The sequence below is a fragment of the Diadema antillarum genome, unplaced genomic scaffold (assembly GCF_040938485.1).
Source record: "Diadema antillarum isolate AM-2024a unplaced genomic scaffold, OU_Dant_1.0 seq00001547_RagTag, whole genome shotgun sequence".
NCBI lineage: Eukaryota > Metazoa > Echinodermata > Echinoidea > Diadematoida > Diadematidae > Diadema > Diadema antillarum.
In genome coordinates this window covers 274,488-334,477 of record NW_027272276.1, presented here as the reverse complement: position 1 = coordinate 334,477, position 59,990 = coordinate 274,488, and the positions used below count along the sequence as shown (strand labels likewise).

Sequence of the window (59,990 nt, the reverse complement as noted above, 5' to 3'; positions counted from 1 at the left end):
TTGTATTTTCTTGGCTGCCACAGTGTCGTACCAAGAAAATTGGGCAGTAAAAATTGATAGGGCGACTGATACCAGCCACAGAAAATCGTCTGCTTCATATCGTTCTTGTACCTTTTGTATCTCTCTTTTACCTTTCGTATCTAACTTTTACTTTTCGTATCTCTCTTCGAGTGTTCCTATACCAACTACGTTTATCCTTCACACAAACAAGTACTTCAAACTGTTTTATATATCCCCATCTTTCGCTCCACTTCCCCATTCCCTTTTGTGTGTTTGTCTCTGCGTGTTATCGTTTCTGTTCCTTCGTTCTTCTTTGTTCTGGGCCTTTGTTCTCTCTCACACAAAGGATGAAAGCAAGCAAGCGATAATATCCTAATGATGCACCTTGTGCTATGTAGACAATGTTATCTCAATTCTATCTTGTCTGGTTTAGGTGTCATCCATTTTTTAACCTCGAGAGATCTGACGATCAGAAAGAACAAAAGTGATACCAAAATCGCAAAGACGTTCCGCCATGTATTGAGACCTGATAGACATGGGTGATTCATCTACGTCACCCACAAACACGAGGGTGTGTGTAGTTAGGGAGATTTTTGAAAACAGAAGCGTTGAAGATTAGAGAGTTTGGTGTGATTGGGAGGAGACGATTTAAAGACACACTGTATCTATTGCAAGCTAAGATAACTGTAGTGAAATGGTTTCAGTAATAACATGTATCATGACACAGGATCACTTCACGTCCTCATTAATATTATTCATTTATGAATTTAGTCAAAGTTGTAAAGACTTGCAAATATACTTTCTGTCTCTACTTTAACCCCAACTTTTCGATCAAAGCGTAATGTAATTAATAAGAAACAGGTAATAATTCTGCACTTACTCCACTTTTATCAACCCATGACAATAAATGCTTTTACATTGAAAAGGTATACAATAAAACCACATGCGACAAGTTTATAGTCACTACATTGCTATAGGAGCGAGACAGGGAGTGGAGAGGGATAATGGGGAAGGGGTATAGAGGGCTGGTGGGGATGGGTGGGGCGGGTTTTGGTTGAAGGGTGAAAAGGATGTCGTGGAGTAATAATGATAGATGAATAAGATGTTGAGAAATGTTGGAGAAGGGTTGAGAAGGGGTGTTGGGGGGCATTGTTAGAATTGGAGAGCGGTGTTGGGGAAACGTTGAGAGGGGTATTAGGGAGGGGCGGAGATGGATGTTGTTGGAATGGGAGCTGTTGGGGAAGGGTGGAGAGGGGTTTAGGGGAAGGGTGGAGAGAGTTGTCAGGGAGGGGTGGAGAGATCCTTTGTTTGGGAGGAGTGGGAAGAGATGTTGGGATGTTGAGACGGCGGTTAAGAGGGCGTTTTATACGGCTTACTCTTCCGCGATTTAGTACAACATAATGTTTACCTCGCTCAGACACCGCCGCAAAAGTTTGACAAGGAACAACATACCATCACATGTTAATAGCAGGACGGTGATATTTTTACATGTATTACGCATTTTTTTTTTAGCAGAAATGGAAGTTTCATCCTTTCGGCATGTTACGAATTGTTGGACATTTTTGCCATTCAGAAAACGATCTGTGAAACTTTTTTTTTCTTTTCTTTTTTTTTGCATTGTCCGAATGTAGTGTGTGAAAAAAACTGTCCGGGAAGCATTAAAGTTAATACATACGAAACTGAAGCTCGCCAGTTGCCCGAAACTTATTTGCGGATTATTATTTCTTACCATCAACTACCTCAGCTACCTATTTACTGGCTTTTAGCTTCTGTGCATAAGTCTGAGGTCAGATAATCCAACTGCAATTCGAACGTGATACGGAATCTGTAATAATTTCAACAGTGTGATCACATGGTTATATGAGTCATATCAAGTCGAATGTTATCATTAGATAAATATGTCCCAGATATTAATAGCACCGATAATTTTACGTCACTTGTCACGAAACTCTTTCCCCCAAGAGTGTACCTGAAGCCTTCACAATGTTCATCCCTTCTCCAGCTGTGAGGCGTGGTTCTCTATCAATCGTATTTTCGTTCCATTCTCTAAGAATCAAATTTAAACATCTTATCTATTTGATTGCCGGTGTTTTTTGGCGTCAGTCACCTTCCTTTCGACATATCTCATCCTTCTGTACTCACAAGATCATTATACCTTCGGCTGCTGCATAAAGGTTCAGAGTTAGTTAGCCCCCCGTGACGAGTCTTGTGATTATTGCTGAGGAGGGATTTTCCCTCCACACATTGTAATGAGACATAGCCTCAGTCATCCCTACTCCATCCAGACATACTTTAACAAGCCAATTAGATGATCCTAGAATCTGTAAGTTCTAGTCCCCTTATCAGTAACGAACTAACTTATAGAGGTTGATTTTTTTTATTATGTTTAAGTGATGTTAAATATATCACTGAACATCTGTTAAACTTTGAGTGAGTCGACAGTATTTCGAGATGCGCCGTATACGCGTGTACCTAGCAAGGTTCACTCTGAAAAGAGATCTAATTTAATTTACATGCTTCCTTGGTTGTCGAATGCCAGTCGCCTGCTTTCGGGAGCGTGCCACAATTAGCAGAAATTTGTATATTTAATCCTACAGGCTGACTATTAGAGATTTCATTCTCATATTTTAGAGACTTAACAATTTGCGGCTGTCATAATCACACATAGACACCTTTCTAACGACAGGATTTCAGCTCAGTGTTTGCTGTGGTACATCCTGCCTTACTCTCCAACAAATTATCACCTTCTCCTTGCAACTTACCACGAATAACGCTCGCCTTCCTTATCTCTTTTTAGCAGTTGCCATGGCCCCTTGATAGTCTCCCAGCGAGCCGTTCTCTAGTTTCATGCTCAGACGATTGTTTTAGCAGTTGCCGAAATAGCCGGACAGACGTCGATTCCATTTTTCTTTTTTAACTTTCCCTCCCTGTCTATAGCTTACTTTGAGCAATTTTCTTTTGTTTGGTGAATCATAAAGCCCTTTTATAATGTTAACTTTTGTCAAATTTGTTTCCTTTTAAACTGTGAAAGTAATTTTTTTGTTCATTTTGAGTATTTACCTGTTTTTCTTTCTACAACGAAATACAACAAAATACACTTTCTCAGAGATCAGCCTAACTTTGTCCTATGACACGTATATCATTTATCCATTAATACCATTCATTCATTCATTCATTCATTCATTCACTCATTCATTCATTCTTATATTCATTCTGACCAGTTGTTTAGGTCACATAGATTTGAATGATAAGATTTCTTCATCTATACTTTGTGCGATGACTAACCATCGTATCTCCTTGTTCTGTTGTTCTCCCAAACACAGCTACCTTGAATCTGTCTTCTACACCATCCAGGGAATATCAGCTATTGTCATCACCTTGGTCTATCATGACAGTGTCCTCTCCTTTGAAGAAGAGCTCATCCCGCAGGTTCAGCTTCTTCTGGCTGCTTCTCTTGGCTTTCATCTCGTTGCCTTCTGTCGTGTAGCCTTCCTCGGGAAGAGCTGCATCGTCAAGTACACCATCCTCCTCATGCAGTTTATGGTCATCCTCACCACCATCGCCGTTATAGTAACACGTGAGGACGCCCCCATCGGCATGATCATGCTAGTGAGTGAAACGGACATGTTGTTTGCGAATATTGGTAAATTTCACAAAGTCATACGTCTGAAGGGCACCAGAAGATATCGAGTCATCGTCTACATTGGAACATGTGCAACAATCCTTTCCCGTGCTATCATTCCACTCGGCTACCTGGCTATGGCTCTTCTTGAAGGCAGTCCCCTGAAGATGTCTGTATCAGCAACCACGGTGTTCTTTGTCGGCCTGGTCGCTTGTGGTGCCATCAACACCTGGAGGATTAATTCGGCCCTTGCTCGTATCTGCAGGAAAGACGAAAGGATCGTGGAGGTGATACCTTATGCAAATCTGTCGGAGGAGGGCGCTAGTACAGGTGGGCCCAAACCAGAGGAAGTTGCGGCTACCAACATTGAACTGCCACCGTCTTACAACGAGGTCTTTGCGACCCAGGATGCTGCCGACAATACACCTTCCGTTGATGCTGCTGTTAGCCAAGAAGGTGGCCCACGACTTGCTTTCACTAACCCTATGTCCCAAGATATCTCGGATCAGACAAGTGACAGCTCTAGTGTTCTTTCAGAAGTGTCAGCAGCAGCGAATTCGAACGCTTTCATTTCAATTAACCTCGGTCAAACTTCCGGCGAGACTGAGCCAGACCTGACCCACCCAAGCCCCGATTTACAGTGTTCTTCTGCATAGACGTTACTCAGACACTATGCTGGTCTGTAGGACAGATTTGCACTTGACAATCACCTCAGGAAAAATGTTCGAATCAACTGAGCATTGAATGTTCGGTCTATCGATGCAACGATATCCGAGTAATCTTTCAACTATTTATACATTGCTGCACAAATGGCCAAGTTTGTTTCCTTCTCACTTTGGCTTTGAGTTGTCCTCTGGAGGAAGGAGCTCACGGGATGTGATGGACGAGCCTAGTCCACCGGACTTGCCTCACTCAGCTGATGACCAACGACGATTTCACTCTAAAAGAGAGTTGAATGAAATGAAAACTGCCAAAACCCAAGTGAAAGTTTGAGAGACATCAGACAAGTATGAAAACAGTTACAACAACTACAAGTCAATCTAACGTTTCATGAGTTTATTGTGAAAAAATGACGACATGACTGTTTGATGATAACAGGTATGCTTGATGTACATATCATCGCAGTCTTCTAAACGTTGTAAAATATATTCCTGTGTGCTGTTGTAAGTAGGGGTATCGTATACCAGAGTAGGGCAATGTTATTCGAATAATCATGAATAGTGCCTGAAAATTCCTGTTTTTGTTTCATTCTGTAAATTTGCAGATTTGCTGGCAAATCGAAATCAAAATGTTAATGGCAGCAGAAGAAATGAAATGTGTAACTCTGTAAAGTTCTGTATATTATGCCAATCTGTGCCATATCTGATGCCAAAAGAAGGAAAAACTTGTCTACTCGTCGTTGAGTATCTCTGGTAAGAACTTTTAGTGCTAGAGATTGTGTAGCTAGTCATAATGTGATTCTCTGTTCAGAATATCTGGTGGCATGGATTACACATTCTTAAATGAAAGGTGTTCTTATCAGTCTTCAGTTCTGTTAACTTTCATTTCTGTCTGTTGGTCTGTTTCGAAGACGATCCTTTCTGCTTCTCTGTTACATTCATCTCTGATTTTCCTCGTTTGTTTTCATTTTTTTTTTGTTTTTTGCTTGTTTGTTTGTTTTAACTCTGTGTTCTTATTATAGACGATGCGTTCAAATTTCCAAGACCCTCTCAAGCTATACGACCAGTACTCTCTTATCCCTTCTTCGGTAAGAGATAATGAGAATGAGATTATTTTATAATCAGGTGAACTGCTTGTTAACCTCATTCAAGTATGGATAGCTGCATCTTCGCCTCGGAGCTTTGATCGACACCGTCGAATAAATCTGTTCCAAACACAGCTTCATTTCTTTTCTCTTCCCCCCAAATGCAAGCTGAAATCAAAGCGGTGAAATGCAATAGATTGTGTCATCTGTTCGTGTAGATAGATTTCTTTCCTTTTTTTTTCTCTAAACGTTTTACAATGACAACAAAGGAAAATTTGGTTAGCGTATGTAGTTGTTTTGATTTTACGATGTAGTCGGCAAGCCATTATTTATTTGAACACAGTAATAAACGGTGTTGGTTTTGTAAAAATTCACCTCATTTATAAACGAGTGATATTTGAATTTCTGTCTAAATTAAAATATGAGTAAAAACGCAAACATGCGTGTGTGGGAGAGAGAGAGAGAGGGAGAGATATATGGGGAGAGGGAGAGAGACCCATTCAAATCTGCCTTCATAAATCTCAACGAAGTAATGGCGTTAGAGTGCATCTTTTCTCGTACAACTAATTGATATGAGAAGACATATCATATCAGATTATGATGTATTATTGAGATAAATCGTTCTTGCCCTTTCAAATAAGAAGGCTAGGAACAATGCTGATAGATATTGAGAGATGGTTGAAAGGAACTCACGGAGCGGGAAGTTGTCTTTTATTGCCGTACGATTTAATCTACGGCATAAATAAGTTGTGGAAAATCTTCTACAGAGGAAAAAATGATTACAAATTAGAAAGCCAAATTAAGTATGACATAAAAATCAAGGTAAATACATATACAGTTGCACATACATACAGTACATACACACATACATACATACATACATACATACATACATTGCAGCATACTTTTAAATACAGCTCTATTTTACCCCCCCCCCAAAAAAAAAGAAAAAAAGAAAAAGAAAAAAAAAGAAATTGCCATCAACCCGTCTTTTCAACAGATAAACCTCGTCAGTACTCACCTTGCTCACATCCTACAATGTCTATCTTATTCGAACATCCCTTTCCTGTAATATGCACATTTTTGTGTGAATCCGTAACCACGTGACCTGTGTTGGTCTGAGTGAGAAAAACTTGGGACTAACAAAGAGGGCTGGAGAGAGAGCGTTGAACTTCACTATGATGGTCCCTAGAGACCCGTACGAGGAAACCCAGATGGGAAAGACGGGTGAGTTATCTCAACCAAAGAAATCAACAGAAGTCAAGACAAAGAGATGAAAGAAGGAGGGGGGGGGGGTTGGAGAGCGAGAGAGATGGAAAGAGATGGGGAGAAGGGGGTGGGGGGGGGGGGGTGACGAGCCTTCAAATCAGTCATATGCCAAATCTTGATTTCTGTACAAGGGTCAGATTGGTCTGGGTTTAGGAGGAAAGAAATCCAGATCGGCTGCCTGCTGTCATGAAGATTATCATATCACGTTTTGACAATTTCTCGTCATGTTTTACGAATGGGTCTGTGGACATCGGGGGATATTGGAGTAAAAAGTTTTAATTCAAGTTGTCTGTCCTTTCTACAAGCCCTCGACAATGAAGTACATGGACTGACCGCAAATTAACGCCACACATATAAATCTCCCCAGACCTCAATCTCGTTAAATCCACGACGTGATTCTCGCTTCCTCTTAACAAATACTAAAACAAAGAACTTTCGATGTTTTGACAAAAATAGGCGGAACAATAACTTCCTGCAACATATCCATAAGCCCTAATATGTTTTGTTTTGTTTTCTGGACTATGCTTCCTATGATACATGTTATTTGATGTGAGTTCATCGAACTCTCACAGACATGGGCGGACATGGTAATATCAGGCATTAGAACGAGACACACTAGAGAAAGAGAAGAAAAGACAGGGGGAGAAATGGAGAGCGTGCATGGGTGCGTGTGTGTGTGTGCGTGTATGTGCATGTAGGTGGGTGTGGGTGTGTGTGTTGATGTGAAAAAAAAAAACATAAGGAATGAGAGAGGGGAGAGAGTGACTCAAAGGAACGGCATGTAATGACAATAGTAGACCTTTGGTCCTAATATCAATAACAGCACTATGCGTGCAAAGACTATACCATTATAACTTTACACACCTACAGACACACACACGCACACACACACATACATACACACACACACACACACACACACACACACACACACACCTGTCGGCAGTGAAAACAAGCAGGTCATGAACCATTCACTCTCCTGAAAACGATGGCAATGGCAAACACGACACTGTTGAAGGAAATACGTGTAATTGAATTTGATGTGAAAACTCTCATCTGGGAGAGTTGGAGAGGTGGAAGCAGCGCAGGCCAGCGGGGTCAGAAAGGGGACAGCTGGGGTCTCTAGACGCCGAAACTCTGGCCGGTCTAACGGGTAAAGAGGATGTACGCTACAGTTCATTGCCGCTTGGGGGATTGAGAGGGGGAGACCTCAGGCTAGCCAGCTATCAAGGCATGGGTACTATGAGGAGGGGAGATGAGACTTGACAATGAATAGTTCTATAGAAATAGACAGACCCGTCATTGATTGGGTTATTATATCGCAGCGTCTATAAAGGGAGGACATTTAAAAAAATAAAATGTTCAAGTCAGACAAGTTTTCCCACTGTTCCATTACATTGCCAGCTTCATCTCATGCAATACCAGTTTTCACTTGAACACCAGTTGCCATAGCAACGGCTGCGAAACAATTCTTCTATCCCACCCTCCTTTTCCTATATAGACAGACATATAGGCCCTACATATTTTGTTTACACTATAGCACTGGATACAATACTACTGTTTTCGATTTTTTGTTGTTGAAACGTAATCGTATCACTTCACCTCCATGACAGTGTATAAAAGACACCCCTTGAGGTTAGAATGATATTCAAAGCATGTTTTAATTTGCACTTTGCTTTGGGGTTCGGCTTGGAAACTTCACAACAATGGACATAATTAAAAAAAAAGAAAATCATATCCACTTCAATCATCATAATTATGATAAACAAAAAAAAAACACAACAACAACAACATCTGAGGAATTCGAATGAAAGTACAGCACTTTTATGGAGACGATATTCACTAAATGACATAAGATTATTAAAAAAATGAAGGAAAAGTGAGTATACGATGATTCTCGTCATGTGTTATTTCATTGAGCATCAACGGGTTTAGGCGAGACGGAAGCACTTTGCACTTTTAGCACGGGACGCCAAATCATGGCATCATCATAATGATGGCGCACGAGGCTTCGATATCTCTTACGCCCCATCTTTTGTATCATATTTATGTATATATATATATGCATATACATATATATCTATATCTATATCTATATAGAAATAATGAAACAAGTTCACGCGGTTGACTGCAGGTTCATCCGTATTTATTGCAATGAGGTGCAATCATCAGGCAGTCATCGGGATAGAATCACCAAGTGTATATATATATATATATATATATATATATATATACATATATATATATATATATATATGTTTTACAGCATCGAGCCCTTTTCTTCAATCCTCAACAAACTGTACCCATTGGGTGTACACTGTACCCAACGGATCATTAATATATATATATATATATATATATATATATATATATATATATATATATGTGTGTGTGTGTGTGTGTGTGTGTGTGTGTGTGTGTGTGTGTATTTGTGTGTGTGTGTATTTATATTTTTATATTTAGATCTTTAAAATGTTGAGATGTCAGGGTTAGATTCGATATTCTTTAATAAACGTTCCCCTGCTTACAAGGTCCCAACATGATTGTATCGAAGAACCCATCCAAAAATATCGACAAGATATAGTAATCTTAGTGTCTATTAGCTCAACTCCCAGCTATCAGGACCATTTGAAATGGCAGCAGGAGGGCTATGGCCCCCTGATGATACCAAAAGGCCCTAATCGTTTACCTCAATATAAACTCTGCGTATAGATGTATAGCATGTACATACTTCACATGGCCTCTAGAGTCAGTAAGGATACATTGGTTCTGTTCTCTTACTGTTATGTTTGTCTCATTTAGTCTCGTCTCATAGTCAAATCTCCCTTGTACTGTTACTCCTATTTCAGTCCCGTTTCATGTTTATTCGTGTGTATATGTGTCTGTTTTTGTTGATCTGTCTTTCTAATGGCTTCCAGACTCTTTCCTTGCTTTTTATTTATATTTTTCTTTTGAGTGGTCCACATCCTACAAGCTTTGTCCTTTTTAGTGGGTCCCTCCATTTTTTTGAATTTTGCATATTGTTTACTTACTTCTAATCACTTGAGTTATATGACTATGTATGATTATCGGAAGGTGCCACAATAACTGTACATTCTTTTCATCCGACATACATGTAGTTTTACTCGCCTTATTTTCTGGTAACAAATAGTGATGTTTGATATGTTCTTGTCTAAAAATCAAATAAAATTTAAATTGAATTGAATTGAAACATAAAGTTTACCGGGTTTTTTTTTCATCATTTCTTAATAAGACACATCCTTCAAAGTGAAGGATCCTATGACATCTCCAGTCCTGTGCCTTACTGTAAGGAAAGTCATTACTCCCACTCACAGTATGACATTAAGACAATAGGCACCATGTGGTTTACGGTATTATGTAATACATTCTGTAAGATCAAATGTAAGCAAGGAAAGAAGGACTTCCACAATACATTACAGCGTACTAAGATGACTGTAACGTGAAAAGTAACATTACCAGTAAGGTGAATGACATTAGAGGGTGAGGGTCGTAGCCAGCATTCTTCAAAGGAGCAACCTCAAATAGGTCTATAAAGTTGTCTTTTAACACTCTATTTTATGTTGTAACACGCTATTTAGCAGTCTGTGATCATCGCCATTACAGAGGAGACATGCCATTTCCTTCCACTTCAATTAAGGGGAAGTGTGATGTCATCTACAAAACTGATGACGTCAGTAATCTCAGTTTCACTTTGCATACTGACAGCCAGCGCTTTGCCGAGTGAACTTTTCGTCCTTTGATGCCCTGTGTTCTCACATTAGGCAGCAGGAGTGTGCGTGTGGACAGAGTTCATGCAGTGTGCAGACACTGCCACCAACGATGTACATGAGTTAATACTGTATAATATTATGTTGTATGAACATTCGGAAAACTGTTCACAATACTTTACATGCATGTTACATTTTTATGGTTGGAAAAGGCTGCGATGATACTCTCATGGTATTTCATTTCATTTCATTTCAATTTATTTTCATATTTCTCACATATATCACAATAAAGTATATAAATACGAAAATTATACAAAACATAATTTAGATGAGACTTCATCGGAATGTACAGAAGTTTGATTTGGTATAAACACAAGGTCTGTATGCATGCATTAGCTTGTACAGCCGCAGGTCCCGTGAGTAATCAGATTAGGGGATGTTTAAAATGCGGATTTTTTTTTTTTTTAACCAACTATAACTGGAATGAGGAAACTGATTAAAACAAACAAAACAAAAAATCCAAATAAATATATGTCACTAAATAAAAATACAGAAAGGTCACATGTTTTCTACTGGAATCCAGGGGAAAAACCTACAATTTCACTTTTCTGAAGTATTATTGTTAACATTGGTTTATATCCAAACAGTTAGAAATGATTTGAAGAAAGTTGGAGGTTATGGTGTCATAACCAGCAAATATAAGATGATGAGGATTGGGATGATATCGATTACATATGTATGGTATATCGCATTTACATTTATATTTAGATGTATTTTTTATTTTGGAGGAGGAACATAGCATTGTTGCCACTGTATAGCCGTGGGTTGTATTATCATTCGTAGATATTATAGATTATAATTATAAAACGATGTAAATCTTGTATTTTGTGTATCTTGTAACCCATGTAAGTGCCTTTACTTGCCATACATTTGGTAAAACACGTTGGACTTGGTTTTTGTTTGTATGTTTAACACTCACTGTCTTGAACTTGAATAAAGTTATAATCAAACAACAATCTTAATTTGATTCCATAGGGCCTACTGGTTATGTCATGTCATATGTTTTACATTCTTTCTTACTTTACCATGCATTAAGTGTATGTGTGTAATTGAAGACTCTAACAAGACAATAGTCTCAAAATAATCACTCGTTTTAATATTCCCTGAGCAATGCTGAGTGAACCATCGACCTAACGAACCAACGTCCAAGCATGTAAGGGTGTTTTCAGGGTTCAGTCTTTCATTGTAACTCTAGTTCAATTGGTTTAGTGTCTGATGTTGACTACATAACTCTAATATACTAATTTATCAGATCGTTGTCAAGATCTCTCCAATTAGTCCACATACCTCCTCGATTAATAATTGCTCTGTTATCGATAATTATAGTCGTTATAACAAAAATCTCACACGAGTCCCTGAGTCTGGAATACGTCTCACTATCAAACAGATGGCTCCTTCCCATCACGGCATGCTATCAACCACGACCAAACGACGTTATAAAGAATTGGTTTTCAACCACGTTTATGAGTGGACTCACAACAAACCAAGAAGAAAACTATAGCTAAATCTAGGCATGGTAGAATGAATATTTCATCAGAAGGTAGCTTTTAGTGGCTAGCCATATACCCTTTAGCTGTCAAGTATACACAGCATTTTATACCGCGGGTTTAAAACTTATGCGTGTTTTTTTTTCACAGATTCAGAGATTCAGATTCATTTATTGTCCATTTAGGAAATTCTTCTTGTTGGCATGTGGGCGCACACATAGGAATATCTGCGTACATACATGTATACATACGTAGATTCATGTAAATGTACACATATAGATAAATACAATTTTCAATATATACACAATCATACCAGCATTGTACGATACTCACAATACAGTAAACACATACATCATTACAAATTTATAATTCATCACTGTCACGAGTGGAGTGACAGACGCTCTTCTCCACTGAGGTCAATTTGCATGGAATTTGTAAATAAGCACTTAAGCATGTAAATTGATGCAAACTTTTTAACATGTCAATGGAAGACATTCCAGACCGCTCTCGGTAGAGCCACGGTAGTGCTATGTGTGGCAAGGAGCGGCAGTATGACATCAGGCCTTGAAGGGGACATCACGCTGTGGTGCTGTCTCCGTGACACATTGCATGAGAATGGCCACTCGGTAACGGTGACAGGGGCCGCCACCCCAGTCAGTATTAAATAGAGATACCCACAGATAGTGGTAAGTGCACTAATTCTGAAATGTTTATGTATTCAATTGGTATAATTCGTTTGTGTAATGGATATCCGAATTGGGAGTGAATTGTGATAAAGGTTTCAGTTAATATGTGATGTAGATACAATGGTTATTGTTAAACGCTCAAGTTAATATGTGATATAGAATATAGAATGGTTGTTATTTATGGTTGCATGAGCTGAGATACATTTGTATATTTATAATGAGGTAATTTGAACGTTGATTAGGATAATATGAATGTGCTCAAGTGCTCTGGCTGTAAGTGATCTGAATATTTTAATATTTGAAGGGTTTCCGGGTTTCCCGAAGGGTCAAGGGCCCACTGACACTGCAAGAGGCAGGTGCATAAAGGCGTCGTAGACTGTCGACCAGCTCCGAGGCAGTAAGGGAGCATAGACTGTCGACTGAACTTCATTCCTGGATGCTGAGGAGACATCGCGAAGACGTCCGTCGGGAGAGCGACCACGCGAACGGCAATCGCGAAGAGTTGCTACGACAGACCACGCGACAGTCCATACCAGCACCAGCGTAACGGGGCCCCGTCGTCGACCGACATCGTCATCGACCTGCATTGTCATCGTCGTACATCGTCGTCATAAGCCATCGTCACGCAACGTACACCCGTGACAGCCATTCGAGGTGAAATACGTCCAATTTAAGTTAAACATAATAAAGTCCTAAGAGCCAGAAAGCCACTGAGCAGGAATAATTTATGTTCGTTTTTTCTCTTTTTATAATTTGCTGTAAAACCAAGATTCACAGTTATAGACAATTAAAATATTTGAGTTAACTGAATGCACATTGGTTCCTCCGTTTCGTCTTGTATGAGTTACAGCCTGCCAACAGTTCTCAGTGACAGAGGTTATGAAAATTTCTTTGTTCCGTTTATTTCCATATATAAGGATGGAAATCGGGCAAATTCTGTGACAATTGGGGGCTCGTCCGCTGGAGAGAACTTGGCAGGGTTTATTCATACAAGAATTTGAGACGTGATTTGTGTAACCTCATGTTGTGTGTATAAGATATCACAATGGAATTAGAGAAGTACGTACAGTTAGGTAAAGATTGTGGACTGCAAGGTGCAGAACTAGTGGAGTTTGCCCGCACTGAAAGAGACAAGTATCTCGAAGAAAAGAGACGAGATGAAAAGTTAGAAAGAGATGAAAGACAGGTACAGAGGGAAGAAATAACCAAGCAAAAGAGGATTGAGTTAGAGATAGCTCAGTATAGGAGTGCCAATGTGAAGGGAACAAATAGTGTAAGGAGTAGCCTACCAAGCTTGCCGGCGTTTCGCGCTGACTCTGACGATTTGGACGCTTATCTGTTGCGCTTTGAGAGATATGCAAAACAAAGTCAGTGGCCAGAGGAATGCTGGGCTCCTGCATTGGGGAACCTTTTGACCGGGCGCGCTTTAGAAGTTTATTCTCTCTTACCGGCAAATGAAGCCGACGACTATGAAAGTCTGAAAGATACACTCTTGCGGCAGTTTGCGCTAACTGAAGAAGGCTTTCGCAAACGTTTTCGAGAGGCGCGGCAGAAAATGGGCGAATCATTTGGGCAATTTGCAACGCGCATAACCGGATATGCTACTAGATGGGTAGAGATGTCGGGTACAAGTAAGTCCTATGAAGGGCTACTAGAGCTAACGGTGCGTGAACAGCTGCTCGAATGTTGTGATCGTGGATTATCTGTTTTCATTCGTGAGAGAAACCCACGATCGGTGAAGGAGATGGCAGATATCGCAGATCGGTATCGGGACGCACACGGGCATGGCGGCTCCGGTAAACGCGCACGCGACGATAATAAGTCTCGTAACCAGGGCAACGAAGCAAGCCAAGCAAAGAAAGGGGGCACTACGTCACGTGACAACCAGGGTTGCTTTGTCTGTGGTAAGCAAGGACATTTTGCTTCCAAGTGTCCAGACCGTAAAACTGACCAGTCGAAAGTAACTAGCAAGCAGTATGTGCCAAAGTCAAAACAGACGGGGGCAACATGTGTGGTAGGAGTATGCCCTACTCATGAGGCTCATGAGAGAGGGAATGTTAGTGGCACACCTTCTGTTAAACTGATGTGTGGTCACGAGTTACCCCTTCTTAGCGGTGGGTGTAACGTAGGCACAGACATGCCGACATGTGATGGTATGTTGAATGGCAAAAGAGTGAAGGTGCTGAGAGACACTGGTTGTAACACCGTAGTGGTGAAACGTCAACTGATAGAGGAATCACAGCTGACTGGTGAGATTCAAACTTGTGTGCTTATAGATGGTACTGTGAGAAAAGTGCCTCTAGCAAAAGTTGAAATCAATTCACCATACTTTGTTAGAACAACACATGCTTTATGTATGACGAATCCTATCTACGATCTAATCATAGGTAATGTTAGTGGTGCTAGGCAGCCTGGTGACGAGGATATCGGATGGAGCGGAGAGGATGCTAGGGAGAAGCCGTCAGCTGACGAGATGACGACCTCCAGTTCAGAGGCAGAGTCCGCGGAAGCAGAGTCTTCGAATGGGACAACGCAGAACGGCACCACAATGACCTCCGATAGTCGTGATCGTCCCCACACTGACGAAAGAGTGAAGCAGTCACCGACACCCCTACCTACAACCAACGAAAGTGCAGCAGTAGAGACAAGAGGCATGAGGAAATCGAAGGAACGGCCGTGGAAGAGACTAGGATCAGCAAACCAGCCGACGATCACTGCAACCAGGGAGGAGATGATCAGAGAGCAGGCACGAGATGCTACGCTGGAGAAACTTCGAAAGTTGGCGGAGAAAGGTGAGGCTAAGGCTGTAGGGAAAGGAAGTGAGGTCAGATATTTTTGTCGTGACAATCTTCTCTTCCGTGAATACAGGTCTCCCTACGTCGAGAGAGGAAAGACATTCACGCAGCTAGTGGTGCCCCAGCCGTATCGCAGTGAAGTGCTCCGACTAGCTCACGACTCCCCTCTAGCAGGTCATTTGCAGACAAAGAAGACAGCTGACCGGATTCTTGCCCACTTCTATTGGCCAGGGATTCAAGCCGATGTCAAGCGTTACTGTGCATCATGCGATTCATGTCAACGCACCACGTCAAAGGGTAAGATAGGGAAAGTACCCCTGACCATCCCCCCTTTGATTGATACATGTTTCCGTAGAGTGGCGGTCGATTTGATCGGACCACTTGAACCGATCACAGAAAGAGGGAATCGATATATCCTGACGATAATCGATCTTGCAACTAGATACCCAGAGGCGGTAGCGCTACCACGAATCGAAGCAGAACGGGTAGCAGAGGCGTTAGTTGAAGTATTCTCGAGGTTAGGCATTCCTAATGAGATACTCTCTGATAACGGCACTCAATTCGTTTCAGGTGTGATGAAAGAAGCAGCTCAACTCCTGGGAGTGAAGCAATTTCACACCACACCATACCACCCGATGGCGAACGGCGCCTGCGAGAGATTCAACGGCACGTTGAAACAGATGCTGAGGAGGATGTGCCAGGAGCGACCTAGCGATTGGGACCGCTTCCTGCCAGCTCTTCTCTTCGCATATCGAGAGGTGCCTCACGAAAGCCTTGGCTTTTCTCCTTTCGAACTCATGTACGGCCGAGTGGTGAGAGGACCCATGACAGTACTGAAAGAGCTGTGGACTAAGGAAATCCCTGAGGAGGAAACAAAGACTACGTACCAGTACGTCATCGATCTCCAAAACCGACTCGAACAGACGTGTGAACTCGCCAAAGAGGAGCTGTCCAAAGCATCAAGGAAGTACAAGAAACACTTCGACGTGAAGACGAAGGAGAGACGCTTCGAGTGCGGCGACAAAGTGCTACTCCTGTTACCGACGACGAGGAATAAACTGCAAATGCAATGGCGAGGTCCATTCGAAGTCGTGCAGCGAATCGCCAGAGACGATTACCGACTGCTTGTGAATGGTAAGGAAAGGACCTACCACGCCAATCTCATGAAGCGGTACATTGGGAGAGAAGATGAGGGAGGTAAAGACTCTCCTGCTGGAGTTCTCGGACGTCATGAACGATGTCCCGGGACGGACCGACATCATCGAGCACGCCATCGAAAACTTCTTCTCGAAACGCTTCTCGAAAACTGCTAAACCGCGAGCGCGTGTACCCAATCGCTGAGCGCGAGTGTCTAGCTCTTGCGTGGGCGGTCAGAAAGTTCTCGTACTTTTTGTATGGCCGAGCATTCCAGCTGCAAACTGACCACTACCCGCTTGCTCATCTAACACACGCGCGAATGCAAAATCCAAGAGTCATGCGCTGGGCGCTTGCACTGCAGGCATATCAGTATCGTGTACAGGTAATCAAAGGCTCAGAGAATGTTGGGGCTGATTACCTCAGCAGATGCCCTACTGAGTAGAAATAGAGGTGTAAACAGCCCATGTTATCTCTACTATATGTGAGTTTAATCACAACGTAATTTTGCAAAGAATTTATTGTTACTGTTATATACATTGTATGCTAGGAGGTATATTGTAAAGCTACAGCATTACACAAGTTATATATGCTGAGTATGAGGTAAGATATGCAGTTGATTCATACATCTCTGAACTTATTTGATTGCTCTGAATCAGACACCCCGGTATAATACCGTGCATAAGAATGTTTTGCACATTACATTTTATTTTGTAGCAACAGCTAATGCACATAATATGCGATTAGCACAGGTATCATAATATTCTCCAATGTTTTACTGGCCAACAAGAAGAGTCTGTTGAAATTGTGCCGAAAGTGTCAATTTTGTATTGTGCGGTGCAAAAAAGAGGTAATTTTATTATTGAACTGTGGCTGATATAATAACGCAATAGTGTTAAAAGAGATAATTATGATGAAGTTTATATGTTATCCAATTGATTGAGTAAATCAGATTGTATAGTATACTGTGGAGTTTGTTGGTTCGATAGAATACCCATATAAACTGTCTCCATGGACAGCAGCAGATATTTGGAACAGTAGTCTGTCATGTATCACGACAAGTGAAGTTATGAAGCAGTGAATTGTTATAAGGAGTATAATGCTTTTGATTTAGAAGAGTAATGGTGAGAAAGTACTTACCTGCTACAGACATTTGATTTTTATTAGAGAAATGGCTATTGTTTCAGAGCGACTGTCATCTTAAATGGGGGGTTATTTGTCACGAGTGGAGTGACAGACGCTCTTCTCCACTGAGGTCAATTTGCATGGAATTTGTAAATAAGCACTTAAGCATGTAAATTGATGCAAACTTTTTAACATGTCAATGGAAGACATTCCAGACCGCTCTCGGTAGAGCCACGGTAGTGCTATGTGTGGCAAGGAGCGGCAGTATGACATCAGGCCTTGAAGGGGACATCACGCTGTGGTGCTGTCTCCGTGACACATTGCATGAGAATGGCCACTCGGTAACGGTGACAGGGGCCGCCACCCCAGTCAGTATTAAATAGAGATACCCACAGATAGTGGTAAGTGCACTAATTCTGAAATGTTTATGTATTCAATTGGTATAATTCGTTTGTGTAATGGATATCCGAATTGGGAGTGAATTGTGATAAAGGTTTCAGTTAATATGTGATGTAGATACAATGGTTATTGTTAAACGCTCAAGTTAATATGTGATATAGAATATAGAATGGTTGTTATTTATGGTTGCATGAGCTGAGATACATTTGTATATTTATAATGAGGTAATTTGAACGTTGATTAGGATAATATGAATGTGCTCAAGTGCTCTGGCTGTAAGTGATCTGAATATTTTAATATTTGAAGGGTTTCCGGGTTTCCCGAAGGGTCAAGGGCCCACTGACACTGCAAGAGGCAGGTGCATAAAGGCGTCGTAGACTGTCGACCAGCTCCGAGGCAGTAAGGGAGCATAGACTGTCGACTGAACTTCATTCCTGGATGCTGAGGAGACATCGCGAAGACGTCCGTCGGGAGAGCGACCACGCGAACGGCAATCGCGAAGAGTTGCTACGACAGACCACGCGACAGTCCATACCAGCACCAGCGTAACGGGGCCCCGTCGTCGACCGACATCGTCATCGACCTGCATTGTCATCGTCGTACATCGTCGTCATAAGCCATCGTCACGCAACGTACACCCGTGACAGCCATTCGAGGTGAAATACGTCCAATTTAAGTTAAACATAATAAAGTCCTAAGAGCCAGAAAGCCACTGAGCAGGAATAATTTATGTTCGTTTTTTCTCTTTTTATAATTTGCTGTAAAACCAAGATTCACAGTTATAGACAATTAAAATATTTGAGTTAACTGAATGCACATTGGTTCCTCCGTTTCGTCTTGTATGAGTTACAGCCTGCCAACAGTTCTCAGAGGTTATGAAAATTTCTTTGTTCCGTTTATTTCCATATATAAGGATGGAAATCGGGCAAATTCTGTGACAATCACAATTGATTATATTTACCGATCAACAACAAAACAAGAGTTTAGAAAACGTGAAGCCCGTCTTTTTTTTCTTTTTTTTTTTTTGGGGGGGGGGGGGTATGCCTTTCTTCTGTGTGTGTGTGTGTGTGCGTGTGTGTGTGTGTGTGTGTGTGTGAGGGTGTGCATGAGGGTGCGTGTGTGTGTTTGCGTGTGTGCGTGCATGTGTGTGTGCGTGTGTGTGTGTGTGTGTTTTCTTGTTCTTGATAAACTCACCTTCTTATCTACCCACTGGCAGCTGCTGGATAATCGAGATTATGATTAATTATAAAAATTATCAATAACAGTGGTAGCAAACGACTTCTAGCTTCATTCTCTGCTTGTCCTTCAATGAGATCATACTTGGTGGTGAGTCTCTCCCTGGTGTGTAATAGTCCGTAGTGTCTAATATCAATCAAGTTATCATCGTCAAGGTTTCATTTAGTTTTATCCAATATTTGCCCTGAAATGCTGATTTTTACCCCTCATTACAGAGAAGACTTAATATTTTGGATGTATACATATATATATTGCTTGTGTTTAGTACTTTGTTTCCTGATCGAGTTATAAGTCTCTATAATTATAGACCTACAGCTGGTCAGTAGAAATGATCATCGAATGTGGATTCCAATAGAGTGTAGGCCCTATTGCAATATTAATTGACAAGATTAATTGTATCAATATTTTCTTCGAAGCTTATTTTATGATATACAGTAGAATGGATCATATTTATGTGCTAGCACATATTCCTACAAGTCTTTATTAAATCAGCTGGCAATCTATACCATCGTTTGATAATGGTGCAAAAGGCGCGGCGGAACTTATGCTTCCAAAAATCACATCTATCAACAAGACTACATTCTAACATTAATGTCTCTGCCGCTCCATTTCCTTTCGAGAATTTCTTCATTGAAGTGAATTTCTTTCCTATTGTTTATATCAGATTGAAAAGGTATATAATCGAAGCAAACCTCTTTTCTACATCTCTGCATCATTAGATAATGCTGAGGTTTATTTTCACGTTGCATTCTTGTACCTGATTCCAAGAGCAGCATTTTGGTATGAGGGATTTTCTTCTATCAGATGCCGTCGTGGAATATAGGTTTATATTCCACGTGTTTCAGGGTGCCTTCGATAATTCGCATGTTCTGGTCTATTTGCCCATGCAGTCATGCCATAAAACCGTCTTCTTTCTTTGAAACAGAAAATTCGTCACGTGATTATGAATTCCCTTCTCCTGCTGGTTCTCCTGGCGGTGGGCGTGACCGCCGACATCCCGGCTGACAAGCTTGCCGACATACCGGCTGAGAAGCTTGCCGCCATCAAAGATCGCTTCATCGTCATCTTCGAGGTCGTGATAAAAACATAACGATAAAAACACACTCGTGACATTACCACCACTTCATTGATTTATGTTAAGTTATTACGTAGTGCTGAAATATGGTACATGAAGATTTTACTCTAAATGACTTCATCAAAACAATTGTCATGTTCGAGAAGTTAAACTCAGTGCTTGTTCAGGTTTGCATTCGTTGTTTCATAAACTCACAAAGGACGATCATTGGGCTGCATGATGTCAGTGGCCTTGCTGAAATAACGTCAACTTTAAAGTTATATATTTGTACTATTGGAATATACCTTTTACGTTCTTTTAGGCTTCGAGTCATGCTAAACTTAAGATAATGGATCAGGGAAAAAAATCAAGTCCCGAGAAGAAACATGTTTCCACAGATGATGAAAAAGAAAAATGTACCAGCTCATGATTTTTTAAACGATGTTGGCAGGATGACGTGGACGTCGACGAGCTCGTGAGTAGTCTAGAGTTTCAGGCGACGTCAATCGGGGGAAAATTCGACGTGGCTTGGAAATACCGTACGACAGTGAAAGGCGTGGCAGTTACACTGAATGAAAGATCACTTAAACTCGTAAGATGATCATTTTAGACATTTTTTTTTTTAATTTTCTTATCCTCTTCTTTCACGCATCTTTTTTTTTGTTTCTCTTTCGTTTCCTTTTTTTATCATAACCTTAACATGCTTACAGATGCAGCTATTACCTCGAAGGTTTCAAATTGATTTGAACAGCACCGTTTACTCCGACTTACTATTGTGTCTATGTTTTCGGAGAATATTTTCTTTCGTGACAGAAGGGGGCGGAGAAAGGGAACAAGAGTGAGACATGTAGAAATGATACAATAAATTTCTATTCACCTATTTATCTAATTATCAATCCACTGATTTCCTCAACATCCTTTGACCATTCATCCTATACTGAGTTTAAAACTTCTTTGAATACCCTTTTTCAGTTCAGCTCATTTTTTTATTTTTCTTATGATCAATAACATGTATGCACAGTGCACGTGAAAGCCAATAATTTTAACATGAGTAGTCAATAAAAGGGAATACACAATACTTTAGAAGGGGATCATAAGCATTATAATGATAATAAGTCAATTAATCAGAGGATGGAAATGAGGGACCTACTAAAAATACCCTAAAAATGATAAGAAAATACTCTAATTATAACAAATAGTACCAAGTAGTAACCCCACAAGCATCTACTTCTATGTAGGTCCCCCACACATTATTCTAATTATCCAATGTGATTGTGACATACTCCAGACTGATTTAAAACCATTCTGTATGACGAAATATTATATAAAGCCTGTTTACACCGTCCTAATTTTCAAATATTGGTTGATGTTCATTGATCTCCAGATGTATATTTCAAAAATACTTTGTGTGGAAACTAAAAAATAAAATGAAAATGAAAATGACAGGTCGTGGTGTGCTAGGATTACTCATGTGCAAGAAAAATGATTGGTGTTAAAAAGCAATGCATGTGTCGCCCCGCCCAGATACGACGCATGCCGGGAGTGAGATACATCGAGACTGACACCATCGCCACAATTTTCTCAGTGCCGTGGGGACTGGACCGCATTGACCAGCGTGACCTTCCCTTAAACGACAACTTTGAGATCACAGGTAACATTTTACCTTATAGGGTATCGTTTCACATAAATCAGTGTAATTCAGTTTGATTCATTTTTTACAATTAAGTATCTTTCACATAATTCATAGAGCACGGACAGATAACATAAAAAACCAAAGAACTACTCTCTAAAAAAAAAATCGAGTGAAAATATTCACTCTTGAAGGAGTGAATACAAAAAGGAGTGAATTTAGAGTGAAATTGGAGTGAATTTTGAGTGAAAATGAACTCTTATTGGGGTGACCTCAGGGATCACTCCAAAATCTTCGAGTGATCCCTGAGGTCACTCCAAAACGAGTGAAAATGAACACTTTCACTCAAAATTCACTCCAATTTCACTCTAAATTCACTTTTTTGTATTCACTCCTTCTAGAGTGAATATTTTCACTCGATCTTTTTTAGAGAGTATGGAGGAAAATACGAAATGATGGCATTATCAAGCTCAACACTATTTTGTCTGAACAATGAAGAAAACCTGTTTCCAATAGGCCCTATCCTGTTGCATACTACATAAAAACAATAAAAAAATTTTTCGCAAACCTCCATGACAGAAGAAGAAGAATGATATCCCTAATGATCCCATTCTATCACGTCTCCCGATTTCATTGTTTCTTAGAATCAAAACCTTTGAATAAATCGTGGTTTGCCAACAGGAATAATTCATAAATAAAGTTCAGTCCTCTTAACTTTTTAACTTAACTTGCCTTCCTTAGTAAAAGAAACGTGACCGTGTAAGTGACATGTTGTTTGGAATTTGCTTCTGAAAACGGAATGACAGTGTTAATCTTTCTCGTTTGTAGCCTAGGCCTAAAATCTTGACTCCCATTTGAATTGTAAGATCTACAAAGCATCTGGGAATTTCATTTCACGAAGTTACGTAAAAAGTAATTAGTTCATTTAGATACGATTTCCTTTTTTATTGATTTGTGATTTCATTGTTTCATTTATATTCGTGTTTTCGAGAAAAAAATGCAGAAATGAAAACAACAAACAAATCGACTCCAAAGAGGATTGGTTTATTTGTCATAAGGTTCATGTAATGAAGCCTTTACTACTATGTATAATCTCAACTTGTAGTTTTAGTACCTTCCTCACTCTTCCTGTACATCTTTGAAAATTACGACGAAATGCTTCGATCATAATGCAATCAAGCTGAAATTTGAAGTGAAAAACAAATATTAAGAAGTTTATCACTCTACAGAAAAGAAAATTACTGGCTGTCCAGGTTTGAAATCCAGTAAGTAAAGTAAAAAAAAAATTGTATTGACTAAGAGTTCGTCAGCTCGTATTTCACACTGATATGTTGGTATTCGTATTTATGATTTGATACTTACTAACAGGCAGTGGAGCAGGCGTTACGGTCTATGTCCTGGATACGGGTATTAGTGAGACCCATGAAGACTTCACTGGTAGGGCACGCAGAGATCCAGTCGACTTTGTGGGCGACGGTTGGAATGTAGGAGACTTTTGACTTTTATCAGTAATCACTTCCTAATCTTTCTCCACATTTCTTTTCTGTAATGAACTCTTAATTCTGATCTATTAAAGGTCATTGTAAAGACAAACAGAATTCAAATTCGTTTATACAAGTCTTATTTCATGATTACAAGGCACATGATTTTGCTGTCATAATACTACACTGTTGAACCATGGAGTTATAGAACACACGGCTAAATGTTTCTCTCTTATTACATTCACCATTTTGAGCGATAACACTTCATATAAATCTTGACTTCATTACCTTAATCTGAAAATTAGGAAGTTTGTGTGACGGTCAAATGTTCCATTTTCAGTGTTACAACATTGTGTGTGTGTGTGTGTGTGTGTGTGTGTGTGTGTGTGTGTGTGTGTGTGTGTGTGTTTTAGATATTGTCCAGATGCCATGGGCTATAACTCTTGATAATATTTTGTGCTATAGGCGATATCGACCCTGTGTTATTATTGTTATTTACAAATATTAGATTTCCATAAATAATCCCATCATGTCTCACCTTTCATATTTTTTTTTTTTTTTTTTTTTTTGAGCGAGAGTCTACTGTATTTTATTGAGGCGTATCTCACCAACCATCTAATGATTGCTTGATTCAGGGACACGACTGCCATGGGCATGGTACTCATTGTGCTGGAACAGCAGCGGGCGCTATTCATGGTATAGCTCGTGACGCACAGATTGTGTCCGTTCGTCTCTTTGACTGTGATGGCTATGGGTCGGCTTCTAAGATTATCGCTGGTAAATATTTGTTTGTAATAATCAGGAACATTGTCTGTTCTAAATGATCTGGTCATACCCAAGCAAGATATTAACGGCTTTTCAGTCCGTAGCACTTCGGGATATATAAGTATATGCAAGGGCGTACCGAGGGGGGGGGGGGGGGGGGTGTTTTGGGTGTTCAAACACCCCCCTTTGCCAAAATGGGGGTGTTTGAGGTGTTCAAACACCTCCCTTGGGCAAAAGGGAGGTGTTTGAGCTATTCAACACCCCTCTTCAGCAATGTTTAGATGTTGACAAATAAAACAAAAGCTGTCTTTGCCGCTTTTATTTCCGTTTTGAATTCCGCCTTTCCTTTCTTTTGCGTTCATTTTTCTCTCTCTCTCTCTCTCTCTTCCTTGTTTTATCTTAATGTTTGTGTGGGTGATGATACATTATGGAGTTACATAATATTATACGCACTAAAGAACTCGTGTACAGTACGTGTTAATACTACGTTACTGCACGGCGCGCGAAGCTGACGCGCAAACAGTAGACATTCCCGATCCCGCGACTGCTTTGCTTTCTGGCCGAATCGCGAAGATACATTTCGCATAATGTTCACCGTTTACCGGTATTATACCGTACGCGGTATACCGTAAATTGCGATGCTATACAAATGATGCACAGGATAGAGTGTGTTAGTGTAGACGTGGTGCACTCGAGGGTATTTACAATTGTGAAACATGCACTACATTGTAAATACCCGAGAGTGAGCTACGCCTCCACTAACGCCACGAAATAATCCTGTGCATCATTTGTTTTATAAAATGGGTCGAAAATTCGAAAACTAACATCATTTTTCAGCATTTTTCACGTACCTTTGTGGGTCAAGACGTCCGAAGATGTTCGTCCCAAACATTTACGCACGTCGCACTCGCGGAAGTCCCGCACATACTCAGTACAGTATAAGTATAATGGGGGGTTGGGTTTCCGGACACTTAAGTTCCCGCATGAAAACTTACTTATTTTACATAGAATATGCACCCTTTACCTTAAAGACTTGATATAGACTCCTCATATAGGCCTACTAGACAACATATTCTGAAAACGGCGTGAGAATTAACCTGCTAAATCGTTGGATTTGCTCTTCAAAGTGACTCCATGTACGCGTCCGGTCCCATAACGCTTGGTCTACTGTACTGTACAAAGTGTACGTATAGTATAGTATACGTACGTATACGCCACACATGTTATGCACAAGGGAAGACAGGCCGGCCGGCCGGCAGCCCGAACTAGAAGTTGTTTACAGGATTGACAGCGCGTATGCAAGCAATTCATCAAAGGAGCCGCCGCGCGCACAGACGATCGGCAATCTACCATAGGATTACAGGCAGTGCAATTGTACTGAAGTAAAGGAAGGAGGTGTGTCTCATTTCAGCGCTTCCTATTGGCTACATTCTTGAACCCATTTTATAAATAATAGTGTGTACAATGCATGCTGCGCTGCAGCCTATTATAGGCACATTGCATGCTAAGTTAGAAGTATCAACTACCAACAGTGGCGTATCGGGGGGGGGGGGGGGCAAGAGGGGCACGTGAAAAAAAAAACGAGAAAAAAAAAGAAGAAGAAAAAAAAACCGACGAAGAAAAAGAAGAAAAAGAAGAAGAAGAAGAAGAAGAAGAAAAAAAAAGAACCCTCGCCCGGACGGGGGGAAGGAGAATGGGGGGGGGGGGGGGGGGGGGCAGAAAACCTAATCAAACAAGATAAAAACAAATAACGCTGATATATAAAAATTTTCGGCTCGCTCGCTGCGCCCGCTCGCCAAGATTTATCAAAAAAAAAAAAATGAGAAGAACAAAACGTAATGATGACGTGGAAATATAAAAATTTTGGCTCACTCACTCGTAGTAATTTTGAGTATTTTTCCAAGTCCTTAGTTTGTTGGCATAAATCGTTATCTATGAAGCCGTCACTATATCTTGATTAGAATTGTAAGATTTAATAACCAAAAAATGACAAGAATTCCATGTTTTGTAAGGTGAAATACAAAAATTGTCGGCTCGCTCGCTGCGCTCGCTCGCCAAAATTTATCAGATTTTATATCACCCTCAAAAAAAACCCTTTTAAGTGCTCGAAAAAGCATATCAAGTGGACTTTTTTTTAAGTCCCTACCGGGATGGGATTGGGGTTGAACACTGTTGGTATAAATCGTTATAAGACCGTCACTATATCTTGATTAGAATTGTCATTCGAAGATTTAATAACCAAAAATGACAAGAATTCCATGTTTTGTAAGCTGAAATACAAAAATTTTCGGCTCGCTCGCTGCACTCGCTCGCCAAAATTCTTCAATATCTATTACATTTAAATCACCCTCAAAAGACACCTTCTAAGTGCTTGAAAAAGCATATAATGTGGACTTTTTTTAAGTCCCTACCGGGATGGGGTTGGACACTGTTGGTATAAATCGTTATCTATAAGGCCGTCACTATATATTGATTAGAATTGTAATTCGAAGATTTAATAACCAAAAATGACAAGAATTCCATGTTATGTATAAAGCTGAAATATAAAAATTTTCGGCTCGCTCGCTGCGCTCGCTCGCCAAAATATATCAAAATTTAGGGTTGCCTATTACATTTAAATCACCCTCAAAAGACCCCTATTAAGTGCTTCAAAAAGCATATCATGAGGACTTCTTTAAAGTCCCTACGGGGGGCATGGGAGGCACGTGCCCCCCCCCCCATCCGCTGGTTAAAAAAAAAAGGAAAAAAAGGGAAAAAAGAAAAAAAAAGAAAAAAACCTACGAAAATGGTAATTCAATTAGGGTTAGTAAACTGCTTTTGAAATCGACATGAAAGGATGATCAAGAAAAAAAGATATTTTTCTAAGATTTCTTTTAACCATATACTGAGTACTTAAAGAGGTATAACATTGTTCAAAAAGCCCGGAGACGACAAAAGATTGTGATTCAGCGTGATTCCTGGTTGGCATTTTGAATACAAGCAGGATGTGCGCAGTGTACTCAGAATATCGGAATGGCAAAAAGAGTCGCTGCAATGTTGCGCAATGTGATGTTTGATAGGTTGTACACATTTGCTATCAAAGCTTGATCATTGATTTTGCAGTGTTGCTTTACATACTAGTCTATATTAAAATGCCTTGCATTGCCAATAATAAGACTTGACCTTGGCTATTTCCTAACTTTTCCATCTATTTGAAACACACACACTCACAAACACAAACAAATTAGGAGATGCTCTATATAAAGTGCAGATTTTGGACATCCTTCTCCCGCTTGGTCACTTCGACGCCCCCTCGCTGGTCATACCTCCCCCAATCATGAACATAAACCGACACCCTTGACTACCAGTGGCGGATCCAGGGGGCGCACCGGGCGCCCCCTCCCTCCAATGCGAAAAAAATATATATACATGTAGCTACAAACGACAGTTTTTGGACGGTAAAATGTCAAAATTTTCAAGCTCGCTCGCTTCGCTCGCTCGCATTTAACCGTTATATGCCATTCTCCTGATGTTGCTGTCAGTAATTGCCAGCAGCAGTTGCGCCCGATGCGCCCCCCCCCCCGAATTTCCAAAGCGAAAAAATATAGCTACAAACGGCAGTTTTGGGACTGTAAAATGTCAAAATTTTCAAGCTCGCTCGCTTCACTCGCTGGCATTTAATCGTTATGCAATTCTCCTGATTTTGCTGTCAGTAATTGCCAGCAGTTGCACCCGGTGCGCCCCCTCCCCTTGATTTCCAAAGCGAAAAAATATAGCTACAAACGGCAGTTTTGGGACTGTAAAATGTCAACATTTTCAAGCTCGCTCGCTTCGCTCGCTCGCATTTAATCGTTATGCAATTCTCCTGATGTTGCTGTCAGTAATTGCCAGCAGTTGCGCCCGGTGCACCCCCTCCCCTTAATTTCTAAAGCGAAAAAATATAGCTACAAACGGCAGTTTGGGGACTGTAAAATGTCAACATTTTCAAGCTCGCTCGCTTCGCTCGCTCGCATTTAACCGTTATATGCCATTCTCCTGATGTTACTGCCAGTAATTGCCAGCAGCAGTTGCGCCCGATGCGCCCCCCCCCCCCGAATTTCCAAAGCGAAAAAATATAGCTACAAACGGCAGTTTTGGGACTGTAAAATGTCAACATTTTCAAGCTCGCTCGCTTCACTCGCTCGCATTTAATCGTTATGCAATTCTCCTGATTTTGCTGTCAGTAATTGCCAGCAGTTGCACCCGGTACGCCCCCTCCCCTTGATTTCCAAAGTGAAAAAATATAGCTACAAACGGCAGTTTTGGGACTGTAAAATGTCAACATTTTCAAGCTCGCTCGCTTCGCTCGCTCGCATTTAATCGTTATGCAATTCTCCTGATGTTGCTGTCAGTAATTGCCAGCAGTTGCGCCCGGTGCACCCCCTCCCCTTAATTTCTAAAGCGAAAAAATATAGCTACAAACGGCAGTCTGGGGACTGTAAAATGTCAACATTTTCAAGCTCGCTCGCTTCGCTCGCTCGCATTTAATCGTTATGCAATTCTCCTGATGTTGCTGTCAGTAATTGCCAGCAGTTGCGCCCGGTGCGCCCCCACCTCTTAAGAGTTAATTTCTAAAGCGAAAAAATATAGGTACAAACGGCAGTTTGGGGACTGTAAAATGTCAACATTTTCAAGCTCGCTCGCTTCGCTCGCTCGCATTTAATTGTTATGCAATTCTCCTGATGTTGCTGTCAGTAACTGCCAGCAGTTGCGCCCGGTGCGCCCCCTCCCCTTATTCTAAAGCGAAAAAATATAGCTACAAACGGCAGTTTGGGGACTGTAAAATGTCAAAATTTTCAAGCTCGCTCGCTTCGCTTGCTCGCATTTAAACGTTATGCCATTCTTCTGATGTTACTTCCAGCAACTACCAGCAGTTGCACCCGGTGCAACCCCCTTAATTTCCAAAGCATATATATATATATATATATATATATATATATAATTATCATATATAGCTACAAACGGCAGTTTGGGGACTGTAAAATGTCAAAATTTTCAAGCTCGCTCGCTCCGCTCGCTCGCATTTAATTGTATAGTATGCAATTCTGATGTTGCTTCCATGAGGTGCCCCCCCCCATGTCTTGACCCACGGTACGCCACTGAACACCCCCCTCTAAAAAATCCTGGGTACGCCTATGAGTATATGTCACGTATGTACTGGGTATCAGGTGTAAACTTAAAACGATAATTATAAAAAGAGCATGCATGCTGTTATCCGTTTATTGACACCCGCCTTGCTCTTATCCTCGTACTATACCAACGAACCAAGCCACTTCAACATGAGTATTAAAATCAAAGTTCAGTATGTGTTCATCTACTCTCAAATCTATGTTATGAATGAAATCAAACCATATCACGTATTTTGGGCGTTGCAGAGAGGCAAGCGGACAGGGCTCTTAAAGCTTTACATACAAGTTCTTTAGCAGTATATAATTCACGTACACTTTATTTATGAAAATAATCTCTTAAAAATGAATGTTATCGATCTCCAGCCATTGACCACACTACGGCCAATGCTGACCTGCCTGCTGTCATGTCGATGTCCTTCGGTGTGATCGGACGGAAGTCGGTGGACGAGACTGTGAACAGAGCGGTGGACCTTGGTATCGTGGCCGTAGCAGCGGCCGGAAACACTGACGGAGATGCTTGTGTCTTCTCTCCATCTCGCACTGAAAAGGTCAGTTGCAAGGATTGGACCAGGGAGCTTGGAGGTGGAAGTTCGTTCTTCCACCTCCCTGGTTGGACGGTAGCTGACTAAATGAGTGTTTAGCATTCACACTGCTTCTCGAGCACAGAAACGAAACAAAATCATCGTATCATACCCCTAAATAAACATATTCTCGTTCAACAAAGGAAACGCTTGAAATATTGTACTTGTTCAGATAGCAATTTGAGCTCTTACTAAAATATAAGGAATAATTTCCTTGCCGAAATATGCTGTAAATTGAGCAGAATAACTTTATATTTTACAGACTAATGATGGTACCCACATACCTGATGCCATCAGTTACTACGTACTACTACTGCGACTCACTGTTATTTATGCTACTCTGTGTAAAGCTAATGCTTTACCAATATCATGCCTACATTTTCTCCAACAAGCAGTTGTATGCAAGTAGACTTTCCAATCCACAATGATCTCTAAGATAATATCTAACGCATTATACTATAGGCTATATCTGTGGCAGCCTCAGACAGCTCTGACGCACGAGCCTACTTCTCTAGCTATGGTGAGTGCGTTGAGATCTTCGCTCCAGGTGTTGCTATAGAGAGCGCCTCGCCGGACTCTGATTCAGCCACTACCCTCAAGAGCGGGACAAGCATGGCGTGCCCACATGTTGCCGGTAAATTATTCAGTATTATATTTTGGATCAAACAGTTATCCTCTAGTGATTGGTTGAAAGACCTTCACGTGATTATAGGTGTTTCCAGCTATGTCAGAATGCTTGACACTCCATTTTGAGTCAAACGCAATAACAAATAAACTTTTCGAATTTCTTGTTCAAATTTCGAGCTTCTTGTTCAAACTATAACTCTCAGTGACTCACAAAGAAGTATTCACCGATTGGCGCAGCCCCGAAGTGAATAGTTCTTTTGAAGTTACCGGCCTCTGCCCATAGTTTGAACCAGAAAAAAAAGTATATTTGTATATCAGTGAGGGCCAAACTCCATACCAGGGTTTCTTTTCATAATTTTCCAAACTGTCTTCTTCTGCATCATTTAACAATATTAATGACGATCAAATTTATTTAACCTCTTGCCAGCTGCTTGCTATCGCATTATCATTTACATATCTTTTGAAAGTAAGATCCATATTCTTTTGTGACTTGGAGCTGTGCCGACATTGAGGATTTTTCTATTATTATCATTATCTTCTTAGTTGTTGACGTAAGAATGCAAAGTTTTGGAGATATTTAAAAGCATCCAACTTCATAGTTTGGCCATGAAAACTGAATGTGCTTTTAATTTCATTCAATTCAATCTCCAACCATTATAATACATAGAATGCATTTGACAAATTATATTGTTTAGCAATTTGTAAGAAGTTCAAGTCATAAGGTATGATACAAAATGAATGTGGGAACTAACATCACGGGATTGTATTCTGAAGTGAATTGCACGGGCTTGTCGAATCCCAACTATAAGCTTTCTTATAGTGACTCGGGCTTTTTTACTCTTGGACGGTAAATATTATTGTTTTTGTCATTAAAAGTTCTTTTGCTCAATCTAGGGTATTTCAAAATGAATGTGGATATAATTCTAATTTTACTATTATTGTTTAAAAATTAGGGCGTATAATAAAATTCATTTTACCGCAATATGCATGACATTATTCCAATGATTTTGCATCGATTGGTGAGAAAATTTAACATGAATCTTAGCGTTACCTCAAGGTACGTTTGTGTTTATTGCACCCTTTACTCAATCATATCTCTTTGACACGTGATTACTGATTTGATCATTAAATGTAATTACCTAGAATTCAACAGCTCAACGAACTCATGTTCTAGTATATTATCTCTCCACCCCCCCCCCCGCCTCTTCCCTCCCTCGCTCACTTTTCTCTCACCAGGGGTTGCTGCCATTCACCTTGGCAACGGTATCCCGGCAACCGATGTCCGGAATCTGATCATAGACAGCGCCACCACCAACAGACTCTCTGATACCAAGACGGGAACTCCAAACAAACTCCTGTACCTAGACTAGATTTCCCCTTTTCAACTTACCTCAATTCTTTAGACTAGAAGTACGGTTTAAGGAATAATTATTCAAACTTACTTTTAAACAAATTACGCGGGTGAGTTTATGACGTATCAAGAGTAGGCATTTGATTTTTAATGCAAAAGAGTAAGACTTAGCCATGATTAAAATAAGGATTGAAGTGATAGAAGTGATTTTTTTAGCGAATTCTCGTCATATATAGGAGTCTATATTGAAATAACGAAATATGATTATCTTCTCTTTATATCTCACCAGCTGATACCATTTTTTTATCAGTTTTTTCCTCTCTGTCTTTTTCCTTTTTCGAAAAGCATTCACTTTCCTTGGTAACAGAGAACAAGGATACATAAGCAAAACAAAGTAAACTGAGAAGAGTACAAAATAATTGGGGAACCTTCTGGTAATACGTTGTCATGAGAACTGAAGTGATAAAGATGAAATAACAATACGCAAATTAATACTGAATAGCAAAGGAAAATACGCTTTGATGATTTTCATAATCTACAACTGTTTACACAGATACACACACACACACACACACACACACACACACACACATATATATATATATATATATATACAGTATATATAAAATTATATATATATATATATATATATATATATACAAATGAATATATATATATATACTGTATATATGTACATACAATACAATATATACAGACATACACTTGCATACACATTACATGGATAAATCATGATCTACTGGAATATATATGTTTAAGTAACTCGTATGTGAAAAGTCGTCTAATAACTAATAATTAGTCTACCGACATGACCAAAAGGAAGTTTTGGTATATGTCCCCATTCAGTCTGTATATGCCATAAGTGTGATAGCGTCGTGGTGTGCATCTCGTTCTATCCATGGGTATAGCGGAATTCGAGTCCTATTATTACCGACAGGATGATAAAAACGTTAGCATTTCATTTAGTCTGATGAACAACGAGGGCAGATATGAAACAATGGGGTTATATACATATATATCAGTATATGTGTATGTGTAACATTTGTTATGTATACAATATAGACGTATCAGTCAAACAAAAGCCACCACTCTGTGTGTGTATATATACGTGCATACATATGTATTACATTATGCGTAGAATACAGACGAGTCAATTAAAAAAAAAAGACATCACTCTTGCTAATCTTTTGAGTTCTTTGATTTTATATCTTATTAACAGAATGAATGTACACAATATCATATACCTATGACAAACTCAGATTTAAAAAGAGCATAAATTTAGCTAGGTTGACTTCTCTTTGGGTCGCTTTCGTGTTGGGCAGTAGCTCCATTATCAGTTGGTTACCCGGTTAGGCGGACGAAGGTGTATAAGGTGCTACCAGTTCAAATATATATATATATATATATATATATATATATATATATATATATATATATTATCGGGACTGGTTTGCACAGGTTCGTAAAGCAATCACTGAGATGCATTAGCCCATTGAGCTATAATTGCAATGGATGTAGTGACTTTCCATGATCTGTGTTCACGTTTAAAGCTTGCTTGATTTCTTACCATGACATAATTCCTATCATTTCTTCTCTTGTGTTGATTTTGGACTCGTATTCAAGATGGATCAAAGAGCCGTTGATTGTTTCTTCATGAGACAGAAGGGGGGGGGGGTGGGAGTTGTCTTGGTATACTATAGATTTACTTCCACTGCATACTTCCTACACTCCTGTGATTTTAATCAACATACAAGAGTTTATTTGGGGTGTCGAACTGACTGTCGTGCAGGTGATTGGGTGTCGAGTCTGCCACCAGACGATCAGGTACATCAAACGGGCCGACTCCCCTCCCCAACAAGATGGCAGCAGCCCCTGTATAGGTATAATAAACCGTATACATGAATTATGGGAAAAGACTTCAGTTGGAGTAATCTTACTCTTTTCATGATTGTGATGGGCAAAGATATACTTCTGACTCAATCAAGGACAAGGAAGGCCGACAAAGTAGGCCGTAAATCAAACTGAAATCATTCAATTATACACATCCTCACAATCGCACATACACACACAAATATCATGATTGCAGATAGATGTGGTGTACTTTTCTATGACAACATCAACATTTTACTGTAGCCACAAATCTTTGTAGTAGAATCAGACAAAGGACAAAGTTATGGAGTTGTAAAATTTGACATGTTTACACAAAACAATGGTCCCAATTACAATCACTCCACAAATTGAAAATCAAGACGACTTTATTACCTTACAAATCTCCCAGTTGTTCCTTGAGATTTTTTTTTTTTTGTGTTTATCAATTCAACTTTAGTCTTCCTCTTACAAGCTAAATGTTGGCAGTGATCATGCGTATTGTTGCAGCAGATGTTATATTGCTACATAGAGCGTTTCCACTACATGATGGTACTGAAAGTTCTTAACATACATCAACGCGGTCATCGGAGTTAATGTTTAAAACTCTATTACATGCCATACGTTCTGCTTTCTTGAGTATTCATTTACGCACCAGGGTATAAAGAGGAGTTTTTGAGGATAAAATCTTCTGTTCACAAAGATAGGCGCCATTGCAAAGCTCAATCTCTGGTCATCTTTCTAAAAGCATAGTGCATTATATACTATAAGTAAGAGAAAAAAAATCTTTCTTTGCAGAACTTAATTTCTCTGAAAACTTATGTTGTATAAGAACTTTCATAATAAAGGAAGTAGAACGGATTCAATGAGTTAGACTGAACTGAACTTACTTCTTTACATTCATCTTACCTAAAAGTGTCTAATGTCTAACAGGAAAAAGAAAAGAAAAAGTGCTTTCATTTCCTTACCCGCGACATGAGGAGTAGCCATGCTAGTGCCGGACCAAATGGCCGTCGAGGTGTCCGATGCCGGCGATGCGCTCGTGATGGCGACACCGGGCGCGTAGATGTCGACACACGTTCCGTAGTTGGAGAAGTAAGCTCTGACGTCATTCCTGTCCGTAGCTCCGACCGTTATGGCCTGGAATCATGATGGAGACAAAAAAAAAAAGAAATATTATTTTCCTCACGACAATCATCAAGTTTTTAGGAACATCGGAATATCAAAACATTGGAGCATTATTTAGTTAAACTTTCCCCTCGTTCAATTTCATGGGACCTTCACTTCCAATTTCTCTTCCTTTTATACTAAACAATAGCAGTATGGATCGTATGTTCTTTTACAACCCTTTTAATTAGATTTATTTCATATGCTTGTACAGTATATTTTAGAGTTAGGAAATTCAGACCTTTGCTCCGAATAATAATACTGGAACCTTCTTTTCCACACATGATGAAGGGGGAATGAATATTGCAGATTTCAAGTGATTTGACTCGGAGATCGATAAACTTCCCGACATTATTTTCAGTACAAAAGAGTAGCGTAATCTCGAGTTACAAACTTTTCATTAGATTTTGAAGACTCTGAGGTGTATTACAGTTAAGAGTTCATACGATGTTGGGAGATAAAATTCTTAAACCATGCAAAATGTGTTTGCAAAATGGACGTACGACCTTTCCAGCATAACATTCATTCATTTATCTATAAAAAGCTTAAACCACCCATCAAGAGGAAGAAGGATAAACTCAGATTTCTCCTTTCCTCAATTGTCAATTTCATTATGATTCTCGGTCTTTCATCGTGACCAGAATATTTTTTTTTTCTTTCTTAGTAATTCTGCCTTCCTTTCGTTCGGATGGATACCATATAGATAACTATTAATTAAGTAAAACTGGTATATCGAATGTAACAACAACAACAAAAAGTGTGGTAGCCAAATACATGATGATGACATTTTTTTTTAGTTGAGTTTATTAACAACATATTTACATATACATGTGAACATGATAACATAAAATTACATGAGATACGATAACATGAAATTTGTATAAGAATGCACTGATATTATGCAAGGTACTTACAGCTATGCATGCATACATTTTACATACTTTACATAGGAATACATGTGGTGTAATTTGATTTAATTTCATTATTATGTGTTGATAACAGAAAAGAAGATGATAATGATATTTGTATGATAATATACAACATATGATAATAGCAACATTGTTATCATGACAATAAATGACTTTTGTCTGTCAGTGGTTCAACCCACCTTTGGTTCTCTGGCTGGAGAGAAGAAACAAGCATCAATGTCGGAGTTGCCCGCTGCAGCAGCAGCAACCACACCGCTGTCCACCGCGGCTGCCACGGCAGCATCCAAAGTAGCACTGCGGAAAAATCCAAACGACATCGACATCACTGCTGGACGACTGGTGTTTGAAGTGACGTAATCGATAGCTGGTGAAAGATAAGAATAAGGATAAAAGATGATAAACTGCACACTCATACACAAGCACAGACACACAAGAAAAAAAAGCAGTTTATATTCGACTAATATGAGAGTGCGTCACACCCCGCGAATGAATGCTCTGCCTTCTTTCTCGTTATCTGCATTGCCAAATGCATACCCATTTCAGACAAACAGACGGAAAGACAAAATTCGTATGAATAATTTCTATTTCATTTCACTTACTTTTTCTACTTTTTACATGACCTCTCTCTCTTTATGTATTTATGAATACATATATATAGATAATAAATGATATATACATATATATATATATATATATATATATACGTATACGCATACATACATACACACACGCATATACGTATATATACATATATGTATAATTCTATATAAGTGCGTGTGTGTGTGTGTGTTTGTGTAAGTGTGTGTGTAAGTAGATATATAATATCATACATGTATATTCATAATGTTGATATGTTTACAACACATCTCTTAAGAACGCATTTTTCTTTTTTAGTAAACATAGCAAACTATATCATAGCTCGGAGATTTTGTCTGAGATACGGCAAATTTTCAGACGCCAGCACAATACAGGAAATGACCAATGAAAAAATCTAATACCCTGATTATTTCAAAGATGCTGTGGTCACAAACCTATACGAACAGTCGTCATATCGATTAATGCGTATCATGAATACAATAATCAGAGCATGATCACCTGCGATGGAGTCTGCCATCGCCCCGCCCCCTTGGCAGTTGAAAACACGGAGGGAGACGATTCTGGCTTTACGAGCGATACCGTAGATTCCTCCCGCTGCTGTCCCGGCGCAGTGAGTGCCATGTCCGTGGCAATCATAACCCTGTCATTAAGAAGCCATCATAACATGTCAATATGATACGAACAGACCTTTTTGAATCATCGAAGTACTACATTAAAACAGACAAATAGACACACACACACACACACACACACACACGAGGATGTATGATTTTGAAATAAAGCCAGTAGGTCTTAGTTATCAACTTCAAGCATGTCAAGAGGGTTGAATGAAAAAAAAAAGTCCAAGAACACTTTTGATCAAAACTACAAAATTGTTGCAATAGGAATTCACAATGCTCACAGTTGTGTTCCCATCTGCGTAAGGTGATGATAGTTGACATGAGACAAGATTTGTATGTCCTAGACCCAATCTCAACTCACATTCTCGAGACCCAATATCAACTTACATTCCCGAGACCAAATCTCGACTGATATTCCCAAGACCTAATCTCAACTTACATTCCTGAGACCCAATATAAACTCACATTCCCAAGACCTAATCTCAACTCACATCCCCGAGACCCAGTCTCAACTCACATTCCCGAGACCTAATCTCAACTCACACTCCCGAGACCTAATCTCAACTCACATTCCCGAGACTCAATCTCAACTCACATTCCCGAGACCCAATCTTAGCTCACATTCCCATGATCATTCTCAACTCACATGCCCGACACTCAATTTCAACTCACAATTCCGAGACCCAACTCACATTCCCGAGACCTAATCTGAACTCACATTCCCGAGACCTAATCTGAACTCACATTCCAGCCGTCTCCTATGAAATCAAGGACGTCGTCGACCCTGTCGTCGAAGTCTTCGTGAGTCGAACGGATACCTGTATCGATCACGTAGACCGTCGTCCCTTCACCATCACCTGCACATGGTAACATTATAATGAAGAAGAAGATGACGATAATGATGATCATAACGATGATAATGATAGTGATTTTAACAACAACAACAACAACAACAACAACAACAACAACAACAACAGTGGTTTAGAGACTAAGAGAGATAAAATAGAAAAGAAAGACGAATCAAGGCACCTTGGATGTCGAAATCGTCATTGAGCGGTAAATCTCTCTGATCGACGCGGTCGAGTCCCCATGACGAAGACTCTACATCCACAGATCCCATGGAGTCAGGTTCTACAAACTTCACTTCGGGTAGGCGTCTAACCTGCAGACAGTAAGCAGAGATCAGATTTTGAGGGAGGAAAAAGTGAATCAAAATTTGACCTTCCTCTTGTTGCATGTTTTCCCTTAAAATAAGCTTGATACAATGTTCTATTTACCAACTTCAAGGATTAAATGCAAGTCCGAGTTGACTTAAATAAATAGAATAACTTTAAGCAAACAGAACATAAATAGTTTTATACCTATACCCTGAAATAAAGAAGTCATAGTAACAGAATGTCTATAATCTCACACGATCTATGAAACAGTGATTTCGGCAATATTTACGTTAATGGGCCTTTTTGAGGTGATGACGTCATTACAACGTGTGATTGATGTCATTGTTTCATAAACTATGTCTTCCTTTGAAATTCACAAGTCGATCACAGAGTAGAATTCTCCGTTTCGAAATGATACGTGACAATGGTTTTCTTTTAAAAGTCGGAGTTATTATCTATAAGTACACCGTACGCAAAGTATGAAATTGCTTATCAATGTGTGTGTATTTTCTAGAAAGTTCTAGCATATTCTATAGGAACTACAAATTTTCACTCCTTTTTTAAAAAGTGTGTTACATACTTGGTATTTCGACGATACAGTTCATGTAATTTTGGACTCACTATTTCAGCGACGGCTTCAGGCATGGTTACTGCAAAACCCCGTATAGCCGAATAATACCTCCTGAACACAGCAAACTTCAGTTTGGCTGTCTCCATGTCGACTTCGAGGCGGTCGATCAGGCGATCAACATCGACATCGTTCTGGCCATGTAAAAAAACAAGCAATTTCATATCAGCAGTAGATTTGTTATTACGTATGATATCCTGAATTACAAGTATAAACTGCACCTGAATATTGTTCCAAAAACAAGCCACTTGGGCGAAGAAATTAGTAGTTGGTGTAAAAGACGTTCAGAGGAAAAAGAATGGTATCTTCTAAAAGAAAAAGAAAGAAGAAATTGTGCAACATTCATCGTCTGTCACAGGACTTGACAATTACATCTTCTTTCCACAAACACAGCGAAGAAAAGAGGTAAGGACCACCTAATGTGTCCACACTAATCATGCTAATGTTTGAACTGAACGGCAACATATAACCAGTCGTGTTATAATTAGTCGTAACTTCTTTATTCCTGTAAAATCTAATGGGTTTAATCACTAATCTTGAAATATCCATAAAGTCCGTGTATCACTAACTCATAAAGTCTGTGTAAAGTTATGCGTGCATGTCAAGTTAACATTGTTTTTGATCTTTGACAACGACTAGAATGAGTACTCAGGAGATTACTAAATCTCGCCTCACAAGCCAATGACAATACCACCATCTGACATTAAAAGGGTAATTCACTAAAGAGAAATTGGAAAGGAAGGTAAAAATGAAAGAGAAAGAAGAGGAGGAGGAGAAGAAGATCGAGAGTATTAATGGCATGTCAAGCTGTAATTGATAATGGCAGTCCCTTCACTCTTTATCGTCACAAGCAGAGCAAAGCAGTATCACAAGTCTTATCTCGAAGACACACCTAAATGGCATAGTTGACTATGTTCAATGAGCATATTGAGATATACTTACTTCTAGTTGTACAATGTACCGGTCCTTGATGGTAAAAAACTTGTTGTTTTCCACAATATCACAACTGACCGTCGCCAGCAAGGCGAGAAATGCCGCCACAGCACAGACAGCCTTCATTGCTTAGCAAGATTCAGTCACAGTTTCTATACAATACGAAACAATTACAACGTCATTGATTAAATTTTTGATTTGATGTGATTTGAGTTTATTTGAATTCATTGATGTCAGGTGTACAGAGAGAGACATATTCAGACATATTTCGACAGAGGGAGAGAAAGAGAGAGAGGAGATGGTTGAAGTAATCGCAAATTATTCAACTCGTATAATGAAGTACTTGACAGTGTTTCAACAGCTGATGTACACTTTGACTACCACGAGAAATTTACAAACTATCATGAAATAGTAGACAAAGTCAAGTATATGGGAGTGCAATGTTCAAACTTACCTTACGCAAGGCGATATCTCCGACTTAGTGACTGTAGTAGAAGACGATCTGATTCTTTGCGTCACCACTGCTAATCAGTGGGTCAGGTAAGTTGATCGCTGAACCCTTATCGAAACGAAAACTTTGGGTAATGTCCGGTCAATTATTCCTCATCATGGACTTTGAATTCTAGAAGAGATAATTACTGATGGTATAAGAGTCGGAACATAAACAAAGCGTGTTTGTATATTGTTTAATATTTAGCTCCTGACACCAGGATTGTATACAATAGCTTCATTTCTACTGATATTTCCGAAGATAGACGATGACATAACGTTCTCTAAAAATGTTTGTTTCATCTATAAAAGTGATAAATTGGCTGTAACGTGTGCTTTAATAGAGATAAACTTCCCTTATTTAAATGCACGGTTTCTTTGTTAGATCATTAAAAGATATAGCACTCTGAATCTTCAGTATCAGAGAACTTCCCTGTTCAGGTAAGTGATATTCGCAAACTAAAAAAGTAACATAAGCAGTGACTTTTTTTTTCTTCTGATCGATGGTGACGTCATAAAAAGAGTTTGCGGGTGCAATACGATTAGGGTTGGTGTTTGAGTGTTAATCATCAAGAAATAATCCATCTAGATTGTTGCGTGGCCTAAGGAGGGGGATATGGCACAATAATATTTATCGTATGGCGTCTGATTGATATATGTACAGCGGAAAAATAAAATGGAAACGCTTACATGTAGGGACTTGCTTGTTATTCTGTATTTGATCACAAATCAATCATGTCGAGAACAAATATCATACCGGACTCGCTTTGTTGATGTCAATATATAGTCGTTTTCCTGTGGGGGTTTAGAGCTTGCAAGAAGGATAAGTTGCTACAAGACAGCGTTTTGTTTCCAGGCAAACATATTCTGATTTTTGATTGGCAAACCTTGTCACACTTGTTATGTCTAGCTGTTTAAACAGATGTTGATTTTAGATATTCTCATATTTATATTTGGAATGGAACACGATAATATCGGCACGACTAAGCAGCATATAGCAATTAGATGGAGAGGATCAGATTCTGTAGCTTTAATTTTAGGATTTGATTTTCAGTTTCTTTACAGAGTCCATAATGAAATCCTAAAACCTCGCACTTCTTGGAAGAACAGTACGGAACACTACTTAGATTTGTATAATTAAATTCAGACTAATTGCATGTGTGGACTATACACCTCTGCAAACATAGCGCATACTTCTCTTATAATCAAGCTCACACCTTTCCTTCAACATGTCAGAGAACGACAAAGATTTCAATTTCATTTTTCAATTTTAGTGTATTTTCAAATTTCTCGAGGAAAAAAATCATGCAAAAATACAATTATACAAATACAAAAATTAAAAAATACAAATTAGGTGGAACCTTCTTCTGAATGTACAACTGTCTCGATATGAATATAAACATTATACATAGATGATGACTGGCGGGGGAGGGAACATACCGAATGTTCCACCCGAAGGGTTTGAAATGCTATTGAGGGAGGTTATACGTCCCGAGACGAAGTCGAGGGACTTATAGCCTCCCGAAATAGCATTTCAATCCTAAGGTTGGAACGTTTGGTACATGTTCCCGACAACGAAAGTCATCTGTTATATTATATGGGTTAGTCAAATACGTCAACGTTAACCACCGCACCAGCACAACGCACTCGATCGCTCGCGTCGCTCCAGCCAAATTCACTGTGCGCGCGCGGTCCTAGGCCTTCTGTCATTTTGTTACGTGAAAATGTTTTCCCATGGGGGAACATTCACAAGAATGTTCGCCCATGAGCGAACATAACAAATGTACCTCCATCACGCGACTGTGTTCAGCCAATCACTAACCGGTATTTGACTAACTCATCTAATATAATAGTATGTTTACACAAGTATTGGTGAACATAGATTTACATTTTCTCCTTGCTTTTCTTGTCTTTTCTCAGTATCAATGGCTTATGACTTATGAAAAGTTGGACATGATGGGACATGGTGATGACAGAAAATAACATTTTACGTCATCGTTACAGAAAATAAGTGCGACATTCCCTTGATTCATGAGACATATCATAAATCTGGTATAATACGATTATTCATATCATTAAAGAGGCATTGATTGATAAATTGTTCTATTAACAGTCATCATGATCACACGATGTCCATGCCACCACTCCATGATTGACACATTCCAGTCAACATGTGACATGCAAGGGGACCACGTGGTACGAAAGACCAATGTTGTGTCATTTTGATCGTTATTTGAGTTAACTTATAAACTCTATTTTTATGAGATTTCTGAATACAGCTCCCAGATACGATAATAACTGAATGACATGTTGTGCAAGCATGCATATGAATTATAACTATAAATGGGAAATACTACATTTCACAACTTCATGATTTTCATAATAGAACTAGTCCGAAATAGTAATGAATACAACTTGTTGATTTCTCCATATAGGTTTTAATCTGAGAAAAAAAAGTTTTAGTGAGTAATACAGCAATTGTAGCATTCCTCCAACATAACCAAATGTAATTTTAGTCTAGCTATCATATAGGTCTACGATGATTTAATGCTACAGATGTGATTCCTTTCTGTGCTGAATTTCAAACCAAGATTCTTAGAAAAGATTTGTGTGCAAGTTGATGAAAAACTAGAGAGATGACAGCATCATCCCTCCATCTAATGCTCAGAGCTGTTTTGTTTTACTTCACTTATCTATTTTCAGCAATCAAATCGAATTTCATCTGGCTCTTCACTCAACGAGTTTCTGGTTCGATTTATGCTCTTTGGACGTGATATTTCAGATCTGCCTTGATACGTTTGTGTACCTGTCCGATGATTGTTTGGTTCATACGCGATACATCGTGTTTGCTATAAGTGGATAGTGCAATGATATCCTTGATTGGAATATAGGACTGTCTTCTGGCTGGTGATCAGTAGACATTTACGTATTCTTACACTTAGAAATATATAACATGTACTCTATTCATGTTAATCAAGATACAGTAGTCTGTTTGGAGTGTCGTACTCATTATCATAAATGCGATTAGGTGTTGAGTCTGCCACCAGACGATCAGGTACATCAAACGGGTCGACTCCCCTCCCCAACAAGATGGCGGCAGCTCCTGCGGAAAAGTTATATTAGAAACGACTCAACAACTGCATTAATGCTAAATGCATGTTCAGCTCCGAACCAATCGTCATCTATATGACATGAATAGTCTGCATATATTTTGCTGAACGACAAAGATTGTTCTTTTGATTAGTGAAAGACGTTATGATAGCAGTTCTGACATGAAAATTTGTTTGCATGTTAGTTTGTTTGAGACCTGTGAAACAGCAAAGGAACATAATAGAGAGACCAAAAATCGCAATAAAAATGAAGAGAAAAAGCTTGATCAAAGATGATATCCTGCCAATTCCCTAGCGGTGATCATTTCCTTACCCGCCACATGAGGAGTAGCCATACTAGTGCCGGACCAAATGGCTGTCGAGGTGTCCGATGCCGGCGATGCGCTCGTGATGGCGACACCGGGCGCGTAGATGTCGACAATCGAACCGTAGTTGGAGAAGTAAGCTCTGACGTCATTCCTGTCCGTAGCTCCCACCGTTATGGCCTGAAAACAGAACATTAGGAGCAGAATTCTTCAAACATCCCTTTCTTCGAAGTGCCAAACGGGCAACTGAGTACATTTTATTTTTATACAATGCTATGGAAATTTCTGCTGTTTAAGATGAGGTCATACAACGATGACAATCATCATGTAAGCAAAGGAATTAAAAAAAGTGAATATTTTGCTTCGGGAGACTTTAACTGCAACATGAACTATTACAATTACACCAGCTTATGCATTTAGGATGAATATTATACTGCCATCACTTAAAGTGTCAATTATGACTACTAACTCCTATAGCATATACGAATACTATGTGAAGACGGATGCCGACCTATACCTTTGGTTCTCTAGCTGGAGAAAAGAAGCGCGCGTCCATGTTTTCATTGCCAGCACCCGCCACGGCCACTACCCCGCCGTCCACTGCGGCTGCCACGGCCTCGTCCACAGACGAGCTGCGTAAAAATCTGAACGACATCGACATCACAGCTGGACGAGTGCCATTTGAGGTGACGTAATCGATAGCTAGAGAGAGAAAAAATGTATGTAAAGGGGAAAAATAGATAATTCGCATAATCTTTCCTCACCTTGCATATCTATTCACCTGTGATATCAATATAAATAAAGAAGCTTCCTCACGTGTAGAGTTTCTTCAGTGTCTATCTCTATCACTCTGGGTAAGGAAATATGACATTATGAAGAATGAATATTATTGCTCGAAAATATATACTGCTACAGTTCGGCCATTTTGATAGTTCTATCATAGTCCTGTGTATCTACTCTCTTCCATGATACCTGTGTCTTATACGTATATCCTACGCATGAAGACCCCCTACCAATGTGTCCTATGTAGGGTATATGGAAACAAAACAGAAGTGAACATTAAAATTTAATTCAAATAAATTGAAATGAATTAATTTTTTTTTTATATCTTAACGGTTTAAGATAAATAGAAAGCCGGAAAACTATAGAAAACGACATGTATCATATATCTTGCATGCAATACCATCAGAGCAATTTGTAAACATAATACATTTATATGGTGTACATGATTTGTTTTTTTTTTGTGGCTCACAATAAAAAAATGGTGTGAGGTTGAGGGATTATGGGAAATCATTGAATGAGGTGACCGTATAAGAGTTTTGCCTCACCTGCGAGGGTATCTGTCTGAGCCCCGCCCCCCTGGCAGTTAAAAACACGGAGGGAGACGATTCTGGCTTTACGAGCGATACCGTAGATTCCTCCCGCTGCTGTCCCGGCGCAGTGAGTACCATGTCCGTGGCAATCATAACCCTGTTATTCCAAAAAAAGTAAAAAGGAAAAGAAATCAGTTTAATTGCTAGTTTAACACCGTTATCACAACAAAAACACACGTTTTCAAAAGTAATTGTCTCATGTTTTAAATTGAAAACACTATGAATGATTAGGGATTAACATAACTGATTCATGATTTCGTTATCAAAAACCAAAACTTGATTTTGACATTGCAGGCATCGTTTTTGTTTGTGTTTTTGTTTTTTTGAATGAGAGCGCCAGCCGAAGAATGTTTCTAGAGTGTGAAGGAAAGTGTGAAATTACTTTCTGCATCTGCTTGGATTCCAAATATGAAACGTTGTGAACGCATTTTAGTTGTCCATGATTATTGTCAACAATCTGCGTCAATATGGCATTCATTAAAAGACGGTGACCATTCCCGAGACAAATCTCAACTCACATTCCCGAGACGTAATCTCAACTTACATTCCCGAGACCCAATCTCAACTCACATTCCCGAGACCCAATCTCAACTTACATTCCCGAGACCCAATCTCAACTCACATTCCCATGACCATTCTCAATTCAACTCAACTCACATTTCCGAGCACATTCTCAATTCACATTCCCGAGACCCAATCTCAACTCACATTTCCGAGACCCAATCTCAACTCACATTTCCGAGACCCAATCTCAACTCACATTCCAGCCGTCTCCTATGAAATCAAGGACGTCGTCGACCCTGTCGTCGAAGTCTTCGTGAGTCGAACGGATACCTGTATCGATCACGTAGACTGTCGTCCCTTCACCCTCACCTGCACATGGTAACATTATAGTGAAGAAGAAGATGATGATGATAATAGTAATAATCATTATAATGTTGATAATGATAGCAATTTTACCAACAACATGAACAGTGGTTGAGAGACTACAGGAGAGATGAAATAGAATAGAAAAACAAGTCAAGGCACCTTGGATGTCGAAATCGTCATTGAGCGGTAAATCTCTCTGATCGATGCGGTCGAGTCCCCATGATGAAGACTCTACGTCCACTGTGCCACTGGAGTCAGGTTCAACAAACTTCACCTCAGGCAGGAGCTTCACCTGCAAACAGCGTACCAAAATGAGATTCTTGAGTGAAGGAAAAACTAACTTACAGCACTTTGAGTTTCGTAATGGTGTTTTGGGTTTAAGGATAAGGAGTAGGGGTAAAATGATGGTTGTTATTCAGTCAAGAAACCGACCCTATTCGTATGATGATTACAGTTGATATCTGATTATCATAACAGTACTGTAATCTAATTCTAAACTACCGAGCTCCAATCTCCTAGCCTTTATCATGTTTATATACTGTACTATGTTTTAAATGAGTTCAGGGTTCAAATCTTTGTGATGCAGACGTGAATTCACATGCCGGTGACAATTACTCGATACCCTGAGTAAGTTCAGACAGTTTCTCTTCTTTTAGGCTCTATTACCAGTCACGTGTTGTAGGTGTATTTGCCATAGACCTCAAATTATTTATATCAAAATTAATGACAACTTGTCAATAATTTAGTCATCTATTTATACAGCAGTCGCACTTCTGTATGCACACATTCAAATTTTTTGGCTCACACTGATCCCATATTTTATCGCCTAAAAACCCTAAAGGCCCATGATATACATTCATATTTAACTGCTATATTTATGTACAAACACATTCGAAATTTATTACCATTTTTCCATAATGCCCTAGTTACTAATGATCATATTCACTCATACCCTACCCGTCGTTCCCATGATTTTCATTTAAGTAATCCAAAGCTTTTACTTGCTCAAAAGTCGATTAGACATCACGGTCCGGATACATGGAACACTCTTCCTGAAGAGTTGAAACAGTGTGCCTCCTTGTTTTCATTCAAAGCAAACTTAAAGAAGCATATTTTATCACAGTATACTTCAAATACGAATTAAGCCCGAATAATTTATATGACTTATGTTGGTCTCCCGATAGTAGCAACATCGTAAGTCATTCCCTCTTCCAGCAAACCAATTTTATCATTCCAAATCCCAGCCTATCTGCCCCTGTGCACTCTCAAGCACTCGCACGCACATTCACCACCTTCACACATCAGAGTTTATTTTCCCCTGCTATCCTCGCAGCAGAATTTGTATTGTTTACCAATTTACCTACCTACCTTTTCCTCGGGCCGGCCATCTTTTCAAGCAATGCTTACAATGGCGGCCCTCTGCATTATCATTTCCTAAATATAATATTGTTATTGTAATCCCAGCTGCATAGACATGCATACTGTAATATCATTAATTTCCTTTTATATCATTGTTTATGCAAGTCAAACGACTCTGTTTCAAATATACTTTGTATATTTCCCATGTTCACGATTATTCAGTTTATGTACAATGTATATTGATTTGCAGAAAATAAAGTATCTATCAAACAAAAAAAAAACTCTATAATTATTTCATTGCCTTGCTTTTTGTACATATACGGCTGGAAAAGGAAAGGCAAACCACGGGGCTGCGGGCTGTGCCGAGAGACAGACAAACAGGTCAAGGAAAGCAAGGAAAGATGAACTAATCTTCATCGAAAAGACTGCAAACTTCTGTAAAGAAAATCATCCCTGAATTCAATATTGAACTCGTGTAACATGTACGTACCATGCAAAAAAAATTATTATACCCAGACTCACTATTTCAGCAACAGCTTCGGGCATCTTCACAGCAAAACCCTGTATAGCCGTGTAATACCTCCTGAACACAGCAAACTTCAATTTGGCTGTCTCCATGTCGACTTCGAGGCGGTCGATCAGGCGATCAACATCGACATCGTTCTGGCCATGTCAAGAGATAAAATCTGTTTACCCCTAAAATGTTCAATCCTTCGATTATTTTCAAATCAAGTAATAAGGTTATTTCAATGAAACCCAAAGTACTATTCTGAGACATATTAGTTACAAAGTTTATCAAACATGAACTGATAGCAATAATGTGCTATATGATATGCGTGTCTTGATATTTTCTTCACAGCAACAAATATTTTACTTTAGCAGAATTCTTTGTCGATAGATCCATGGGAGAGAAACTTTTCAGTCAATGTAGTCTGTATCATCAATTACGTTGACGAGTCAAATAAATAAAGCTCTAAATATCAACAAATCAGTTTAAAGATAGGAGGAGAAAGAAATTTGTACTGTTAGTTGTCTTTATTAGGCATCATGTGGTTAATTTGAACTTCGGATATTACATGGTGTAGATGATGTATAACTCCGCATCTCAACAATGTGAGGTCGCGAACTGACGAAGTTGGGTTTGTGAATTCATGATCAGATTCGGGAGTTGATAAACGCATGCGTCTATCCTGGAAGGTTCTACATAAACCTGTTAATATCTAGAAATAATGAGGTTCATGATGAATACCTGGAATATGCAAGAACAGTGTTTATTCAGAGTGCAGAAAATAGTCACTGCGTCTGAGCTGTGAGGAGCGGTGTTGGCAATATTGGTAGGACGGAGATTCAAAATATGACACCCTTTAATCTATGCACTAATTTGCCTTCTTTGGATTTTGACCCACAATGTTTGCTTTAAGATACCTGAATATGAAAATTATTCATGCAGTTTAATCATTGACATTTTCGTGCTGACATACCGATTTTGTTTGAGCTGGCCATGGATATTATTTTGTCTACTACTATACTATACTCTACTATATTATAAGTATATTTCACGACATGTGGGCAAGACAAAGGATGAACAATTGAGCGGTAAAGAAAAGGTAAAACCAATAGTAAGATAGAGCTATAGAGATGAGGAGGAAAATGAGAGGAGAAGGAGAGGCACGATGAATAAAGAAGAAGAGGAGGAGGAGATGGTGAAGGATTAGGAGGAGGCTGAGAAGTAAACAAAAACTGTTTGACTTATCAACAAATTCACGCAATTTATAAAGGGTAGAGGACTTACTTTAAGTGTTACGACATATTGGTCCTTGATGACAGAAAACTTGTTGCTTGGCACAATATCACAACTGACGGTCGCCATCAAGGCGAGAAGTATCACCACAGCGCACAAGGCCTTCATTGCTTAGCGCGATGAAACTGTAGTCAAAGCTATTTAAGGGGATAATAAACATATCAAAGCAATGAGAGATATCATTCACCAGAAGGTATGGCGAGGGAATGAGAGAAAGAGAAGTGAATATCACTTCGATTCAGATCTCTTTGAAATACAAACTACAGTTGTCAGGTAAAAACAAATCGAATTGAATCTGATTTGACAAACTTTGTCGAAGATTTGAATTACCAGTCTTAAGTCAGGTAATGATTACCTGAAGCGTCAGTAGCGAACTGAAAACCATTAAGGATTAGAACTCTTGCCTTACCGGGAAAAGGTAGAGTCCAGCGATGCGGTGATTGTTGCAGGTGTGAGGATTTTCCTATATCATCAACTGGCATGGACAGGCAGTATCAATCCATGGAGAATCCGAAATGATTCGATACTTGTACCTTCTTGGCTTTTTGCGATTGTCGATCATGCTTTATTCTGAACTTTGATGTCTTTCAGAGATAATTCCTAATGACAGAGAGGTTCGCGAGATTATCTCTGCTTGGGTAGCAGGTTGTTTGGGTTACTAATCTACCCGGTAGGTCATGTCAGATAACGGGCATTCCTCGTCTAACCAAGACTATATTTTACCAATCGCTGAACTGGTTAAAGACTGAAAACAAATTGATTGTACATAATTACCACCAATACAGTAAGTTATCTTCCTCGATAACTGACATTCAACCGCAGGGAAATGTGCAAATCATATTTACTTTATGTACTCCGATATTATGTGTAGGTGGTAGATAAACTCTATATCAACTGCGCATTAACCTTCACCATTTATAATATTTTCTTGATAAAAGCCTTGACAGATTTTCAACAAACGTGGCAGGGGGCAAGAGCTAAACCTCGAGGTTTCCTAACCTCGAGGTTAGGGCCTGCCGTCTGAACGTAACTAGCCGTTGGAGACGATTTTTCTCGCAGAGCTCGGAGCTCTGCAGCTGCCTCGCCTTAGGAGACAGCTGTTTCTTGATCCATGACTATTGCAATGTCATATTCTAACCGAAGACAACACTAACTGACAGTAAATGTGAATGGTGATAGGATCTCAATTTGTTTACATTAGCCCCGTCCTGGGGGGGGGGGGGGGGAGGCATAATAGTGATAACGCCTTTTTAATGCATCAAATAACAGCTTTTTAGTGCATCAAAATAGTTCTAAAATGTGAGTTACGGATAGAAACTACCAATGTAGAGATGTAAATCGGTACAAGCCATATTGAATATTGTTAATATATGAACAATAAGTTTTATCAAATTGTGTTTAGAATAAACCGCCTACTTAATGGTTTATTGAGCAAAATAAAGAAGACACACAGTATTATCTCCTTATATTTTAGGCTTTGTTTCGATTTTTTTAATATGGTTTAGGTTTTGGAATACACCTGACTTACACTTATGCATCAAATGTGTTAACTTGGACATTTTTTTTTAATCGCTGCCCCCAGTGGTAAACAATACCTTTAATGGCATATTTATGACACTGGAGAGGATTAGATTCTGTACATTTCATTTCTGTATCTGATTTTCAGTTTCTTGACATAATTTGATGGAATTCTCAAGACTCGGACTTCTCCGAATAAGAGCTGTATGACGGAACACTATTCAAGCTTGCATTATTAAATCTCAATTAGTCGTGTATGGAATATTTATCTCTCCTAACATAGCGATTATTTCTCTCATAATGAAGCTCACACTTTTCCTTCTCAGAGAACAACAAAGATTTAAATTTCATCCTTCAATGTCAATGTATATTTTCTAATTTCTCGACGAAATCTCGTACAAGAAATTCAGTTAAACAAATACAAAAATAACAAAGTACAAATTAGGTGAAATCCTCTTCTGAATGTACAACAGTCCCGATATGAAGATAAACATAACGGTTTCAAGTTCAAGTTGAAGTTGATTTATTTCATTTCCAACAAAATAATCAGAGGGATACAATGAAATGTTCGCATATATAGATAATGTTACGAAATCGGTACAACAATGTGATGAACATAATAACATATAACAAACACACAGGTAAATTATTAACAGAGATACAAATAATGTGACATCATTATGGTGAACTCAGAAACAAAATAAACGGAGGGGACTGCTAAAAAGCAGAGCTTGTAGTATGCAGTCCCCTGAATGGTTTGTTTACAGTTATAGTATCGGTGAACATAGATAGGAATTTTCTCCTTGCTTTTCTTGTCTTTTCTCAATATCTCTGGCTTATTACTTATGATAGTTTAAGAGTGATGGGACATTGTGATGACAGAAAATAAAATATGACGTCATAATTACAACAAATATTTGCAACCATACCCTTGATTAAGAGACATATATATAAAAAATCTGACATAATACGACTGTACATGTCATTAAAGAGGCATTGTTTGATAACTAGGCAACAGCTTATTCATTTTCATCTATTCGAATGCCCTGGAAGGATATAAACTTGACTCCGTGATGGACACATTCCAGGCAACATGACGTGTCATGGAATGAGACCACGTGGTACGACAGACCAATGTTGTTCAACTTTGATCGTAATTTGACTTAACTCTATTTTGAAGTCATGTCTGCTTTCAACTCCACATCCGATAACAACTGAATGAAGTGATGTGCAAACATTACACAAATTACACGGGAAATACTACATTTCACAACATCATGGTTTTCATTGTAGATCTAGTCCAAAATAGGAAGGATAACCACTTGTCGGTTTACCGTTGGGTTCAACCTGAGAACAGTTTTGGTCAGCAATACAGCAACTAATATACGACACCCCCTCCAACAATTCCCAATAGATATCATTGTCTTATCATTACAGTTCTACAATGATTTAATAATGCAAATGTAATTCTTATCTATATGTTAAATTAAAAAACAGGGAATATAATGAAGAATTTGTGCAAGTCAACGGAAGACTTAGAACACGGAGACAACATCATCACTTCATGTAATAATTTCATTCACGTTATTTCACTGACTTTCTTTATTAATCAAATAAAGTTCATTTTGGCTCTTCACTTAAAGTTGCTAACTCGATTTGCTCTTTGGTAGCAATATTTCATGTCTGCCTTGATATCTTTGTGTACCTGTCCGATAATCGTTTGGTTCTGTTACCATGCATATTGGTTTGCTTTTAGTGAGTTGTGAAGTTAAATATTCTTTTAGTGGGATAGGGTTTGTGATTAAAAAAAAAAAACACGTTTGGATATTGATACGTATTTGGGTTTATACTTACAACTGGCAATTATGTATATTCTTGTTGGGTTAATCAAGATAAAGAAGTTTGTTTGGAGTGTCGTACTCATTATCATAAATGCGATTGGGTGTCGAGTCTGCCACCAAACGACCAGGTACATCAAACGGGTCGACTCCCCTCCCCAACAAGATGGCGGCAGCTCCTGTGGAAAAGGCATATATTAGAAAAGACTCACGAATGTAGTGATAAAAATATTTGTTTAGCTCCGATGTAATTATCATCTATATGGCGTGAGTATACCGCAAAGATATTGCTGAATTACAAATGTGGTTATTTCAGTTACGTAAAAACTTTATATTTGCAGTTGTGACATCGCATTAAGGCTTTTTGTTTTGTCTTCTTGAGAGTTATACTGTGAAACAGTGAAGGAACATAATAATTAGGTGTAAAAATCTAAATAATGAAATAAAGAGAAAATGTTTGTCAGGCATGATGTTCTGTCAGTTCTAAATAGCGGAGGTCAGCTCTTACCCGCGACATGAGGAGTAGCCATACTAGTACCGGACCAAATGGCCGTCGAGGTGTCCGATGCCGGCGATGCGCTCGTGATGGCAAGACCGGGCGCGTAGATGTCGACAATCGAACCGTAGTTGGAGAAGTAAGCTCTGACGTCATTCCTGTCCGTAGCTCCAACCGTTATGGCCTGGAAACAGAACATTAGGAGCAGAATTCTACAGACAAACATCTCTGAACGCGAATTGCCTATGACGGCAAATGCATTCATATGCCAAATGGGTACAGTTTTCTTATACAGTGCAATGAAAATTGTAAAAAAAAGAAGAAAATTTATACTCACTATCCAACCCTATAGCTTATGCATCTAGGATGCCTATACTACCATCACTAAAAGTGTGAAATATGACTACACTAACTGCTAGCCTATTATATAGTACAATTAAACAATTAACGAATACTAGTTTTAATTAATAAAGTCGACTTACTTTCGGTTCTCTAGCTGGAGAGAAAAAGCGCGCGTCCATGTTTTCATTGCCAGCAGCGACAACTGCGACTATCCCGCCGTCCACCGCGGCTGCCACGGCCTCGTCCAGAGACGAGCTGCCGAAAAATCTCAACGACATCGACATCACGGCTGGACGAGTGCCATTTGAGGTGACGTAATCGATAGCTAGAGAGAGAAAAAAAAATGTGTGAAAATGGTAAAAAGTAGACAATTCGTACATCTCTCCCCACCTTGTATGTATTTTGTTCACCTTTATAAATATCCTCACGTTTGATAATAAGCGTTTCTTCAGTGTCTGTCTCTATTACATTTGGTAAGAAAATACAGCATTATTAAAAAAAGAGTGAATATAATCGCTAGAAAATATAAACAGCTATATATTTTCGGGCATCACAACTGCTAATTGTATCATATTCTTATGTATTGCTGTACCCGTGTTTTCTGACCGGGTGAAATCCTTGAATGAGATGACCGTGTGAGAGTTCTTCCTCACCTGCGATAGTGTCTGTCTGAGCCCCGCCCCCTCGGCAGTTCAAAACACGGAGGGAGACGATTCTGGCTTTCCGAGCAACACCGTAGATTCCTCCCGCTGCTGTCCCGGCGCAGTGAGTGCCGTGTCCGTGACAATCATATCCCTTGTATCACCCCCAAAAAGTAAAAAACAAAAAGTTAAAAAAAAACCCAAAAACCAAAACATAACAAACCCAATAGAAGTGTTTGTTACACAGCGTTATCACGACAAAAACACAATTTTTCAGATGTAATCGTCTCGTGATTCAAAGTGAAATCTCATCAAGTAATAATCTATTATGAATAATTTAAGAATTTACATTAATGATGTAGGTCTATTGCCTCTGGCTCAAGAACCGAAACTTGATTTTGACATGACAGGCTTTTTTTTCCTTTGGACGGAGAGCGCCAAGCGAAGAATGCATAAAAAGGCGGGAAAGTCTGAAATCACTTTCTAGATCTGCTTCAAATGCAAACATGAAATGTTGTAAACGCATTTTAATTGTCCTTGATTATTATTCACAAAATGGTAGGGCGGTGGCCATTCAAAAGATCCAATTTTAACTCACATTCTCGAGACCCAATCTCAACTCATATTCCCGAGACCTAATCTCACATTCCCTAGACCAAATCTCAACTCATATTCCCGAGACCTAATCTCAAGTTCCCGAGACCAAATCTCAACTCACATCCCCGAGACCTAATCTCACATTCCCGAGACCAAATCTCAACTCACATCCCCGAGACCTAATCTGAACTCACATTCCAGCCGTCTCCTATGAAATCGAGGACGTCGTCAACCCTGTCGTCGAAGTCTTCGTGAGTCGAACGGATACCTGTATCGATCACGTAGACCGTCGCCCCTTCACCCTCATCTGTGTATTGGTGCGAAACGCCGATTGGTAGCAAGTAGGACATGTACGATTTATTCATTTATTTATTTATTCATTTATCTATTTATTCACGTTTTCTTTAAAAAATACACGGTAAGTCTCGTTCAAACCAGAGGCCTGCTTTTCAAGAGAGCCCTGTAATTGTACAGATACGTTTTGCATATTATGATAAGATTATACAATGAAATAGAAGATAATACAACAAATGAGAATTCAAAATAGACATAATCAAAAACTTGCATATACACACAAGCGCATATACACACGCAGACACACAGACACGCAGACGCACACACACACACACGCATACGGACACAGACACATCTGTCTTGAAAAGATATCTAAACTAGTTTAAAAACTAATTCTACTCCTACCGTAGTTGTGCTTTAAGGCACATTTACAGCTAACGAGTTTAACGAATCTTCAAGGAGTGATTATCACTGAACCATTCAATAAACGAATATAAAATACAAACACAACAACTGGTTGGCCCACAACCGAGACACTAAATGCAGTCATACGAGTGTATATATGATATAACCGAGACACTAAATTTGTAGTCATACGAGTATATACTTGTATGACTGCATTTAGTGTCTCGGTTGTGGGCCAACCAGTTGTGTCTGTTTTTTTTTTTAAACACACACACACACACACACACACACACACACATATGTATTATATACTGCATATATATAATATATATATAAACATAATTATGTATTATTTTATGTATCATGTACTCATATTTTAAGAGAAAACGTAAGTATTTTAGTCAATAATCATGCCCTTTTGTTGGGAAAAACATTGTATTTGACTTGATACCAGCATTATCATGATTACATTCAAACTATAAAACAAATAAAACAGTGTCAAAATGGAAATTGAGGAATAATGTAATATGCTTACTTGGGGGATATTTTTTTCGTTAATAATGCACCTACCTTTATTTTCTAATTATTTTTGTTTATCATTTTTATCGCTTGTGTGCCGTAATCAGTCGTAAAGCTTATTTTTAATCTCATCTTACACAGTTAATGGAAGCGAGAGAGTTAGAGACATTCACACATACGCAAGCACACACGAATGTAAACTCACGCGCAGACACATGCAGACAAAACATGGGAGGGGATGAAGATATAGAAGAGACGGACAGAAGGACTCCATAACAATTATAGTAAGATGACACTGAGCTGTGATTGTGTACCCTCGATGTCGAAATCGCCATTGAGCGGTAAATCTCTCTGATCGATGCGGTCGAGTCCCCATGATGAAGACTCTACGTCCACAGTTCCCATGGAGTCAGGTTCTACTAACTTCACTTCGGGTAGGCGTCTCACCTGCACACAGTATAGACAATGGTAGAGATCAGATTTTTTTTTTTTTCAGTGGAAGGAAAAACTGACTGAAAGCTTTGTGTTTCGTTATCGTGTTTTGAACATTGGGTTCAGTTTAAGGATAGGGAGTGAGGACGAATGATGGTTGTTATTCAGATAAAGGAATTTACCCTATATATACCTTGTGATTATTCAGTAGTTCATATCTACAATAATGAACAATGATCACCGACGATATCTAATATTGAACTACCTATCTCTAATTTTCTTACCTTTATGCTATGTCTGAGTTTGTTGAGTTCGGATTTCAGATTTTTACAATGCAAACGTGAATTCGCGCGCAGGTGAAACTTTTTCGAGACCTTTTAAGTATACATATAGCTGTTCTGACAGTTTTCCTTTCTTTTGGCTTTTATTGCCAGTCATGTATTGTTGGTGTACTTGGCCAGGGAACTCAGATCCGTCGTATAAAAAGAATACTGACAACTTGTCAATAATTCAGTCACTGTATACCTCAGCCACATCTCTGTTATCAAATATATTATGTTTCATTGTCTTTCTTTTTGTACATAATACCGAAGGAAAAGGTAAGGCAAACAACACGACTGCGGAATTGTGCCGGCAGGACTGACAAACAGGTCAAGAAAAGCCGGGATAGAGGAACTAATCTCTATTAATTTATTCTTCATCGGAAAGTAAGAGACTGCAAACTTCTGTAAAGCACATTACTCCAGTTCTCCAATCCCTCCACTGGCTCCCCATTCACCAACGTATCACCTTTAAAATCCCCCTTATTTTTTACAAGATATGCAATAATCTTGCCCCCATCTTATCTTAAAGGCTTAATTTCCTTCCGCTCCTCCACCTCAACGCGTTCTCTCCGTTCTTCCTCCACTCTCCAATTATCACGTGGTCCCCGCACTTGTACCCGTTATGGTGGTATGGCCGTTTCTGTTATTTCCCCATTTCTTTGGAATAAACTCCCTCTTTATAGTCGTGATGCTGAAAATGTTGATAGGTTGAAGTTAATGTTGAAAACTTATCTGTTTACTCAACCTTAATTCTGTTGTTGTTGTTGCTGTCGTTATATTAATATAATGGTATGTACATAATGCTGTATTTTAATTTTATGTCATATTTTTTTTCCCCGGATTGATGCGCTTAGAATTATCCGTATCAAGCGCTATATAAATGCTATTCATTATCATTATCATTAAATCATCCACGAATTGAATATTGAGCTTATGTATAGACACGAGCATGATTCTAAATGTATACGTAGGGCCTACTGATATGTACAGAATTATACCCAGACTCACTATTTCAGCAACAGCTTCGGGCATCTTCACAGCAAAACCCCGTATAGCCGTGTAATACCTCCTGAACACAGCAAACTTCAGTTTGGCTGTCTCCATGTCGACTTCGAGGCGGTCGATCAGGCGATCAACATCGACATCGTTCTGGCCATGTCAAAATATAAACTCTGTTAACTCCTAAAGTGCAAACCCTTCAATTATTTTCAAAGCAAGTAGTAATTAGGTTATTTAATGAACCTCAGAGACCTATTCTGAGACATATTAGAAACAAAGTTTATCACACGTGAACTGACAGCAATATGTGCTATAAGTTCATGTGTGTCTTTATATTTTCTTAAACACAGCAACAAACATTTTACTATAGCAGAATGATTTGTCGAGAGATCCACGAGTAAAAAACTTTTCAGTCAATGTAGTCTGTATCATCAATTGCGTTGACAAGTCAAATAAATAAATAAAGCTCCAAATATCAACAAATCAATTTAAAGATAGGATGAGGATGAAATGTGTACTGTTAGTTGTCTTTATCAGGCATCATTAATGTAGTTAATTTGAACTTTGGATATTACATGGTCTGATGGTGGTAATTAACATCGTATCGAAATAATGCGAGGTCGAACTGACGAATTTGGGTTTGTGAATTCATAATAATAATAATAATTCACAACATTTATATAGCGCGTTATTACATAAAATGTCTCTAAGCGCTATGGGAACAAGAAAACAATAGAAAGGGAAGAAGAGGAAAGTAAAGAAAGAAAGAAAGAAGAAGAAGGTACAGTTTCAGTAACGGTATAAGACATGAAACACAGTCATAATACTATTCAATAAACAAATACGTTTTTAACATGGATTTAAATTTGTCTACTGAGTCTGATTCATGATCAGATTCGCAAGTTGATAAACGCGTGCATCTATATGATAACCTGTATGGGTTTACATCAACCGGTAATATGCATATAGGAATGTGAAGTTCATGATAAATACCTATGGAAGATGAAAGAATGGTCTTTAACCAAAGTGCAGAAATTGGTTACTGCATGCATTTAAAGGGATGGTACAGTATTGGTGGAGATGAGAATTGGGCTTTTAACTTTTTGCGAGATACCAAGAAAATACTTACAAGATATGAAAGAGCATGTAATTCCATGAGGAATTCAAAGTTTATTTGATTAAAATCGGGTTTGGAATGACGGAAACATCCATAAACAAAGAAAAACAAAACGATCGTAATAAAGTGAGGGTCCCACACTATCATTAGAATCGCTCTGTTTTCGATATCTCAGCCATTTCAAAACCGATTTTCATCAAATAAAAGTTGAATTCCTCATGGAATTACATGCTCTTTCATATTTCATAAGAGGTTTTTCTTTATCTCACCAACAACAACAAAAAAAAAAAAAATGTTAGAAACCTGTAATTAGGTCTCAACCAGAACTATACGATCCCTTTAAGCGGTGAGGAGCGGTGTTTGCAACATTAGCAGGACGGGGATCCAAAATCCAATATCTGCGTTGATTTGCCTTCTCTGGATTTTGACCCATATAATGCCCACGATGTTTGATTTAAAATACCTGAATATGAAAATTATTCATGCAGTGTAGTTCTTGATCTTTTCATGTTGATATAACGATTTTGATTTGAGACTGACCATGGATATTATTCTGTCTTTAAACTAAAAAGACAAGCGAAGTATGATTGCACTCTATTATGAATAACACGCGGGCAAAACAAAGGATGAACACTGGAGACAATTATTATAAGAACAAAAAAAATAAAAGAGAGCATGGAGAGAAGTAACATGAGAAGTGATGAAGAGGCAGAAAAAAAAAAGGAAGAGGAAGAGGAGGAAGAGGTAAATGATTAGGAGAAGGCTGAGAAGTAAAAGAAAATTGAGGAGGGTGCAGTACGTGTTGCCACAACACCTTCACTTTATACTGTGATATTTTACTGTTTGACTAATCAACAAATTCACGAAATTTATAAGGGAGAGATGACTTACGTTCAGTGTTACGATGTATTGGTCCTTGATGACAGAAAACTTGTCGCTCCGCACAATATCACAACTGACCGTCGCCGACAAGGCGAGAAGTATCATCACAGCGCACAAGGCCTTCATTGCTTAACGCGATCAGAAGCTGCATGATGATTAATTTATTCAAATTATGTAAAATCAAACAGAGGGGATAATAAAGATATCAAAATAACGAGAGATGATGCATTCACCAGAAGGTATAGCGAAGAGGGAAGAGAAGTGAATATCTATCACTTTGATTATAAGATAGCTGTGATACAAACTCAGTTGTCAGGTATAAACAAACCGAATTGAATCTGATCTGACAAACTTTGTCAAAGGTTTATATTACCAGTTTTAAGTCAGGTAATCATTATCATCGAAACGGCGGACTTCAAGTGTCACTGGGGAGCGAAACCAATT

General features: G+C 39.0%; 5 protein-coding genes across 5 annotated transcripts in view; 2 read left to right on the top strand and 3 right to left on the bottom strand.

Moving 5' to 3' along the window:
- LOC139710594 (uncharacterized) overlaps positions 1–4,420 on the top strand; it is an 11,286-nt gene extending 6,866 nt beyond the window's left edge. Inside the window, exon 2 of the mRNA XM_071622517.1 lies at positions 3,324–4,420. Within this exon, the coding sequence (XP_071478618.1) occupies positions 3,324–4,278 (955 nt within the window). The 3' untranslated portion in view covers positions 4,279–4,420. The remainder of the gene's footprint in view (positions 1–3,323) is intronic.
- Positions 4,421–21,872: 17,452 nt separating this feature from the next.
- LOC139710595 (aqualysin-1-like) lies at positions 21,873–31,940 on the top strand. Its single transcript, XM_071622518.1, has 6 exons — positions 21,873–21,990; positions 23,338–23,453; positions 24,086–24,227; positions 29,726–29,910; positions 30,406–30,577; positions 31,807–31,940. The coding sequence occupies exons 1-6, from the start codon at positions 21,873–21,875 to the stop codon at positions 31,938–31,940; spliced, it is 867 nt and encodes a 288-aa protein (XP_071478619.1).
- Positions 31,941–33,677: 1,737 nt separating this feature from the next.
- On the bottom strand, positions 33,678–39,962 carry LOC139710599 (aqualysin-1-like). The gene is made up of 8 exons (XM_071622523.1): positions 39,846–39,962; positions 38,897–39,037; positions 38,148–38,280; positions 37,863–37,975; positions 36,997–37,138; positions 36,081–36,265; positions 34,774–34,945; positions 33,678–33,811 (listed from the first exon to the last, which is right to left on the bottom strand). The coding sequence occupies exons 1-8, from the start codon at positions 39,960–39,962 to the stop codon at positions 33,678–33,680; spliced, it is 1,137 nt and encodes a 378-aa protein (XP_071478624.1).
- Positions 39,963–43,294: 3,332 nt separating this feature from the next.
- Positions 43,295–49,212, bottom strand: LOC139710598 (aqualysin-1-like). The gene is made up of 8 exons (XM_071622522.1): positions 49,135–49,212; positions 47,865–48,005; positions 46,143–46,275; positions 45,874–45,986; positions 45,069–45,210; positions 44,258–44,442; positions 43,749–43,920; positions 43,295–43,428 (listed from the first exon to the last, which is right to left on the bottom strand). Exons 1-8 carry the CDS (start codon positions 49,210–49,212, stop codon positions 43,295–43,297), a joined length of 1,098 nt encoding a protein of 365 aa, XP_071478623.1.
- A 3,332-nt stretch (positions 49,213–52,544) lies between these two features.
- Positions 52,545–59,672, bottom strand: LOC139710597 (extracellular serine proteinase-like). Its single transcript, XM_071622521.1, has 8 exons — positions 59,556–59,672; positions 57,557–57,697; positions 56,108–56,240; positions 54,770–54,882; positions 53,991–54,132; positions 53,478–53,662; positions 53,008–53,179; positions 52,545–52,678 (listed from the first exon to the last, which is right to left on the bottom strand). The coding sequence occupies exons 1-8, from the start codon at positions 59,670–59,672 to the stop codon at positions 52,545–52,547; spliced, it is 1,137 nt and encodes a 378-aa protein (XP_071478622.1).
- Between the last annotated feature and the right edge of the window lie 318 nt (positions 59,673–59,990).

Excerpts from the sequence above, each read along its gene's own strand:
- LOC139710595 (XM_071622518.1), top strand. The coding sequence starts at position 21,873 with ATGCCGGGAGTGAGATACATCGAGACTGACACCATCGCCACAATTTTC. Across the intron at positions 21,991-23,337 it reads CGACAACTTTGAGATCACAG|GCAGTGGAGCAGGCGTTACG; the intron begins GTAACATTTTAC and ends ACTTACTAACAG. Across the intron at positions 29,911-30,405 it reads CTCCATCTCGCACTGAAAAG|GCTATATCTGTGGCAGCCTC; the intron begins GTCAGTTGCAAG and ends ATTATACTATAG.
- LOC139710599 (XM_071622523.1), bottom strand. The coding sequence starts at position 39,962 with ATGAAGGCTGTCTGTGCTGTGGCGGCATTTCTCGCCTTGCTGGCGACG. Across the intron at positions 37,976-38,147 it reads TGACGATTTCGACATCCAAG|GTGATGGTGAAGGGACGACG; the intron begins GTGCCTTGATTC and ends TACCATGTGCAG. Across the intron at positions 33,812-34,773 it reads GGCTACTCCTCATGTCGCGG|GGGCTGCTGCCATCTTGTTG; the intron begins GTAAGGAAATGA and ends ATACCTATACAG.
- LOC139710598 (XM_071622522.1), bottom strand. The coding sequence starts at position 49,212 with ATGGCGACCGTCAGTTGTGATATTGTGCCAAGCAACAAGTTTTCTGTC. Across the intron at positions 46,276-47,864 it reads CCGAAGCTGTTGCTGAAATA|GTGAAGCTCCTGCCTGAGGT; the intron begins GTGAGTCTGGGT and ends CGCTGTTTGCAG. Across the intron at positions 43,921-44,257 it reads CTCCAGCTAGAGAACCAAAG|GCCATAACGGTGGGAGCTAC; the intron begins GTATAGGTCGGC and ends TTCTGTTTTCAG.
- LOC139710597 (XM_071622521.1), bottom strand. The coding sequence starts at position 59,672 with ATGAAGGCCTTGTGCGCTGTGATGATACTTCTCGCCTTGTCGGCGACG. Across the intron at positions 53,180-53,477 it reads CTCCAGCTAGAGAACCGAAA|GCCATAACGGTTGGAGCTAC; the intron begins GTAAGTCGACTT and ends TTCTGTTTCCAG. Across the intron at positions 52,679-53,007 it reads GGCTACTCCTCATGTCGCGG|GAGCTGCCGCCATCTTGTTG; the intron begins GTAAGAGCTGAC and ends CCTTTTCCACAG.